The sequence below is a fragment of the Cucurbita pepo genome, chromosome 10, assembly GCF_057944985.1.
Source record: "Cucurbita pepo subsp. pepo isolate OVF chromosome 10, ASM5794498v1, whole genome shotgun sequence".
NCBI classification, from domain to species: Eukaryota; Viridiplantae; Streptophyta; class Magnoliopsida; order Cucurbitales; family Cucurbitaceae; genus Cucurbita; species Cucurbita pepo.
In genome coordinates, this window is record NC_141807.1 from 18,327,163 (window position 1) to 18,397,990 (window position 70,828).

At 37.1% G+C, this 70,828-nt stretch overlaps 6 protein-coding genes across 9 annotated transcripts; 5 read left to right on the forward strand and 1 right to left on the reverse strand.

Annotated features, from left to right (window-relative positions):
• Positions 1 to 548: 548 nt before the first annotated feature.
• Positions 549 to 5,322, forward strand: LOC111803406 (glucose-6-phosphate 1-dehydrogenase, cytoplasmic isoform). The gene is made up of 16 exons (XM_023687788.2): positions 549 to 714; positions 1,234 to 1,412; positions 1,650 to 1,735; positions 2,019 to 2,085; positions 2,177 to 2,363; positions 2,453 to 2,610; positions 2,701 to 2,769; positions 2,939 to 2,997; positions 3,333 to 3,369; positions 3,531 to 3,602; positions 3,776 to 3,923; positions 4,043 to 4,138; positions 4,323 to 4,393; positions 4,665 to 4,780; positions 4,862 to 4,907; positions 4,986 to 5,322. The coding sequence occupies exons 2-16, from the start codon at positions 1,242 to 1,244 to the stop codon at positions 5,151 to 5,153; spliced, it is 1,551 nt and encodes a 516-aa protein (XP_023543556.1). The 5' UTR covers positions 549 to 714; positions 1,234 to 1,241; the 3' UTR covers positions 5,154 to 5,322.
• A 9,867-nt stretch (positions 5,323 to 15,189) lies between these two features.
• On the forward strand, positions 15,190 to 22,733 carry LOC111803417 (uncharacterized). Of its 3 annotated transcripts, XR_015422610.1 has the most exons (3): positions 16,449 to 16,592; positions 18,421 to 19,618; positions 22,546 to 22,733. XR_015422610.1 is itself a non-coding variant. In XM_087127442.1 (2 exons), the coding sequence occupies exon 2, from the start codon at positions 18,542 to 18,544 to the stop codon at positions 19,559 to 19,561; it is 1,020 nt and encodes a 339-aa protein (XP_086983568.1). In that variant the 5' UTR covers positions 15,190 to 15,628; positions 18,421 to 18,541; the 3' UTR covers positions 19,562 to 22,537. The 3 variants fall into 3 exon arrangements, 2 of the variants coding, with proteins under 2 accessions (XP_086983568.1, XP_086983567.1); XM_087127442.1 differs by lacking the exons at positions 16,449 to 16,592; positions 22,546 to 22,733 and adding an exon at positions 15,190 to 15,628 and having other exon boundaries at positions 18,421 to 22,537; XM_087127441.1 differs by lacking the exons at positions 16,449 to 16,592; positions 22,546 to 22,733 and adding an exon at positions 16,603 to 18,323 and having other exon boundaries at positions 18,421 to 22,537.
• A 2,082-nt stretch (positions 22,734 to 24,815) lies between these two features.
• Positions 24,816 to 26,905, forward strand: LOC111803411 (protein WHAT'S THIS FACTOR 9, mitochondrial). The gene is made up of 2 exons (XM_023687794.2): positions 24,816 to 26,213; positions 26,353 to 26,905. Exon 1 carries the CDS (start codon positions 24,853 to 24,855, stop codon positions 26,125 to 26,127), a length of 1,275 nt encoding a protein of 424 aa, XP_023543562.1. The 5' UTR covers positions 24,816 to 24,852; the 3' UTR covers positions 26,128 to 26,213; positions 26,353 to 26,905.
• A 3,258-nt stretch (positions 26,906 to 30,163) lies between these two features.
• Positions 30,164 to 36,888, forward strand: LOC111803413 (lipid phosphate phosphatase delta). Of its 2 annotated transcripts, XM_023687796.2 has the most exons (8): positions 30,166 to 30,599; positions 30,676 to 30,771; positions 30,849 to 30,923; positions 31,008 to 31,138; positions 33,836 to 33,939; positions 34,022 to 34,150; positions 36,009 to 36,124; positions 36,285 to 36,888. In XM_023687796.2, exons 1-8 carry the CDS (start codon positions 30,438 to 30,440, stop codon positions 36,690 to 36,692), a joined length of 1,221 nt encoding a protein of 406 aa, XP_023543564.1. In that variant the 5' UTR covers positions 30,166 to 30,437; the 3' UTR covers positions 36,693 to 36,888. The 2 variants fall into 2 exon arrangements, with proteins under 2 accessions (XP_086983933.1, XP_023543564.1); XM_087127807.1 differs by lacking the exon at positions 30,676 to 30,771 and having other exon boundaries at positions 30,164 to 30,599.
• A 3,135-nt stretch (positions 36,889 to 40,023) lies between these two features.
• On the reverse strand, positions 40,024 to 46,654 carry LOC111803421 (serine/threonine-protein phosphatase PP2A-4 catalytic subunit). Its single transcript, XM_023687816.2, has 11 exons — positions 46,362 to 46,654; positions 45,384 to 45,440; positions 44,705 to 44,788; positions 44,033 to 44,104; positions 43,807 to 43,878; positions 43,440 to 43,480; positions 42,250 to 42,316; positions 41,072 to 41,263; positions 40,862 to 40,951; positions 40,649 to 40,756; positions 40,024 to 40,517 (listed from the first exon to the last, which is right to left on the reverse strand). The coding sequence occupies exons 1-11, from the start codon at positions 46,452 to 46,454 to the stop codon at positions 40,452 to 40,454; spliced, it is 942 nt and encodes a 313-aa protein (XP_023543584.1). The 5' UTR covers positions 46,455 to 46,654; the 3' UTR covers positions 40,024 to 40,451.
• A 16,751-nt stretch (positions 46,655 to 63,405) lies between these two features.
• LOC111803768 (uncharacterized) lies at positions 63,406 to 64,800 on the forward strand. The gene has a single exon (XM_023688306.2). The coding sequence runs from the start codon at positions 63,406 to 63,408 to the stop codon at positions 64,798 to 64,800; it is 1,395 nt and encodes a 464-aa protein (XP_023544074.2).
• The last annotated feature ends 6,028 nt before the right edge of the window (positions 64,801 to 70,828 follow it).

Below are 70,828 nucleotides of genomic sequence, written 5' to 3' on the forward strand. Positions count from 1 at the left end.
AATAGATATATTAGGTATAAAATTAGAATTTATTTTAATAGAACCCTAACATCTATTTAATTTCGAGTAATTTATGAACTTTAAATAAATAAATAAATTAGAAATGTATTAAAAATAAAATTAAAAGTTCAGGTCTGCTAATACTATCTCAATTGGTATTAGACCTCTTGGGTATCTCAATTGGTATTAGACCTCTTGGGTATCTCAATTGGTATTAGACCTTCTGAGCCGGAGGCAAAGTCATTAGAGCTTATACTCAAAATGGACAATATTATACAATTTTAAAGAATATGTTCATCCTTATACAAATTTGAAGAGTCGTGTTCTATCACTCATGAACCAACACTACTATAGACTCTTAATCATTATACCATTTTGAAGAGTCGTATTCATCAGGGAGGAACCAAGCTATCATTTATGGAGAGCAGTGTTCATGATTTTGGAGTGGATAATGTGAAATTAAGAAACAACTGAGGTGGCTAAAAAGATAATAATACCAAAATGCGGGGGTAGGTTGTTGTAAAATCAAACCCAAAATGATTATTTTCTTTCCGCGTCTAGAACGGCGGCTAGGAGTGGCTGAATGCCATTTGCCGACGACGAAAGTGTTTGGTGGGGGACACAGCGGTTTTAAATCTCCCAGAATCTCTAAAATCTCCATTCCATTCCATTCGACGCCAATTCCAAGAAAGGAGACGGACAGAAGAGCCTTAGGTTTGTGTTCTCTCTGTTTTTCTTCCGCCGTTTCTGCTGCTTTAACACCATTATCATTGATTTAGGTTTTAATTTTGTGAGGTTTGATTCTTTTTTTTGTTCAATCTTTTGAAATTGAATTTGTTCGATAATTTTGCTGAAAGAACTTGATGTTCTGATCATTACTGATTTTGTTCGATAGTTTTGCTGTTGGCTCGGTTTGATTTTCGTTCCCTCGGAGAATCAGATCCGCGAACTAGTGTGGATTCCTTATAATCTCTCTCTCTCTCTCTCTCTCTCTCTCTTTTGTTCTCTTTTGTTGACTTTAACGGAATAGTTTTACATTGATTTGTTTCTCTTTTACATTCTTTTTTTCCTCTCATATGTTCTTTCTGTTTTGGATTAAGCTGTTAGATATTGCGCTGTTGGTGAAGTAAAAGATTCCGCCAAGGCTGCCTTTAGTTGAATCTTGTAGTGAAAATTGAGTTTGTGATTATTTCATTTTTGTAACTCTGTTTCTTTGAACTATGTGTTCTGTAGCTTAAGAGATGGATTCTGGATCGTGGCACATTGAGAAAAGATCTACACTCCGAAATGACTCTTTTACAGGAGAGGAGAATGTGCAGGAAACTGGCTGTCTTTCCATCATTGTCCTTGGAGCATCTGGAGATCTTGCTAAAAAGAAGACTTTTCCAGCTCTCTTCCACCTTTTTGCCCAGGTTTATTGATTTATTTGGGATTTTCCTTTCATATTGAAGGGTAGAATTGCTTAATTTAGGTGTTTGGTTGTTTGGTTGTTCTGAAGGTTTTTGAGAGAGCATCTGGCAACCTTAATGAATTTGAGGGACATGTTTTGTTCTTAGCTACTAGATAGTCTTCTCTTTGCAATCATTTCTCTGTTGATTTATTCAATTCAACTGCTGAGTATTTTTCTTTTAATCAATGGTTACTCTTAGGGATTCCTACAATCAAATGAAGTTCACATTTTTGGTTATGCGAGGTCAAAAATTTCTGATGATGATCTAAGAAACCGCATACGTGGGTGAGATATGGAACCTTCTCTATCTTTACTCTTAATGTCGTTTTTTATTTGATTGAGTCAACTTACTGGAATCATTGATTTTTTCATGAAATCAACCGCCGTGTATTGGCTTCATAATCAATCATTTGTGCACTGGGCATCTATGTATTTTACTTCGAGTGTCATTCAGAATTCTATTTCTGCATTGATACTTCAGTGTATTATGCTCCATTGATACCTCTTATATAATCTCTGTCGACGGTTTCCATTGTTAGGGATTGCTCAATATGAATAATGATTGCAGGTATCTTGTCCAAGGAAAAACTTCTGATGCCGTGCAGTTAGAAGAAGTATCCAAGTTTCTGAAGTTGGTTAGTTTTACTCGATTTATGCATTGTTGCGTTAGTATCGTAATATACTCACTAGAATTACGCAGTTAAATAAATGCAATAAACTTTGCAGATCAAATATGTTAGTGGTGCGTATGATTCTGCGGAGGGCTTTCAGAAGTTGGATAAGGAAATCTCAGAGCATGAGGTTTCCAGAAATAGTGTGGAGGGAACATCTCGCAGGCTGTTCTATTTTGCACTTCCTCCTTCGGTATATCCGTCTGTCTGCAAGATGATCAAGCATTATTGCATGAATAAGTGTAAGCTTTAAGTGCAGATTATTTTCTTGTGGTTGGCGTTCGTTTATATCTGGATATTGATTATCAAAGGCTGTTTAATCCACATTTAGCTGATCTTGGTGGATGGACCCGGATTGTCGTGGAGAAACCTTTTGGGAAGGACTTAGCATCTGCTGAGAAGTTAAGTTCCCAGATTGGAGAATTATTTGACGAACCACAAATTTACCGTATCGATCACTATCTGGGGAAGGAATTGGTTCAAAATCTGGTAATATTGATGTAACTAAGATATTATTTGTTGTCTCTGACTTTTAAAACGACAGTCTTATGTATGTTCTTGCATGATATGAATTCTCAGTTGGTACTTCGTTTCGCAAACCGCTTTTTCTTGCCCCTTTGGAACCGTGACAACATTGATAATGTACAGGTGAGAATTCATGGTTCATTACTTTATGTGAACATCTGCAAAACTCTTGTAATAAATTCAAGGCTGTTGAAGTACAATTGATATGAAAGTTCTAGCTTGGTTGAACTTTTTAAAAGTTGTGTACTAATGCTTGTTTTTTCTTCCCCCCTTTCATTTTGTTCCCTTGTAGATCGTGTTCAGGGAGGATTTTGGTACCGAGGGGCGTGGTGGATATTTTGATGAATATGGGTATGATCTTCGACTTACTTTTGATCATATGAATATCTCTATTTTAAACTTTTATCCATTTTTTCTCGCATTGTAAAACACGTTTACAAAATTAAAAAGTAGTCCTTTAGGCTTAAAATACTTATTCTAAAGCCATTTCTAAACACACCCTCAATTCAAGATCACTTATGATTGTGTAGAAAAATCGCTTTTAAAAGTGTAGAACCAAATATTACAATGATTATATGAAAATCAATTTTAATAGATCACTATAAACGTATCATATTTGCTAAAATCACTCCCAAACATGTGCTTATTAATCTAAACAAGTCACCAACTCGAGTTCTATTTTGCAGGATTATTCGCGATATCATTCAAAATCATCTATTACAGGTGAGAAGTTGTTCTTGACTCAATATTTTTGGTTCCTAGAGAACTTCAAAGTTTTTAAATGTTCCTAATATTTGTAGGCTACAAATTTTAACTTTGACTTAACTATCTACTATTTTTGCACTTCTAAAAGTTCTTAATTTTTTTTTTGGCTGCCTTCTCAGGTTCTTTGTTTGGTTGCTATGGAAAAACCTATTTCCCTCAAACCCGAGCACATCCGAGATGAGAAAGTAAAGGTAGGAACTCAAACCGAAAGAAATCTTATTGTATATTTAACCCGCATTTATGATGTAAATAAAATATTGTAAAATGTATATGTATATTTAATTCTCAAGTTCCTCAAGAGTGCTGTTGAATTTGGGTCTCCTCTTTCTACTCTCTCATGTCGCCACGGGCTTTTTTCGGACAGGTTCTTCAGTCAGTGCTGCCAATTAAGGATGAAGAAGTAGTTCTTGGGCAATATGAAGGTTACAGGGATGATCCTACTGTTCCTGATCATTCAAACACACCAACCTTTGCTACTATGGTGTTAAGGATTCATAATGAAAGATGGGAAGGTAAGAGAATACTCTTCAAAGCTAAGTTACATAGTTTTCAGGTGGGCTTTTTTATGAATATTTAGCCTCTGGATTCTATGAATTAACTGTGTCGTTCTTTCGTATGTATTCGTTTTCAGGTGTCCCTTTTATAATGAAGGCAGGAAAAGCATTGAGCTCAAGAAAAGCGGAAATTCGAGTTCAGTTCAAGGATGTTCCTGGTGACATTTTCAGATGTAAGGCCTCCAATCTAAAGTGTCATTCGCAATCTATATCGTATCAGTTCTTCTCACTGGTATATGCGTTATTGGCTCGGTGCTTGATGTTTTGTCGCAAATGTGTAGAATTATTAAAATACATCATCGAGATCGAGCATGCTTTTGTTTAGTTGCTCGAAATTGATCAATGTTCATGATGCAGGTAAAAAACAAGGGAGGAACGAGTTTGTGATTCGCTTGCAACCTTCCGAGGCTATGTACATGAAGCTTACGGTATGAAAAAAAATTCGTATAAGCTAACGTCACACCATTAGACATTTATGTTCATAATGCTTGAAAAGAGTATCTAATAGAGATATATATTGTTTGGTGACTGATTGACACTAGTTCTATTTGTGGCTTAACTTCTGAAAATTGCCAATGTTCATGACTCCCTTTCAGAGCTCGATATCTCGACTCTCTTGATTGAAAACACTTAACGAGGCAACCCGGTTCGGTTCATGAGTTCTATTATCACTCATCTTCTTTGCTGTGGACTTTGCAGGTCAAGAAACCTGGACTGGAAATGTCAACTGTACAGAGTGAATTAGACTTGTCATATCGCCAACGTTATCAGGGCGTTACAATTCCAGAGGCATACGAGCGTCTCATCCTCGACACGTAAGACCTATCCTTTATCTTCTGTAGCATTCACGTCGTTTACATGGTAACATTCATTAACGACATTAAACACTCTCGCAGAATAAGGGGCGATCAGCAGCATTTCGTCCGTCGAGATGAGCTGAAGGTAACGTTTCAACACTAACGAATCACGAATCTTCTAATTCTTGTCAACTTCATGCTCACAAACAGTTTTCTTGTCCAGGCCGCCTGGGAGATCTTCACGCCATTGCTGCACAGAATCGACAACGGTGAGGTGAAGTCGCTTCCTTACAAACCCGGGAGCCGAGGTCCAGCCAAGGCTGACGAGCTACTGGAAAAAGCTGGTTATGTTCAAACCCATGGCTACATTTGGATCCCTCCCACCTTGTAGAAAAAGTTATTTGATTTCCATTTCCGCTGTACTTGATGTTAAAGCCTGATCTGCAGCTTTTATGAGTTTGCTACTTATCTTGGATCAAAATAAGGATTTTAGTGTGGCGTGTATAAAAGAATACTAAAGCTTTGCACCCAGAGGTAATAATCATAATTCTCTTTCCATATGCCCCTTTACTTATTATTATTACATTATGACACGTGTTAGTGTCACAATTCCACTTTGTCGGGACTCGTAACAAGTGTAATTATTTACAATTAAGAGTTTATTGGACACTTTTTATGATTCCATTATAAATGTTAGACGAACACGATTCTCTGCAATGATATGATATTGTCCACTTTGAACATAAGCTCTCATGGCTTTTGGGCTTCTTCAAAAGGCCTCATATTAATGGGGTGAGTATTTTTTTTTTTTTTTTTTTTTTTTTTTTTTTTTTTTTTTTTTTTTTTTATAAACCCATGATCATTCCCTAAATTAGCCGATGTGGAACTTTTATCATTCAACACCTCCCCTCGAACAAAGCACACCATGTTAGACGAACACGACTCTCCGCAATGATATGATATCGTCCACTTTGAGCATAAGCCCTCATGGCTTTGCTTTGAGCTTCTTTGCTATGATATTGTTCACTTTGAGCATAAGCTCTCGTGGCTTTGCTTTGAGCTTTCCCAAAAGCTCTCATGGCTTTGCTTCGAGCTTCCCAAAAAGCCTCATATCAATGGAGAGTATATTTTGATTATAAACCCTCTACTTTGTGTTGGTTTTATGTCCTAAAACTCATAGTTTGTAAACAAAGATATATTCTATTTTCAATAAAGTTATTATTGTTGTTTATTCAGAAAAAATTGTTATTGAATAAAGTGAACTTTACGATCATTAATCTAAATCCAATAAACTAAGAACACTCTGGCTATAGTATGACTACTTGAACTATATGTAGAGACATAAGAGTGGATCAAGTTCAAGTATATAGTCAAAATGATCTATAGTATAAGGATAAGGCTGAGTACCTTATTCTGGGGACACTATGGATGCGGCCCACTTTTGTATATGATATAAACAATGCGATCACTAAATTGTGCATGTGGAGACATGTGAGTGGGGGCGTCCTATGCAATGAGTATTGCATAAGATCGGACCATGAAGAAAACCACTCTCACTTTATAAAGTCGTTTACTGTTGAGACTGATTTTCTTTTCATTCGATAACCTAGGTAACTCGGTTTTAATCCTGAGCTAACCATGAACTCCTGTTTATTCGGAATTATCCTTAGATTTGCATGGGTGAGAGTGGCTCTAGTTCGCCGACTCAACAGGCCTCCCATTTCAGGGGTAAGACTGGGTGAATGGCTGGGGACGTGGGGTGCAAGACGGAATTCACTCCTACCCACTTTTAGGGATAGAAGAAAGGTAGTTCCCTTAAGCACTGACTCCAGGTCTTGAACAAGGGGCCCCACCCTCTCATTGGCCTGAGAGGGATTCGGTTTACTGGTTGGACCACAAACCAATTGTTTATTAGAGGATCAGTGAGACATAAGGAACAAGAAGTAACTTCAGGGGTAAAACGGTAAATTGACCCAGCTCTAGTTACGAACAACCTGTGAAGGATCGACTTACTAATCATGGTTATATAAGATGGACAGAAATATATCTATAGTGAGGGGAGTGCAACTACTAGGCTATAGTGGAGTGTCCTAATAGTTAACGAATGTTGGTTAACCAGGTTAATGAGTTTAATCGGTTAATCTTGAATCGTTGGAGCCCATGATCTATAGGTCCATTAGGTCCCTCTGCTAGCTCATATCGGACTAAACCATAGAACAGTGTGACAAGTGAGTTCGAAGTGTTCGAATTCAAATTAGGGAATATGCGTTACATATATACGATATATTTAACCGCAATTTTATTTTATTTACGAAATAAACGAAAAGAGAGAATCTGAGATATTTAAATAAGATTTAAATATCTTAATCAATTATGTGTCGGAATTGACTGGGATTGGCATTTGAATTAATATTAAATATTAATTAAATAGTTTAATTAATTATTTAATGTTACTTTAATTTGAAATTCATTATTCAAATTAATTGTTGAATTAAAATGACGAAAGTCAAAATGTTGACTTTCATCTAATTAAAATGAAGAAAGTCAAAATGTTGACTTTCATCTAATGGAAAAATCATGTTAGTGGAATTTTGAGGTGTCAAAATTTGGTTTAACCAAACTTGCATGTTTGCCAAATAAACCCCACAAGTTTGAGTGGAATTTTGAGTGTCAAAATTTGGTTAACTCAAACATGCATGCTTGCCACATAATCTCAAACATTTAAGTGGAATTTTAAGTGTCAAGATTTGGTGATCTCAAGTTTGCATGAACATGCAAACTTGACTCTTTAAATAGAGTGATCATGATACTTGGAAGGAATTCTTCATCTTGATGAAAAACCTCTCACAAGCACTCTCTTTCACGTATACAAAATCCCTCCCAAATTTTAGTCACTCACCGGATTCCACAATCCCGTTCTAAGGCCGGAGAATAGTGGAGAAGACACTAGTGGTGGTTCGAAATCGGTTCGTGAGGCAAAAGGAGTTTGAACTACAAAAGGTAAGTATTTAAACTCATTAAGTTTTAATACTTATGAACATGCTAGTCATTTACAATAATTGATGTTCTAAAAGTGCCTAAGATCCAAATTGCTTCCGCATGTGTTATATTAACACCATCAATTGGTATCAGAGCAAGTTTTAGGCACTTTATTTACATTAATTTGATCATGGTGGGTACCGTTTCATGCATGAAATTTGTGGTTGCTAAAGTGGATGGTTTTGGTTTTGGCATTTTTTTATGCTTCCATTTGATACAATTATTGTAATAAGCCTAAGGTGTATGGGCTTTAATAAATGAAGAAAGGTCTGTAATTTTTATAAAGTCATTAGAGTCCACTTTAGGTTGTAATTGATCGAAAATGGAAGAGATAAGCAAGCTGAACCGAAGAGGATGGAAGAGGCGGTTTGGGTGTTTTTTCTGTCGTTGGGGACCGATTGAACGTTTTTAAGGGTTGGTTGGTCCAGTTCGTGATCGTCGGGAGCGGCTCAAGTTATTTTTAGTTATTAATGTAATAATTTAGTTAATTGCTTGCTTTAAAATGCCAAAACCAACCCACTTTAGTGTGTTTAATTAATTATGCATTATGAATGTATGTTTTAATTAAATAGTAAATGTATATGCATAAAGTATGTCATATAGATTTAAAATCCCACCATAGGCTAAGCATGTTTCATGCATTCCAAGTATGTTATAAGTGTTATAATGTATAGTATGCATGTCTTAGGGTTCCATGAGTGATAGATATAAATTGTTATATTATTGCATGGAATGGATGATTATATAAATTGTTATATAAAGCATGTTATAGGTTATTTTCAACGTCATAAAATGAGGTAGACGTTACTATAATGAAGATAACAGCATGCTCACTAAGGGTTAAGAACCGAGCACGATCAATTTTAACAGTTAAAAGGGGTCGATGTCTTATAAAATTGCGGTTACGAGAAATCTCACCTGGCACGATCTTGTCTAAGGCTGAAGGTACTTAAGTTGACGGTTTACGAAACACCTACTACCTGGAGATCGGACCAGTACTTGAGCTTAGTTAGCCGAGTTTTATGAGCATGCTTAAGTGATTTAAGATTTAGAAAAATCACCTAGACTTAAGTTATATTTAATTAGCCGGAATATACTTAAGTAATGAGTATACCCAACCATATAAAATACTTAGTGGGAGGAAAATGGTGTATAAGATACATCGTTTTCTCTTCACGCTCTCTGTAAAATTCACACAGTGAGATTCATGCTCGGCCTCGTGTCGCCCTGGGAGCGTCCTCCATTCGGAAGGTATTTGCATGAGTCAATAACAAGGGGAATTGAGAAAGTATTTATAGTAAGTGGGAGAAGGAAGTCAACACGTCCTATGGTCTCCACCACTAGGTTGCACCGTGAGATTCTCATGTTCCGCCTGCATGTTGCCCTAGAGCAACTACCCATTCGGAGGGTCGTAACATGGGAGTCGGAACAACGCAAACTCCAGAAATGGATAGGATTTCTTAGGTCCATTCCCAACTTTGGCCTTTTCATTCGATAGCGTTGTTGGGGCCGATTTCTGAGGTCTGAAATTGGTGGGTCACACTTGCGAAGAATTACTAAGAGTTAGTATATTCTTGACCAAAATAGCGATAACTAAAACACTATAGGAACAAGAGTTATTCTGGGATTAGTGTTTAAGTCAAGAATGTCTTGGTTTAGTGAATGAGTGATTGACTGCCCCTCGGTAGCAGTTGCTCTAACTCACTAAAGTATCGTTGCAAATCAATAATGATTTGGGTACATTATTACATTTGCTAAAACTGATTGGATTAAACAGGATTAAGTCAAAATCACTAATAGAATTTTCTTTATATCACAGCATGACAAACTCAATAGTACAATTACTCGCTTCTGAGAAATTAAACGGCGACAACTACACAACTTGGAAATCAAACCTAAACACAATACTGGTCATTGATGATTTAAAGTTTGTTTTAACTGAGGAGTGTCCTCCAAACCCAAACTCAAATGCAAACCGAACAGCTCGGGATGCATATGACAGATGGATAAAGGCAAATGACAAAGCCCGAGTGTACATTCTAGCCAGCATATCTGATGTTTTGGCTAAGAAACACGATGTTATGGGTACTGCTAAAGAGATTATGGAATCTCTAAAAGGGATGTTTGGACAACCGTCCTTCTCCCTTAGACATGAAGCCATAAAATACATTTACAACTGCCGTATGAAAGAAGGGACCTCAGTTAGAGAACATGTCCTGGACATGATGGTCCATTTCAATGTGGCAGAAGAAAATGAAGCTGTCATTGATGAGAAGAGTCAAGTCAGTTTTATCATGATGTCTCTTCCGAAGAGCTTCTTCCAGTTCCGCACCAATGTGGTTATGAACAAAATAGAATATAACTTGACTGCTCTTCTCAATGAGCTACAGACTTATCAGTCCCTCTTAACAAACAAGGGACAAACAGGAGAAGCAAATGTTGCCATCTCCAAGAAATTACTACGAGGATCGTCCTCCAAAAATAAGTCTGGACCTTCAACTTCTAAAAGTATTTTGATGAAGAAGAAGGGAAAAGGGAAAAATAAGATTCCTACTAACCGCAAGAACAAGGTTCAAAAGGTAGATAAAGGAAAATGTTTCCATTGCAACGAAAACGGGCACTGGAAGAGAAACTGCCCAAAATACCTTGCAGAGAAGAAAGCCGAAAAGACACAACAAGGTAAATATGATTTACTCGTTGTAGAAATGTGTTTAGTAGAGTATGACAACTCAACTTGGATACTAGATTCAGGGGCGACTAATCATATTTGTTCCTTTTACCAGGAAACTAGCTCCTGGAGAATGCTTGCGGACGGCGAGATAACACTCAGGGTTGGAACAGGAGAGGTTGTCTCAGCAAGATCAGTAGGAAATTTAAAGTTGTTTTTTGGAGATAGATTCATTATATTAGATAATGTACTTTTTGTTCCTGGAATGAAAAGAAATCTAATATCCATCTCTTGTTTATTAGAACAGTTGTATAAAGTATCTTTTGAAATCAATGAAGTGTTCATTTGCAAAAGAGGTATTCATATTTGTTCTGCAAAACTAGAAAACAACTTATATATGTTAAAACCGAGCAAAACAAAAGCTATTTTAAATATTGAGATGTTTAAAACAGCTGAAACTCAAAATAAGCGACAAAAGATTTCTCCTAATACCTATCTTTGGCACTTAAGACTAGGCCACATTAATCTCAATAGGATTGAGAGATTGGTTAAAAGAGGACTTCTAAATAAGTTAGAAGACAATTCTTTACCTCCATGTGAGTCTTGTCTTGAGGGTAAAATGACTAAACGATCATTTTGCGAAAAAGGCTATAGAGCCAAAGAAACCTTAGAACTCGTGCATACAGATCTCTGTGGTCCAATGAATGTCAAAGCACGAGGAGGGTATGAATATTTCATCAGTTTTATTGATGATTATTCAAGGTATGGCTATCTTTACCTAATGCATCACAAGTCGGAAGCTCTTGAAAAATTCAGAGAGTATAAGACTGAGGTTGAGAATCTATTAGGTAAAACTATTAAAACACTTCGATCAGATCGAGGAGGAGAGTACATGGATTTAAGATTTCAGGACTATATGATAGAACATGGAATAAGGTCTCAACTCTCAGCCCCTGGTGTGCCTCAACAAAATGGTGTATCAGAAAGGAGAAATAGAACTCTATTGGACATGGTTCGGTCCATGATGAGTTTCGCTCAATTACCCGATCCGTTTTGGGGATATGCAGTGGAGACTGCCACATACATTTTGAACATGGTTCCTACTAAGAGTGTTTCAGAAACACCTTATGAGTTATGGAAAGGGCGTAAAGGTAGTTTACGTCACTTCAGAATTTGGGGATGTCCAGCACATGTGTTGTTGCAAAATCCCAAGAAATTAGAACGTCGTTCAAAATTATGTCTATTCGTAGGATACCCCAAAGAGACGAAAGGTGGTTTGTTTTATGATCCTCAAGAAAATAGAGTGTTTGTATCAACGAACGCTACATTCTTAGAGGAAGATCACGTAAGAAATCATCAACCTCGTAGCAAACTAGTATTAAGTGAGATTTCTAAAGAAGTTACTGATAAAACAACAAGAGTTGTTGATCAAGCTGGTCGTTCAACCAGAGTTGTTGATGGAGCTAACACTTCTGGTCAATCACATCCTTCTCAAAAGTTGAGAATGCCTCGACGTAGTGGGAGGGTTATAACTCAACCCGATCGTTACTTGGGTTTGATAGAAACTCAAGTCATCATACCTGATGATGGCGTTGAGGATCCATTGTCCTATAAACAGGCAATGAATGATGTTGATAGAGATCAGTGGATTAAAGCCATGAATCTTGAAATGGAGTCAATGTACTTCAATTCAGTCTGGGAACTTGTAGATCAACCAGATGGGGTAAAACCTATTGGTTGCAAATGGATCTATAAGAGAAAACGAGACCAAACCGGTAAGGTACAGACCTTTAAAGCAAGACTAGTAGCAAAGGGTTATACCCAAAGAGAGGGGGTGGACTATGAAGAAACCTTCTCACCTGTTGCTATGCTTAAATCAATTAGAATACTCTTGTCTATTGCCACATTTTATGATTATGAAATTTGGCAAATGGATGTTAAGACAGCTTTTCTAAACGGCGATCTTGAAGAGAGTATCTATATGGCTCAACCAGAGGGGTTCATTGAACAGGATCACGAGCAAAAGGTTTGCAAGCTTAAAAGATCCATTTATGGGTTGAAGCAAGCGTCTCGATCCTGGAACATAAAGTTTGATACTGCGATCAAATCTTATGGCTTTAAACAGAATGTTGACGAACCTTGTGTTTATAAAAGGATAGTCAACTCTACAGTAGCTTTCCTGGTGTTGTACGTTGACGATATCCTACTAATTGGAAATGATGTGGGAATTCTGACTGACATTAAGCATTGGCTGGCGACACAATTCCAAATGAAAGATTTGGGAGAGGCTCAGTTTGTTCTTGGAATCCAAATTGTTCGAAATCGCAAGAACAAAACACTAGCTTTGTCTCAAGCATCGTACATCGACAAAATGTTGATTCGATATAAGATGCAGGACTCCAAGAAAGGATTATTACCTTTCAGGCATGGAGTTCATTTGTCGAAGGAACAAAGTCCTAAGACACCTCAAGAAGTTGAGGATATGAAACACATTCCCTATGCATCAGCGGTCGGTAGTCTGATGTATGCTATGCTATGTACCCGACCCGACATATGCTATGCTGTGGGAATTGTCAGCAGATATCAGTCCAATCCGGGACGTACTCATTGGACTGCCGTTAAGAATATCCTCAAGTATCTTAGGAGAACGAGGGACTATATGCTAATGTACGGTGCTAAGGATCTGATCCTTACAGGGTACACTGACTCAGATTTTCAGACCGATGTAGATACAAGGAAATCGACATCAGGATCTGTCTTCACTCTGAACGGAGGAGCAGTAATATGGAGAAGCATAAAGCAAGGTTGCATTGCTGATTCCACCATGGAGGCTGAGTATGTTGCTGCTTGTGAAGCAGCGAAAGAATCTGTATGGCTTAGGAAGTTCTTAACTGATTTGGAAGTCGTTCCAAATATGCATCTTCCCGTCACTCTTTATTGTGATAACAGTGGAGCAGTTGCAAATTCAAAAGAACCAAGAAGCCATAAGCGAGGAAAACATATTGAGCGCAAATATCATCTCATAAGGGAGATTGTGCAACGAGGAGATGTGATCGTCACACAGATAGCTTCAGAACACAACATTGCTGATCCATTTACAAAGCCCCTCACGGCTAAAGTGTTTGAAGGGCACCTAGTGAGTCTAGGACTACGAGTTATGTAATCTAGGGCAAGTGGGAGAAAAGGCATGAGTATGTGATGCCCTAGTTTATTGTATTTCTCTCTACTCAACGTTATAAAACCCCACTAGAGTTTTAGTCCAAGTGGGAGTTTGTTGGGTTTTATGTCCTAAAACTCATAGTTTGTAAACAAAGATATATTCTATTTTCAATAAAGTTATTATTGTTGTTTATTCAGAAAAAATTGTTATTGAATAAAGTGAACTTTACGATCATTAATCTAAATCCAATAAACTAAGAACACTCTGGCTATAGTATGACTACTTGAACTATATGTAGAGACATAAGAGTGGATCAAGTTCAAGTATATAGTCAAAATGATCTATAGTATAAGGATAAGGCTGAGTACCTTATTCTGGGGACACTATGGATGCGGCCCACTTTTGTATATGATATAAACAATGCGATCACTAAATTGTGCATGTGGAGACATGTGAGTGGGGGCGTCCTATGCAATGAGTATTGCATAAGATCGGACCATGAAGAAAACCACTCTCACTTTATAAAGTCGTTTACTGTTGAGACTGATTTTCTTTTCATTCGATAACCTAGGTAACTCGGTTTTAATCCTGAGCTAACCATGAACTCCTGTTTATTCGGAATTATCCTTAGATTTGCATGGGTGAGAGTGGCTCTAGTTCGCCGACTCAACAGGCCTCCCATTTCAGGGGTAAGACTGGGTGAATGGCTGGGGACGTGGGGTGCAAGACGGAATTCACTCCTACCCACTTTTAGGGATAGAAGAAAGGTAGTTCCCTTAAGCACTGACTCCAGGTCTTGAACAAGGGGCCCCACCCTCTCATTGGCCTGAGAGGGATTCGGTTTACTGGTTGGACCACAAACCAATTGTTTATTAGAGGATCAGTGAGACATAAGGAACAAGAAGTAACTTCAGGGGTAAAACGGTAAATTGACCCAGCTCTAGTTACGAACAACCTGTGAAGGATCGACTTACTAATCATGGTTATATAAGATGGACAGAAATATATCTATAGTGAGGGGAGTGCAACTACTAGGCTATAGTGGAGTGTCCTAGTAGTTAACGAATGTTGGTTAACCAGGTTAATGAGTTTAATCGGTTAATCTTGAATCGTTGGAGCCCATGATCTATAGGTCCATTAGGTCCCTCTGCTAGCTCATATCGGACTAAACCATAGAACAGTGTGACAAGTGAGTTCGAAGTGTTCGAATTCAAATTAGAGAATATGCGTTACATATATACGATATATTTAACCGCAATTTTATTTTATTTACGAAATAAACGAAAAGAGAGAATCTGAGATATTTAAATAAGATTTAAATATCTTAATCAATTATGTGTCGGAATTGACTGGGATTGGCATTTGAATTAATATTAAATATTAATTAAATAGTTTAATTAATTATTTAATGTTACTTTAATTTGAAATTCATTATTCAAATTAATTGTTGAATTAAAATGAAGAAAGTCAAAATGTTGACTTTCATCTAATTAAAATGAAGAAAGTCAAAATGTTGACTTTCATCTAATTAAAATGAAGAAAGTCAAAATGTTGACTTTCATCTAATGGAAAAATCATGTTAGTGGAATTTTGAGGTGTCAAAATTTGGTTTAACCAAACTTGCATGTTTGCCAAATAAACCCCACAAGTTTGAGTGGAATTTTGAGTGTCAAAATTTGGTTAACTCAAACATGCATGCTTGCCACATAATCTCAAACATTTGAGTGGAATTTTAAGTGTCAAGATTTGGTGATCTCAAGTTTGCATGAACATGCAAACTTGACTCTTTAAATAGAGTGATCATGATACTTGGAAGGGATTCTTCATCTTGATGAAAAACCTCTCACAAGCACTCTCTTTCACGTATACAAAATCCCTCCCAAATTTTAGTCACTCACCGGATTCCACAATCCCGTTCTAAGGCCGGAGAATAGTGGAGAAGACACTAGTGGTGGTTCGAAACCGGTTCGTGAGGCAAAAGGAGTTTGAACTACAAAAGGTTAGTATTTAAACTCATTAAGTTTTAATACTTATGAACATGCTAGTCATTTACAATAATTGATGTTCTAAAAGTGCCTAAGATCCAAATTGCTTCCGCATGTGTTATATTAACACCATCACTTTGAAGGTCCCCAAAAGGCCTCATACCAATGGAGAGTGCACTTTGATTGAGAGTGTATTATTTGATTATAAATTCACGACCATTTCCTAAATTAACCGAGATACTTTTATCCAACAATAAATGGATAAAAATTAATTATGCACAATTATTATATTAATTATTTATATTAAGAGAGTTTATAAAATTTTATTAAAATAATTTATTTGAGAATAATTATTAATATCGTTCGAGCTTATTATCACGGATTGAAAATTAAATAAAATTTCAAAATACTGTACATTTATCCTTGAATTTTTCACTTTTGATTTTTTTTTCATTTGATCAGTATCAAATATGACATTTTTATTGTTGGGAGTATTTATGATTAATATAATAATCTTGATGTGATTTTTTAATTAATTTTATATTACTGTAGAAATTTATTTAAATATAATTAATAATAATATTTGAAAAAAGATAATCCTGATGTGATTTTTTAAATTAATTTTAATAGTACTTAAAAAATTAGTGGAATTTTATTTAATTATAATTAATAAATAATTAAATAATATTTGAAAATTAATGATTATAAATTAACATTGCATTTAAATCTTGAAATTTATAGACTAAATAAAAATAAATTTAAAACTCACAGTAAAAATATAATATTTTTAAATATAAAAACTAAAAATATAGTATTTTAAAATCTAATTATATTAAAAACTCAACTAAAAATGATTATTTTCTTCATAAAATGCGAATTAAATAAAACAAAGAGAAAACCCATTGCCGAACTTCTCGTGCTCCGATTCTCAGTCTCTATCTCCACCGTCTCTGCTGCTTTCTTCTCCGTCGACTCCAGGTAGCTTCATCGTCGTCTTCCTTGTCATCAGCGTATTCCTTTTTCATTTCTCTTGCTTCACTGCATTTCTTTCGCTGTCATGTTTAGAACGAAAGTTCTTTTGCCAAGAATACGAACTATTCTCATGCAGAATGCTAGGTCTTCTTCTTCAAGTTTACATTGAATCCAAGTTTCATTGTAGAATTTCCTTCCCTTTTGTAATGGAGTGACATTCGATCTTACTTCTGGGTTGGAAGAAGTGTTTGATTAGGTTGTGATCGGATAGTTGCATAATGTGATACTGTAATTTCGTGTCTGTGACGTTCAATTGGTTGGATCATCTTTTGATGTGTTATCACAGGCAGTTCCCTTCTATTTGAATTTGTTTGGATGGAGATATCTTAGTTTCATATTGCAAATATTTTCAGCCTTCAACTAATTTGGGTTATGTTGGTTCAGTTTGAATTTCTTAGGGTAAATTACTTTGGTTCTGGGCATTACTTAGAGATAATGTGAGATCTCACCTCGGTTGAGGGTAGAACGAAGCATTCTTTATAAGAGTATGAAAACCTCTCCCTAGCAGACGCGTTTTAAAAATCTTGAGGGGAAGCCTGAAAAGGAAAGTCCAAAGAGGACAATATTTGCTAGCGGTGGGCTTGGGCCGTTACAAATGGTATCAGATCCAGACACTGGGTGATGTGCTAGCGAGGAGGCTAAGCCCCAAAGGAGGTGGACACGAGGCGCTATGCCAGCAAGGATGCTGGACCCCGAAGGGAGCTGGATTATGAGATCTCACATCGATTGGGGAGGAGAACGAAACATTTTTTATAAGGATGTGGAAACCTCTCCTAGAGATTCTTAAACTCAAATATTTGTTTGATTTACCAGCTCAATCTTGTAGGCTATTAAAATGAAATACAAGAAGGATAATCACGTTCTGTAAATTTTAAACATTGAACCTGCTATTCTAATACTTATCGATGGAGAGGTTTTAAGAGTTTAATCCCTTTAATTTGTTAAACTATCTGTTGTTGGCTAATGTTAGGCAGTTGGTAAACAATTTTATTGATGATTTGAAATAGTGAAAGAGAGGCAAAGCCTCCCAAAAGTGTTGCATAAAACCTCTTCAATTGGATAAAAACAAAGTGGTCTTGTGATTCTGAGCTATGCTTGCCATTAGAACACCAATGGGGTTTATCATGAGTATTAATAGCTTTGTGGCTGGCTTCCCATCCCATAGAAAAAGCTTTACTTCTTTGGATAATGGTCACTCCAAATTACTTCATAGAGCTCTGGGGCTGTTTCGTTTAGAATTTGATCGAGGTCGTGCACCAAGGAGCTGACAGAGAACTTACCATTTGGTTCAATCTTCCAAAAACCTCTATCAGGCGATTATGGGAGATGTGCACCCCCTCCAAGCCAAGTATCGTCCCAAAAAAGGTTTTTATTTTCGTATTTATTTATTTATTTTTTGGTAAGAAACCGAGTTTTCATTAAGAAAAAGGAAAGACTAAACAAGTGCACAAACCAAAGAAACTCAAGAGATCATCCCCAATCTTGTAGCATACACGGCTATGTATCAGATTTTGGAACTTCAATGTAGCCTCCCAAGGGCCTTTGGTTGTTGTTGTGCTGTGGAGGATACCGGTTTAGTGTTCAAAAGGGAGGATCTAGATTTGGCATCAATAATCTTCCTCCAAAGGGTTTTTTGTTTGTGAAGGTATCTCCAAGGCTTGGTATAGGTAGCAAGTAGTAAGTAGTAAGCCTATCTCGTCTTATGATTAAAATTTTTCATGCCTTGTCATTCCTTGGTTGGATGTCTATTAACTTGACTTCTTGCATGATGTAGAGACTATGGCACCTACAACACGTAGCACTAGCAGAGCTAGAGGTACGAGGCTAGCAGATACTCCAACAAAGTCGGACCCTACTCATACACGTAGCACTAGTAGACGTAGAGGTACGGGCCAATGAAGACTCCAACAAAGTCTAATCCTACCCAGAATTCTGCACACAGACAGGCGCCACAATTGCCGGTGTTGGAACCAGTAGTAGCTCCACCCCCTAACATGGTAATGCTGAGCATGGAAGCCTACCGAAAATTGATTCAAGCCGCTGCGGCCAATCAAGAGGGAAGGGGAGATGATGATAGTACTAGTATGACTAGGGAGTTCAAGTATCTGAGAGACTTTGGTAAATATGACCCGCCAGTGTTCGAAGGAAAGACAATAGACCCCGTGCTTGTTGAATCTTGGGTTGAGTCTACAGAAACTATATTTGAGCACATGAATTGCCCTGAGGATCAGAAGGTAAAATGTGCCTCCTTTATGCTTAAGGGCGAGGCTCACTTCTGGTGGAAGACTGCCCAACAAACCCTGAGGAAAGAAGATGAGGATGAGGAGCCAATATGTTGGCATGAGATGAAGAGGGCGTTCATCCACAAGTACTACCCGGCGGTATATTGGTACAACAACCGGGAAGCTTTTTTGCATCTGAAACAGGGAAACATGACAGTGGAAGAGTACGAATTGGAGTTCACCAGATTGTCCAGGTTTGCCCTGGAGTATATAGACACTGAAGAAAAGAGGACATATAAGTTTATTTTGGGTCTCCGGAGTGAGATCCAAGGCAAAGTTGCGGCTATAGCGGCCACGAGTTATGCACGCGCCCTGCATGCTGCCAGTATTTTGGACTTTCATCTTCAAAAAGCGTCCAATGAGTTAGAAGACCAAGGGAGTTACCAGAACAAGAGAAAGTTTGATAAGCATTCTAACAAGTCCTCATTGCAAAGAGATAGAATTGGCACACCTCATAGGGGAAGACCCACGTGCCCCACTTGTGGTCTCAGACACTCCGGACAGTGCAGGGTTGGTACTGACGTGTGTTATCACTGTGGCAAGAGTGGCCATAGGAAGACAGATTGTCCCCACAGGAGGCAACGAGGCCTCAACGTTTGGACGGAGCAGCTAGGAAGGCTCGACACAGAGTAGAGGCATGACCAGGGCTACCACTGGCAAGAGAGTAGAAGATACTGACACTGGTGACATGTACTTTACTAATGCTTGGATATCATGCATTTGTGTTATTTGATTCTAGATTCATACACTCATTTATTTTTGCTACATTTGTAAGGCATGCACGGTTAGGACTATAGCCTTTAGGATATAGGTTATCTGTGTCTACGTTGTCAGGAGAGATATTAGTTTTAGATGAGTAAGTCCAAGCCTATAAAGTAGTGTTAGAGAGACCCTTAGATGTGTTGCTGATTGTATTAGATATACGTGATTTTGACGTGATACTAGGCGTGGATTAGGACGTGATACTATACATAGATGATCTATCATTCGGTTGAGGATCTATCCCCCAGACGACCCTCAGGAGCAAATACAACTATTATAAGTTTACTGTGATGTCATTCAGATTGACTAATGCCTCTGCAGCAGTTATGGACTTGATGAACATAGTGTTTAAATACTTCCTTGACACGTTTGTGATAGTCTTCATTGACAACATATTGATATATTCTAGAACTGATGCAGAGCATGAGACACACTTGAGAAGGGTGCTGCTGTCAGTATGCGTATCGACTCTATGCCAAATATTCAAGGTGAATTTTGGTTGCAGGAAGTGACCTTATTGAAACTTATTATGTTAGGACATGACATCTCAGTAGATTCAATCAATCAAGGTCGAGGCAATGATGAAGTGGTCCGACCCATCTTAGCTACAAAAGTGAGAAGCTTCTTGGGATTTACAGGATATTATCGAAGGTTTATCAGGACTTCTTTTTAAGATTGTTGCGCCTCATGCAATTAACAAGAAAAGGAAAGGTGTTCTCATGGAACAAGGCTTGCGAGCAAAGTTTTAGAGAACTGAAGCACCGGTTAGTGACGACACTTGTGCTCCAATGCCCAACGACTCAAGTAACTTTGTGGTTTACAATGACGCATCAGGGAAGGGGCTAGGTTGCATCCTGATGCAGAATGATTAGGTCATATCCTACGCCTTGAGATAGTTGAAGGAATATGTGCGAAATTACTCGACCCATGACTTAGAATGGATAATAATAGGGTTTTCTCTAAGCATATGGCGACATTACTTGTACGGGGAGTGGACACAGATTTTTACCAACTCCAAAAGCCTAAAATACCTATTCACACGGAAAGATCTCAATATGAGACAAAAGTGTTAGTTGGAGCTGGTAAATGATCATGACATAGAGATCTTGTATCATCCAAGCAAGATGAATGTTGTGGTAGACATCTAAAGTGGACAGGCAACCCATTCCTCTGCTTTAATTACCAGGGAGGTCGAGTTATATTGATGTAGTGGCATGGTGAGTCACAGGGAAACTCTCCTAGCTTAGAGCCCACCCCTAGTTAGCTAGGATTTACCAACAATATAAGGAAGAAAAGGATAAGGGATTTTCCATGTCATTGGACGAGTTATTGTACCTAATGTTTACATGAATAAGAGGGATATTAAGAGAGTGGCGTATGAATCCCCATATGGTAATAGGATCTAAAGGCATACTACTGGAGGCCAAGTATAAAGCTTCTATTGATCCTAGCTCGCGTTCCTAAATAGAATTTGATGCTTCTTGGATGGTTAGATTCGTCTCGAGGAGATCTTCAAAGTTGCTGAAGAGATTGGAACCAATTGAGGGTTGTGACACAATAATCAAGCGAGGAAAAAGGTAAGGATTCTTGGTTGCAGACCCTCATAGACAAAGGTAGAAGATGAGTTTTCCTTGAATTGACTCGACCGGTTTAGCTGAACCAGACCAAATCGGACCAGTTGTGGTCCAACTGAACTAGATCTCTGTTTTTATCCTGGTTTGGTCATTTTCACTCGATTTTCGCCACAGTTTTATGGTTTTGCTATTTTTCCTTAATGTAGGACCTAATTAAAGACTTTTGGAAAATTTTGAAAATTCTTGTAGACTCGAATTGAGCTCGAGAAGTCGACATTTGAATAAGTAGCAACATGGATTATTTTTCAAGTAATACCTGTATGGGTCAATTAGAACATTAGGTTACCGATGAGAAAACATGATTCAGTCCTAATTAACCAAGGTATATGATAGCTAAGCCCAATAACTTAGTAGTTTTTCGATTTAGCATAATAATATGTTTTACATTTTCACTAGTATGTTTGAGAACTCTGGTTAATCATAATGATATATTTAGGACTCCAGCATGTCTTGTATAATTGTTAATTGTTTTTTTTTTAGCATTTTGGACATTTATGTATGGTATACTCGTAGGAGCATGTTACAGGGGTTAAGACATTGGGTATGCCCCGTTAATGCTTTGGATATCCACTATGTACCTTAGAGAGTTTGGAAGGATATGTGAATGAACATGAGTTGGTGTTTTATGTCTCCTCCGTCATAAAACCTACATTTGGGCCTCACATGCATTTTCAGTTGAACAACTATTAACTAGGGACAACTAGAGAGTAACCCCTGATCTTAAACTTTCCTAGAGCGGTTAGGGTCTACTTGGTACACAGAGTTGTCACCCATAGAAGGTCCCAGGATTTGTATTGGGTATACTATTGGGGAGCACCCCGTAGACAAATATGTATGGGGTACAAACGGTCAGAGTACTTGTATCTTTATAAAGCACCACTTACCTCATGCACACGAGACTTACACTAGGGTTTGTCACAAGGCAATTTGACTCGGGTTGATGATAGACTTTAGAAAACAAAAACATAGAGCTAAGCATATCCAAAAACCCTACATTTAGGCATACACCCCTAGAATAGAAGTGTATAGAGTTTTATGTACGTGTATGAGTCTTAGGACTGATACAGACTACATACCATGACGTTGCTTTCTTATGCTAGGGTCAGTAGATGGGCACATAGCATAAGAAACCATCACAAGGATGAAGTCTAACGAGAGCTTATGAGTAGGTTGTCTACTGAGTATTTTTATACTCATTCGTGCTATTCTTTGTTTTTACAGATGGAACATAGACCACTATCGATGGGGGGAGCGTGTGGAGCCATGCAGTTGCAAGAGGGACCCATAGATTGAGTCTTTTCCTTTTATGTCGCTTTGAAACTCACATAGTTTTGTAAATGCTTTTGTAACTACTTTTGATGTTGACTCAGCTCGAATATTTTGTACTTTAAACCCATTCTATGCCAATTTTAAATGCACATTTGACTTTCTTGTATTTGCTTATCTCCATTTTACAAAATTGAAAAAGAATTACTGCCCATTTTATCCTTAAGTTCACGTTTTATCCTTAAGTTCACGTAGTAATCTATTAATTTAGCGAAAAACAGTAAATAAATCTTTATAAACTCATTACTTTTAATAAAATAAGATTAATCATTGAAATAAAATTTTAGAAAATTCATAAATTCAATTTGATTTCATATTTTTCCTATGTTTTATAATTCATAAAATGTTTATTTAAGTTTTAACGTTATAATTTGACAAATTTATGGTAAAAATTGAAGGATAAAAATGGACAAATGAATAGAACAGGGCATTGAAACCCTCGATCTGGATCGAGAGGGCGTCGGTGGTTGTACGAGCCGAGCATAGCGGTGCGATGACGGAGGCTCGATAGAGCTTCGTGGTAAAAATTAAAGGATAAAAATGGAGAAAAGAATGTTATTATTATTATTATTAATAGTAAAAATTGAAGGATAAAAATGGACAAATGAATAGAAGAGGGCGTTGAAACCCTTGATCTGGATCGAGAGGGCGTCGGTGGTTGTACGAGCCGAGCATAGCGGTGCGATGACGGAGGCTCGATAGAGCTTCGTGGTAAAAATTAAAGGATAAAAATGGAGAAAAGAATGTTATTATTATTATTATTAATAAGAGTAAAAAAGATTATTATTCTAATTTTGCTCTGCACAAAGGGCAGGAATTAGTGAGTTGAAGCCAGTTGAGGATACAGGATTTATGGAAGACGTGACCGCAGGGGAGTCGCCTCACCTCCGTTTCACCACGGAGCTCATCGCAACAAACGCTGCAATCTCCCGCCTCCTCCGCCCGAAACCCATCAAATTCCTCCCTCATCACCCTCTCCATCACCCACGCCGCCGCCGGTTCTTGTTTCCGAGGGATTTCCAGGTCCAGGTCCACCCAGATCGTCTGGACTAAATCGAGATAGACGATAATGTGGAAGTTCCGATCGTGGTCGCCGGCGGCCAATTCAAGGGCGAATGTGGCGATGTCATCGAAAATGGCGTCGGAGGTGGCGGTGGAGATGTTGAAGGTAGAGAGAAATTGAAGGAGTAAGAAGTGGGAAAGGAACGGCGGGTGTTGAAGGTCTCGGAGAAACAGAGGTAAGAGAGTATCGGAGATTGGGGTTTCGGGGGTTTGTTGGAGGAGTTGGTTGGAGGATGGAGAGACGAATTGGTTGGAATAGGCTAATCGGAGCTCGGCGTATTGCATGGGTTGGGCGTCGGTGGCTACGCCGGTGGTGTTGAGGGGGTGGGTGTGGATGCAATATTGGAGAGACAGAGTGTTGGGGTTAGACATGGCGGATGGCGGTGTGGAACAGAGGGTTCTGCTTTCGGATTCATTTTATAAGAGAAGAACATTGGTTTAGTTTTGGAAAATTTTGGGAATTGACCGTTGGGTTACCCATTTGGAAAATTTTTCCACACTTCCAAACTGCTTCCATGGCTGTGGTGTTTATGGAAAAATTTTCTATTTCCAATCCTCCTCTCTCTCCAAACTCAAGCCTCGTATACATTTTTCGTTCCCTTCCGTTCCGTTTTGTAGCTTTGTTGGACCGCTGACAACATTTACGTTCGCCTATCGAAATTGCTTGTGCGAAATCTAGGCTTGTCTGGCCATACATGTTGTTCGTGCGTGTATGTTCAATCGTCTGCGACACAACAACTTTGCATCTCATTATCATCTTAGTTCTTAATAACACGATACATGCATCGTGATGCCCTCCTCTGTCTTCACATGTAGCTTGTAGCTGGTGGGAACTAACTCATTTTAGATAATTAGTTTTTATTTTTATTTTTATTGAGTTAAATTAATAAAATATTTTAACTAAATTAAATTTTATTTATTATTAAATATATTAAAAATAATATGTCTTCAATTTTATTTTTTTAGTTTATTCAACGTAAACTAATGTTTTCTAAGTATAACCTAAAAAAATTTTAAAAAATCTTAAAAACCCATCTTTATAAATCTATGTAATAAATAAATAAATAAATAATTAATTAATTAATTAAAATGAAAGAGCTTCTCTGTCGAGCTGGAACATTGCAAATTCCGGATTCTGAAATGAAGAGCTTCTTCTTTTCCACCCTAATTCTTCCATCGCCATTCCTGAGCCCTAATCCTTTTCTGCACCTTCAATGCCGACGAATTGCGAAGGTTCGCCTCAAATGGGTCAAGAATCGGAGTCTCGATCACATCATCGACACGGAGACCGATTTGAAGGCCGCTTCCCTCCTCAAGGACGCCATTAACCGCTCTTCTACTGGCTTCATCACTGCTAAATCCATCGCCGATTGGCCAAAGCTTCTCGGCCTCACCATCCCTGTTCTTCGATTCATCCGGAGGTATCCAACTCTCTTTCACGAATTTCCTCATTCTCGTTACGCTAATTTGCCTTGCTTTCGTTTGACGGATACCGCGCTGCTTTTAGATCAGCAAGAGAGTAGTATTCACCAAATTCATGAGAGCGACACTGTCGAAAGACTTTGTAGAGTTCTTATGATGATGAAAACTAGGGCTATTCCTCTTCAGTCGTTGCGTCCTTTAGAATGGGATCTAGGTCTCCCGTGTGGTTTTGAGAGGTCATTGATTCCCAAGTATCCCGATCATTTTCGATTAGTGAAGGCCTCGAATGGGGATTGGTGTCTGCGGCTTATGGAATGGCGCGAGGAATTTGCAGTTTCAGCCTTGCAAAGGAGCAATGAGAGCTCTCAATTGGGAGATGCGTATAGGCAATTCAAAAGGGGGCGTACCACATTGGCTTTTCCCATGAGTTTTCCGAGGGGATATGGGGCACAAAAGAAGGTAAAAGCTTGGATGGAAGAGTTTCAGAAGTTACCTTACCTTTCTCCATATGAGAGTTGCAGGCAAATTGACCCCAACAGTGATCTCATGGAGAAACGAGTTGTTGGGGTTCTACATGAGCTTTTGAGCCTCACTCTTCACAAGAAAACTAAAAGAAACTATTTGAGAAGCTTGAGAGAGGAATTGAATCTTCCCCATAAGTTCACTCGAATCTTCACCCGTTATCCCGGAATCTTCTATCTGTCTTTGAAGTGTAAGACCACGACTGTTTCTCTTAGGGAAGGGTATCAGCGAGGAAAGCTAGTGAACCCACATCCCTTGACACGTTTAAGGGAAAAGTTTTATCATGTCATGAAGACTGGTCTCTTTTACCGGGGCAAAGGTGCTGCATTGATAGAAAAGGAGGGCATTCTGCTTAATAATACAGCCGAGGAGATGGTGGAGAATGGTTTGGATGTTGAATCAGATGAGACGGGTGATGATGAATGCTTAGAGGACGAGAACTCGCAGGCAGAGGAATCTGATTCAGATTAATGGAGTCTGATAAGTGGATCCTCCCTTTGCTAGTTGCCAAAAAAGAGGGACAAAAATCAAGCCTCCTATGCATATATATGCGAAATGTGAGTTTACCCTTTTCCTAGTTATTCCTTCATTAGTTTCGTTCATCACTTGTCTTGGAGGAACTTAAAGGATATTAGGGAGCAATTGATTTGATTGCAATCTAGACGGATTGAGTGATATCTTTTGTTTTGCTTGCAGTTTCATTGGCTGATAACTCCATTCGAGGGATCAACATTGTCCCATGCAAAGCAATGCTTTATAGTTTATGCGATAAAGACATAAGCTATAGAGGAAAGAAATGGTTTGTGGTGACAGAGATTTGGAAAGATGGGACTATCCGCTTTCCCGACCCAGGAAAAGAAATGCTGAAGCTTTGCCATGTAAGAAACAGCTTCGTTTTCATACTAAATGACGTTCGAACCAAAACTTGATCCAGCAACAAGTTAAAGAGGACATGGCTGGTAAAGAAATTATATATTTGCTTCTTTAGTTACATAATTTATGACCTTCCTTTGTTTCTGTTATACATGCATTGAAGGCTGAAAATAGTTGTTTGGGGACTTCTCCTCTAGAAGGTTAGACAATGAGAGTCATTTTGTTGGCGTTTCTCTGTTAGAAATCATATCTGGAATTTTATTTGTTAGGTTGTAGACTATGAACAATGTTGAGACAAGCTAAGCTATGCATGATTTTCATGGTGCTTGTGTTGTAAAGCTTATCAAGCTTACATTTATAAATTTCATTCGCCTCAGCCTTTTCGGGTTAGACCGAAGTGTGTTGTCCCTGTTGCATGCATTTAGTGATATGAACCAAGGCATTAATCATGTAAGATAAACTTCAAGGAAGATGTGAAGAAAATGTTGTTCAAATTATCACAATATGTTGCAATTCATGTCACATTAAAGAAGAATCAAACTTCATTTATTCTTAAATGTTTACAAATTTTGGTTAGAGTAATGGTGTTCCTTTATTGTATTTTAAGGTTAGTGGTTAATTATGGTCATAAAGGTTAGTGGTTAATTATGGTCATAAAGTATGAAGGTTACCACTCATGAAATGCCTCATGGAATGTCAAGAATTTTCATTTTATGGCTATATAAAGTCATGTATGTTGTGTTTGTGACGTAGACTTGGAAAATGTAGTAAAAATAGCTTTTGTGCTTTTTTCTCTGCAATTTTATATAGTTTATATTGCATATCTAGAATCATTCAAGCTTGACATGATTGATATTGCTCGTGGAGTGATTTGAATCTCAAACAAGTGTTATTGACTTGAGATATTTGATCAACAAGGTAATCCGAATTTTATTTTCCCTTGAGGTGACATCAAATTGATTTTTGGGATTTTAGCATTTGTGAACTAGGAGTTTGCATATCCAAGTTCCTACGAGGGTTTCTTATCATTTAGTGTATGAGGGTTTTTAGATTCAACTGACCTAAGGTATTCCTTATCATTTAGTGTACTCATAGATAGACCAATTCATATATTTGAACGGTAACCTTTTGTACTATAAAATAGAAGCAGAATATATATATATATATATATAAAGAAGAGGTAGGTTCGTTAGGATGCTACTCCAAATGAGAATTTATTGAGGTTATTCGTGAATAAGATAGGAGAATTTATTGAGGTTGTTCGTGGATAAGATAGGATACTAATTGTAAAACGAAGTGGTTTTTCCACTCTAGAATGGGGCATCATAGACCTATATCAAAATTTTAGAAAACGAAGGATCGAGCCGAGCATTAGGGTAAATAGGCTCGAGATTTGGATTTTTTAGAACTCAAAAAATTAGTTTATTATTATTATTATTAATCTTTGAGTCATATAATTGTTGCCATAGCAGAAGCATAAATGAAATTCATGTTTATGGGTTTGTTTGAATCATAGATATTATCTATTATGTCATGGGTATAAATTCGTATTTTAGTATAATTAATTTCTGGCGTGTCATATATATATTAAACATTATTAGTTTGTATTTGTTTTACCAAAATAAATCATAATTAAATAATTACATTTAAAATGTTAATATAATATTAATAATTGTTTAATATGTTTAATTAATTTAAATTTTGTCTTTGCCATAATAGTATATGTTTTTATAACTTTTATTGATAAAATATTAATTAATTAATTAAATGTAAGAAAATAAATTAATGTAATCATAAATTAAATTTAGTATTATTTAATCTATAGGTTAATTAATTAATCAGTTCAGATAAAAATAAGTAAATATTTTTGCATTAAATTACTAACATTGACAATAAAAAAATTTAATTCAATTATTAAAAGATAATTAAATAAGCATAAATTATATACTTTTGAAACTACCTATTGAATTATAGACAGGAATTGGACCTAAAACTAGTGTGTTTGAAATTTGAAATAAGGACTTAGTCACTATTCAAAGCGTTAAAAAGGATCTAGTAGATGGGCCGTATAATCTCGAGAGTGAGTCTTACATACCCTGAGATCGATAATGACACCTAAAAACACTAAAACTTTGTTGGGAGCAGAAAATGCACACCTTTAGAAGAATGTCGTCCATTGGTAGCAATTTAAAGGTGATATGAGCAAATAATTCGAGCCAGAAACAAGATACACGATCTAAGCTTATAAAATGAATAGATAGTTGGATTGAGAACCCGATCTAGAGTGCAAATTCTAGATACATATAATTAATTAACTACTAACTCAATAAATTAATTATTCAATCAAATTATATTTAATATTCTTTTCAGATAAATGAGATTCAGGGACGTGACTGGAAAGTTATGTTAAACTCCATGATCCAGATTTTGAACTTGTTTAAGGTTGTGTTTACTTTTGTGTTGTTTTGTTATTTTATTGTAAAATATATGAAAATTATGGTTTTTTTTTTTTTTTTTACTTTTTTTATTTAACTCATATTAAAATATAAACGTTTTCTATTAAAATTAATATGTGTCAATAATAATATTGAGTCTCGTTCTTTAATATAATATACAATATTATATATATATAATTTTATTTTATTTACATATTGTTAAATTTATATTTATATTTTTTAATCTAATTAAAAAAAAAATTATTTTACCTCAATGGAAGGGTCCAAATTAAATTCTAATTTTTGCCCTTTTTTTTCAACTTACCATTTTCTCATAATCACTTAATAACTTCTACAATTTTAACTCATCTAAATTTCTAAACGTTAACATTGTTGCTCTCTCGAATATCTCAACTTTTTAATTGTTGCTTGAAAATAGAGAATTGGGTTGTTGGATGAAAGTCACCAATCGGCTGATTTAGAGAATGATCATGGGTTTATAATCAATGAATACTATCTTCATTGGTATGAGGCCGTTTGGGCAAGCCCAAACAAAGCCATGAGAGCTTATACTCAGGACAATATCATACCATTGTGGAGAGTCGCGTTCATTTAACATAGTATCAGAGCCATGCCCTAAACTTAGTCATGTCAATAGAATCCTCAAATGTCGAACAAAGAACTCCAAAAGAAAAAAGAGTCGAGTCTCGGGCTTCTCGAAGGCGTGGTAAAAAATGACTAAGACTCCAAAAGAAAAGGAGTCGAGCCTCGATTAAGGGGAGACATACTTTGTTCGAGGGGAGATGTTAGATGAAGTCCCACATCGGCTAATTTAGGGAATGAATGGGTTTATAATCAAGTCATGTTCGTTTAACAGGGTTGAAGGAATACTATCTTCATTAGCATAAGGCCTCTTGGGGAAGCTCAAAGCAAAACCACGAGAGCTGTGAGAGTCCGGTTCGTTTAACAGGGTTGAATTATAAACTTTGTTCAGGTTGGTCGAGTCTCAATCCAATCAACTCAAAATTTAGTGTTTGTCCAAATTATTTTCTCCGCCCAACCCAATTCAACTCCGTTCCTAATTTAAATAAATTAACATTTAAGAGTTAAAGTGATTAAATTACTTAAGCGGCAACAAAAATCTCCTTGACTCAAAATTTTTGTTAATCATTGATGAACTATCAATGACGTTCTCAAATTTGTTCCATTCTTCAAATCTTTCCCTTTCATGGAACGATGCTCTCCGCGTGCTGGCACCAAAAGCTACCAGTCAAAATCCCAACGAAGCCTAACCGAAACCCACACCCCACAGCCCTGAAAGATGAGCTGAATGTCTCATTCGTTTCTTCCCCTTTTCGAATTCAGGCGGATTAATCAATTTTACACCAATCCAACCCTACATTCTGTTTCGGCCTTTGATTTCTCTTCGATCCCTCTCGTTTTGGAGGGAGGAAGAAGATCAAAGAAGGAGAAATGGAAAGCGTAGCCGTCTGGCAAACGGTGGGTTTATGTGGGTTACTATCGTGGATTGGTTTAGCTTCCTACATTAACCTAACTCACAAGCTTCGATCCTTGCTGCAACCTTGGGTGGCTCGACATGTTGTTGCAGGCGCTCCTCTTGTTCTTCGAATTCAGGTTTGCGATTTGTTGAAACTGATTATGCTTGTGGTTCATGTTTGGATTCGTTGTTTAAGGGTTTGTGGGTTTGCAGAGATATCAGAATTCGTTCTTCGATGCCCTGTTTTCTGGGTTGTCTTGCATTGTTTCTGTGTCGTTCTACACTGCTTTTCTTCCGCTGTTGTTCTGGGTATGCTTTGAATCTCTCGCTAATCGTTTATCCTTCACTTTGTTGTTCATTGGCTTACTTTTTGGGTGAAATTGTAGAGTGGGCATGGGAAATTGGCTCGGCAAATGACTCTTTTGATGGCGTTTTGTGATTACTTGGGGAATTCCATCAAGGTTACTAGCCTTGTTCTTTTTGGTTTTTCATAACTTTAAGGTTCTTATCCTCTTTTGTCCTTTTTTTTTTTGTGTACTTTGTAGGATGTGGTATCAGCTCCTAGACCCAGTTGCCCACCTGTTAGGAGAATTACTGCCACCAAAGGTGAGGAAGAAAACGCCATGGAATATGGATTGCCTTCTTCTCACACGCTAAATACAGTTTGTTTATCTGGGTATGTGGTTCCTTTCCCTTCATGGTTCATATGCTTGCTATTTCCTTTTTGGTATCATATTGTTGTGTGAGATCCCACATCGGTTGGGGAGGAGAACGAAACGTTCTTTATAAGGGTGTGGAAACCTCTTCCTAGCTGATGCGTTTTAAAACCTTGAAGGGAAGCCTAGAAGGGAAAGCCCAAAGAGGACAATATTTACTAGCGGTGGACTTGGGCTGTTACAAATGGTATCAGAGCTAGACACTGGGCGATGTGGCAGCGAGGAGGCTGAGCCCCGAAGGGGGGGTGGACACGAGACGGTGTGCTAGCAAGGACGTTGGGTCTCGAAGGGTGGATTGGGGGGTCTCACATCGATTGGAGAAGGGAATGAGGGTCAGCGAGGATGTGGGCCCCGAAGGAGGGTGGATTGTGAGATCCCACATCGGTTGGGGAGGAGAACAAAACATTCTTTATAAGGGTGTGGAAACCTCTCCCTAGCAGAAGCGTTTTAAAACCTTGAGGGAAAGTCCAAAGAGGACAATATCTGGTAGTGGTGGACTTGGGCTGTTACAAATGGTACCAAAGCCAGACACCAGGCGATGTGACAACGAGGAGGCTAAGCCTTGAAGAGGGATGGCCACGAGATGGTATGTTAGCAAGGACGCTAGACTCCAAAGGGGGGTGGATTGTGAGATCCCATATGGGTTGGGGAGGAGAGCAAAACATTCTTTATAAGGGTGTGGAAACCTCTCCCTAACAGACGTGTTTTAAAACCTTGAGGGAAAGCCCAAAGGGGACCAAAGAGGACAATATCTGCTAGCGGTGGACTTGGGGGTATTTTTTTTTTTCTCCTCTCAGGGTGCAGTTGCGGTTCATTCTAGGATGTGATGAATCTTTGTTTATAACGGGTTACGAGACTCGAGCCTCGACTTAGATTTTCACGTGGGTGATGCTGATGTTTATAGTGACTTAGTTGCCTTTTCAGCTTTTGTTGAATTTGTGTTCTGTGCTTGTAAATTTGATTGATCTAACTGATGTATATATAATCTTCATTGAGAGTACCAAGTGGATCAGCAACTATAGGTTTGGCTGGGAGACATGGGAAAGATGATTAGCAGAATTATGCCTTCCCTTTCATAGTGTGGATGATTTGGATGGAAGGGGTCTCTTTCTCTTCAATTGAACACAGTTTGGTTAGCTAGGATGCTCCCAAACGTGCTTTAAATGTGAGAATAGTGATATGCATAATTGCAAGCATTGAGAAGTATCGGGACACGAGAAAAAGACAGATAAAACAAAAGGTGCTCGAGCTCCATTGAATCCATTTTCTGAAGGACACACTTCAAGGTTGGAGTGTGAGATCCCACATCGGTTGGAGAGGAGAACAAAACATTCTTTATAAGGGAATGGAAACCTCTCCCTAGCAGACACGTTTTAAAACCTTGACGGGAAGCCTGAAAGGAAAAGTCCAAAGAGGACAATATCTACTAGCGGTGGGCTTGGGCTGTTACAAATGGTATCAGAGGCAGACACTGGACGGTGTGCCAGCGAGGACGCTGAGCCCCAAAGGGGGGTGGACACCGGGTGGTGTGTGAACACTAGGCAGTGTGCCAGTGTGGACGTTGAGCCCCGAAGGGGAGGGGACTGTAAGATCCCACATCAATTGGAGAGGGGAACGAGTGCCAGCGAGGATGTTAAGCCATGAAAGGGGTGGATTGTGAGATCTCACATCGGTTGGAGAGGAGAATAAAACATTATTTATAAGGGTGTGGAAACCTCTCCCTAGCAGACGTGTTTTAAAACCTTGACAGGAAGCTCGAAAAAAAAGCCTAAAAAGGACAATATTTGCTAGCGGTAGGCTTGGACCGTTACATGGGGACTTTTTTGAAGGAGTTCTCATCTCAACCTTATCTCTAGAATCAACAAGTAAAAGACTAACCTTCTTATGAACTTCAACTTTGCAAGTATTCTCAAATGTTGGAGCAAGTAATGGATGTCAAGTGACTCGAGTTCCAAAAAAAAGCTTGAAAGTTATCTCAAATGAACGGGAAATGATCTCAGATACTAGACCCTTCTTAACACAAAAGTTTGAACGGGTTGAAAACAGATCAATATTGTGACACCCCAAGCGCACCACTAGCAAATATTGACCACTGGCAAATATTGTCTGCTTTGGTTCGTTACTATCGCTGACAGCCTCACGGTTTTAAAACGCGTCTACTAGGGAGAGGTTTCCATACCCTTATATGTTTCGTTCCCCTCTCCAACCGATATGGGATCTCACAATCCACCCCCCTTGAGGGTCCAGCGTCCTCATTGGCACACCACCCGGTGTCTAGCTCTAATACCATTTGGAATAGCCTAAGCTCATTGCTAGCAAATATTGTCCGCTTTGGCCCATTACGTATCACCGTCAAACTCACGGTTTTAAAACGCATCTATTAGGGAGAGGTTTCCACACCCTTATAAGAAATGTTTCCTTCTCTTCTCCAACCGATGTATGATCTCACAAACATAGTTTATGAGAGGTTACGTTGGACCGAAAAGTTCCAGCAGCTCATTTTTCTTTGATGCATTTGATCTCATTTTTAATTTTCTTCGTTGTTTTGGACTCTATCCAGTTTAGGATTGCCATAAAATTTCATTCTACAATGTATTGCCTCTTTTCAGCCTATATTATTGTCTTGACAGCTATTCTCCATGAATATAATCGTGCAGATACCTCTTGTATTATATCCTATCTTATACTGAAGATATACATGCCTCCTACCAGTTCGCAGGATTTGCCCTTGTCTGTCTGCTTGTAGGCCTCATTGGCTTGGGTAAGCCTTTGAGTAAAAACTTATGAATTTTATACCTTTCTTGGTCTACTTTTCTGATATGAAAGTTTTCATTCTATGGCAGGGAGAATATACCTGGGCATGCATAGCCCAATTGATGTCATTTTTGGTCTTGTTTTCGGCCTGATGATTCTCTTCTTTTGGTTGAATGTTCATGAATACGTCGACACCTTCATTACCTCGGGCCAAAACGGTATCGTCACTTTTTCACACTTTTGTCGCTATCTTTTCTCGAGTTAAGTTTAGGTTATGTGCAGTATTTTTGGGAGATTGTTCTTCTTCTGAGAAGTAGTATTTGTTATTTTCAATGAATAAGATGCATATTCAATGAGAAAAAGGAATTCAAAACAACAAATTCGCACGAATTAGATAAGGGTTTCCACAATATTTGTCACAAACAATCCGTCACATCACACTTGGGCTGTAATAGCTCAAGCTCACCGCTAACAGATATTGTCCTATTTGAAGCTTCCCTTTCGAAATTCCTCTTAGGGTTTTGAAAACGTGTCTGCTTGGGAGAGGTTTCCACACCCTTATAAGGAATGTTTCACTCCCCCTCTCTAGTAGATGCGTTTTAAAACATTGAGGGGAAGCCCAAAAGGAAAAGCCCAGAGAGGACAATATTTGTTAACGGTGGGGTTAGGCTATGATAAATGGTATCAGAGTCAGTCACCAGGCGGTGTGCCAGTGAGGACACGGGCTTCCAAAGGGATTGGTTGTGAGATTCCATTTCAGTTGAAGAGCGGAACAAAGTATTCCTGGTAAGGGTGTGAAAACCTCTCCATATAGCGGTGAGCTTGAGCGGTTACAATTAATCAACGATGTTGAGTTTATATCAGATTCGAAATTAGACACTGCTGTAGAAGCTTATAATATGTCCTGGTAATATGTCCTCAAGTGACTATGAACCAATAGTTATTGTTAGGAATCATGAATCTCCACAATGGTATAATATTGTCCACTTTGAGCATAAGCTCTCATTGATTTGCTTTTGGTTTCCCCAAAAGGCCTCATACCAAAGGAGATAGTGTTTCTTACTTATAAACCCATGATCTTCCTCTTAATTAGCGAATGTGGGATTACTCCTTTCAATAATCCCCAACGATCCTCCCTTCGAACAAAGTACACCATAGAGCCTCTCCTGAAGCCTATATAGCCTTCGAACAACCTCCTCTTATTCGAGGCTCGACTCCTTTCTCTGGAGCCCTCGCACATAATACACCATTTGTTCGACACTTAAGTCACTTTTGACTACACCTTCGAGCCTCACAACTTCTTTGTTCGATATTTGAGGATTCTATAGACATGGCTAAGTTAAGGGTACGACTCTAATACCATGTTAGGAATCACGAGCCTCCACAATGGTATGATATTATCTACTTTGAGCATAACCTCTCATGGCTTTGCGTTTTCCCAAAAGGTCTCGTACTAATGGAGATAGTGTTTCTTAGTTATAAACCCATGATCTTCCTCTTAATTAGCTAACGTGGGATTACTCCTTTCAATAATCCTCAACAATCCTCCCTTCGAACAAAGTACACCATAGAGCCTCTCCTGAAGCCTATATAGCCCTTGAACAACCTCCTCTTAATCGAGGCTCGACTCCTTTCTCTAGAGCCCTCAAACATAGTACACCATTTGTTCGACACTTAAGTCACTTTTGACTACACCTTCGAGCCTCACAACTTCTTTATTCGATATTCGAGGATTCTATAGACATAGCTTAGTTAAGGGTATGGCTCTAATACCATGTTAGGAATCACGAACATCCACAATGGTATGATATTGTCTACTTTGAGCATAACCTCTCATGGTTTTGCGTTTTCCCAAAAAGTCTCGTACCAATGGAGATAGTGTTTCTTACTTATAAACTCATGATCTTCCTCTTAATTAACCAACGTGGGATTACTCCTTTCAATATTCCTCAACAGTTATTAGGTGTAATCCACCATCCCTGTTCGGGGACGTTAAAATATTACTAATGGATCATGTTCTGCTGTTTTTTTTTTTTTGTTGCTAATCTGTTTGTTGAATGCAATATCTGGGTGCAGTTACATATTTCTGGGGTGCCTTAAGCATTCTATTGCTCTTTGCTTATCCTACTCCTGAGTTCCCTACTCCAAGCTATGAATTCCACACGGCTTTTGATGGCGTTGCGTTTGGAATTGTAAGCAACATTTCTTTCAAAGTGCAGTAATTATAATATAATTGATGAATGTTCTGTGTTTTATTGGTATCGTTTTGAAGGATTATACTGTCAAAAGCTCCCTGTTCTTTAGATGTTTGGTTAAATCCTTCAAATATATAAGAGAAATTCTGTTCTACAGATATCAGGGGTACAGCAAACATACCATCAGTTTCACCATGAAGCCGTTGCGCGTATCTTTACTCCGCAACTCCCATTTGCGACGTTTGTTGGTCGGATGCTTGTCGGTTTACCGACCATATTAACGGTGAAGTTTTGTAGCAAAGCTTTGGCTAAATGGATCCTTCCCATTGTTTCAAACACCTTGGGTATGCCCATAACATCAACCAGCTATATCCCAATGCTAAAATCATCCTCAATTGGTAAGGTGGATGGGAGCAAACAACGTGGTCCTCTGCATAAGCTGTTCTTCTTCTCGAGCCAGGACTCGTTTGACGTCGACACGGGTATTAGGTTCGTTCAATATGCTGGCCTTGCTTGGTCTGTTGTTGATCTTGTTCCTTCTCTTTTCTCTTATCTGAACTTGTGATTTGTTAGCTACAATCAGTTCATCACGTTTAACCCAATTGAATCCTGAGTTCTCTGTAGATCAGATGTCCTTGTGTTGTGGGCATTATTTTGTAAATGAGGGCATTTTTATGGCCTTAATTGGCGACTATTATATGAGAAACTAACTCCGGAAATGGGTTGTATACTGAGAAATTGAGGAAAAGATAATTCCTTTACGAGCATTAGTAGTTAATCAGATCTCATATCGATTGTAGAGGGGAATGAAACATTTCTTATAAGGGTGTGGAAACCTCTCCCCAGTAGATACATTTTAAAATCGTGAGACTGACGGCGATACGTAACCGAGCCGAAGCGGACAAAATCTCTTATGGTGAGGTTGGATTATTACAAATGGGATCAGAGTTAGGTACTGGGCGGTGTGTCAACGAGGACGCTGGGTTTCTAAGGGGTGAATTGTGAGATCTCATATCGATTGGCAACGAGGACGTTGAGTTTCTAAGGGGTGAATTGTGAGATCTCATATCGATTGGAGAGAGGTACGTAACATTTTTTATAAGGGTGTGGAAACTTCTTCCTGATATGCGCATTTTAAAATTGTGAGACTGACGATGGTATGTAACAGACTAAAACGGACCATATTTGCTAGCGGTAAGGTTGGGTTGTTACATTAACGTTTTCAAATTGCAATTACGCATGAACCAACTAATAATTAACGATCACAAAGTGACTGATTTCATGAGTTCAAAAACAAAAAGTAGTAAGAGGTGGATAAGTAATTTTCCTATTGTTTGCTCGTGATGACGTTCCTGTTCCAATGTCTGTTGGTCATCGTTTTCGGCATCTCCTTTTCCATCATGTCCCACGTTATTGGTCAAGTTATCCCTCCATTGGTTCTGTTCGTTGGAAGTTTTGATGAAGTGAGTATTATCTCCACCTATGACACTCAGAAGTTTTGATGAAGCAAAATGACACACAAGTTGGAGAAGATGACCATATAGTTAATGTTTAGTTTCTTGGCCATTCATTTTTTAACGAATTTGAAGCTTCTTAGAGTCTGTTCTACGAGCCATTTTCACTAGTTTTATTCTTTTGATTTAATGTAGGACATATCGAGGAATTTTAGAGAATTTGAAATTCTTGAAGACCCGAAACAAGCTCGAAAAGTCGACAAATAAGTAATTACATAGAGCAAGTGTTAAGAAATACTTTAGGAGTTGATTAAGACTATGGGCAAATGATTAGAAATCATGTTTAGAAGCCTAGTTAAGCTAATTTATGGTAGCTAAGTCTAGAAAACTTGATAGTTTACGATTTAGCACAGTACTTAGTTTTACAATTTTCGTCGTGTATAATTGTGAAATCTGATAGAGTTAATATGCTTATAAGTTTTCTAGCATGTCTTAGTTGATGTATACAAGCATGTCGTATGTTTATATATGTTGATAAATGTATGATTTAGGGTTTGGGAACCCATTTATGCCAGGTTATGCTCTTGAACAATACTATGTGCTCTAGAATATATTTCATGAATATATTAAACAAGGTACCTGTTCTACGTTATTATGGTCCTTAAATCTAGTTTTGGATTCCACGAAACATTGAGTTGAACGGTATCTTGTAGGGACTATTAGGGCGCAACCCTATTCGTAAACTAGCTAAGAGGGGATTAGAGTCTACTTGATACAGAGATTTCAGCTATCACTCATAAATAATCCCAAGAGTTATAGAAAGTATACTACTGAGGTAGCTACCGTTGTACTTGGTGGGAAATTGTAACCTTTTATAGTTCTAACTTGAGAGGGTATTCAAACAGGTAGTTTATTGTTTCTACTTGAAAAGGTCATGCAACAAGCATTTCACTGTTTATGACAGAAAAGGTGATGCAACAATTTATTGTCTTATCTTGAAAAGGCAATATGATAGGTAGTTTACTACTCCTGAGGCAGGTAGTTTACTGTTCTGACTTGAGGAGGGTGTACAAACAAATTGTTTATTGTTTTCGTTGAAAAAGGCGATGCAACAATTAGTTTACTGATCTTAGGAACAGGTAGTTGGTGCCCGACATCGCTACGGTGAATCTTCTGGTTAAAGCTCAACAGGCAGTCATGTGTGCAGTACCGTTACTACTTTAAGAGCGGAGGGCTTCTCCATACTGGTAAGATTTAACCTAGGCCCTTTCCATGGGCCATAATGACTTGCAGCACAATTAGCATGAGGTTGATGATGGACCTAAGAAAATGTAAAGTATAGAGCCTGTCTATCTCAGAGCTCTTCATAAGGGTCACGAATTTCATAGCCCATCGTAAGGGTCATGTATCTTAGAGCCCTTCACAAGAGCAACGAATCTCAGAGCCCACCGTGAGGGTTATGTATCTTAGAGTCCTTCATAAGGGCCATGTATTTCAAAGCCTATCAAAAGGGCCATGTATCTTAGAGCCCGACACAAGAGTCGTACTTCAGAGCTCGTTACAAGAGCTAGGTAAAATAGAGCTTACCATAGAACCTTATAAGTATACACTCCTAGAGTAGAAGTGTATAGAGTTGTATGCATAAGCCTTATAGGGCAAGAATAGACTAGAGAAAACTTAATGGTTAACGATTATAGTTGAGTGTATGTGACGACTTGTGATTCGAGGTATCAAAAATCAGGTAGTTACATTGAGTCCACTTCCTCCCTTCCGTCCAAGGTTGTGTTTGGATCCATTTTTCTAGTGATAAGGTTGTGAATGAGGCAACATGTTATTGTTTCTCTAGTCTGGAACTAATTAGAGGGGCATTTTTCGAACAATGATCCACCTCCCTTTTAGTATTAACAATTGTTAAATATTTTATACCCTTAAGAACCTTGCCAAATGTTCGGAAGTTCCGCTATTCAATCCTTTTCCTTCTTCTTGTTGTATATCTCGTTCATACACATCTTCCTTTTGTTTCTCGAACCTATAGTGAGTTACAGACAGAGTTCGAAAAGGTCAAATCTTAGATGATTCCATCATACATGATTGAGTTGCGAAAACTTCTAGATAAGTATCCCACACCTGAACTGAATTCTTTCTGATTAAAGTTCTACTTTTGGTGAACACATTAGGTCGTGATATGGAATCTATACTACATCAAGGACAAAGTTGAAAGCCTAGAAACCGTCTCATCAACCTTGAAATTTATCTATAAACTACTTGATTCTTAACATCATGAGTTGCTACTGCATAACAACCCCTTCAATGTCAATACATTGGGTTAATATTAAACGTCTATTGTCCCAAGCATACTACACAATATTGTAAAACATCTTCCATCCATTCTCGGACTAACAACAAGAGTCATCATTGTGAATCAGACAAAAGAAACTCATCTGCGTAAAAATACGATTCATACTGAAACTTCTTGAAACAAAAAGTAAGAATTCCAATAACTTCAATAGTTTTTTTTTTTTCCAAACACAACAGGAACTAGTATACGAACTAACTTACACCTAGCAGATGAAAAAACACCAGCACTATAATTTACCACAACAGATGTAACAAAATTAAACTACCTTGAAATATTATGGAGCAAGTGGTGGCCGCAAATGGCCGAAGGGGCGAAAGAAAGTTGAATAACTTTGTATCTCGAGGATGTCTTGATCTTCAAATACAAATCAGAAGGTTTTCTATATAAAAAAGTTTTAGTTCGCAGGCAAAACCACCAATGCATGGCAGCATAAGTCACAGGATCTCTCTGACTACAACGATGCACAAACCATTATGGTATACAGGGGAAGGATTCAACTTAGCTGGCTGCTTCATAAGAAGTAGTCTGGTGTTCTACGCGTGACGTCGGGTTCTCCTCTTCTGGGTGCTGGCTCAAACTGATAGAGAAAAACCATGCAGAGAATAGAGCTAATCAATCAGCTATGGATACTTATACTATTGCAGGAAATAAAGCAAAGATGAGTATTGTTTGTGAATTCTCATGGTTGTGCAAGTTTGAGAAAGAGACCTGGATAAATGTATGACTCCTGCAGTCATCAACTTCTAAAATTGAAGCCATGTTCCCACAACGATAACAATAGTTAGGCGCACTGAAAATAGTAACCACCTTTTGTTCCTGTTCAAACAAAAGAGAGTCATCATACCAGAAACTTTTAAATCCATAAAACAAGATTAGAATAAGAGATTTATAGGTTGAGAAAATATTAAACAAACATATTACATGAGCCCAGTTAAACCCATCCATGACCAGTTGATGAGCTCTAGCTATCAACTTTAAATTATTCATGTGATTGAATTGTTCAGATATGTCCTGCAAAGTAGGATATGAAACGTCAGATTGAAAACCCCTTAATTTTTCATTCTATATCAGCATAAGAATCAAAGGGCAAGTGTGAAATAACAAAAACCTCGATGCACGGTTCGAAATTACCTGGCCAAATGTATACCCAGCACCCCGAGGTGAAATGCCCCAGCCACATCGGTCATCTGGATCAGACCATAATAAGTCACACATTGGACCTTCATGTGGAACCTCTTGAACACGGTCAAAGTTTCGAATGTTATCAAGGGTTTCAATGGATGGGGACAGCCCACCATGTAGGCAAAATATTTCGGACTCAACCTGAAAGGAAAAACAAAAGCCAATAAATAAAACAATTGCATCAATATAATTTTTTTTTTAGGAGAAAAGGTTATGTTAAGAGGTTGCTTGATAATAATCAATAAGAGGCTGCTTGATAATAATCAATAAGAGGAGGCTGCTTGATAATAATCAATAAGAGGAGGCTGCTTGATAACAATCAATAAGAGGCTTCCAGATAATAGTTTTGCCAGTTTTCTGCTATTACAAGATTGTTATGAAGTTGCTTGATAATAATCAATAAGAGGTTGCCTGATAATAATTTTTTTTAGGATAAAAAGTAATGTTAAGAGGCTGCTTGATAATAATTTTGTCAGTTTTCTGCTATTAAAAGTTATGTTAGATTACTAATAATTTGTTTGTTTTATGATCCAATTACTAAAGTGCTTGTAATATTGTAACCAAAATTTTAAAACTAAATGGCTATAGCAATAGTATTTTTCAAAAGGAAACATAACATAGCAATTTATTTTAAAAAAAATGGATGACACGGTCATTCCAAAACGAATCAACCCACCAAAAATAAACCATAATAAAGGAAAAAAATAAATATAAAAAGAGTTCCAGACGTTGAGGATGAGAAACAGACACCAAAAAGGAGGTTAAGCCTAACCGCAGTCTACACCTCCCCAAAGATTCTCCTAATTCCTTCAAAGCCAAGTGTTCCACAAAAAGGCAAGGAAACACCACCTCCACTAATATCAAGCGCAACATTTATACCAGCCAAAGCACATGGAAGGTCACCCAAAAAGAAATCCTAAATCAAAGACGCAAAATTCTCCATAGCATATGATCTATCAGGCTCACTGTAAACTAAATTTATTTCATACTATGTCCTTCAATCACATAAAATATACAATGTATGAAAGGCACCCAAAAAAACAAGGCATGATATGTTGGTTCAAGGAGGTAAATTGTTTAATAAAAGCAATCATTAACAATGATGCTGAAAAAAAAAGATCACTAACCAAGGCAGTCAAAGGAAAATAATCAAAAAGATCTGTAAATGTCTTCCATACATTAGCATTGCCATACCTACAAGTACAAAGAAAAAGACATCATGCCAAACATAATCTCAAATCACATAATGGAATTAAACTTTACCAACAAACTGTGACAAAGTAAAGATTTTACCATAGATAGATAACAAAATGAAGTAATATAATCATTTACCAAAGAAAAAACATATAACCATGAATCTTTTCATCATTTGCAAAGAAAGCTTTTATGCAGTGAATTGCCATATGATGCCCCATCAAAGACGCTTCCTAAAATTTTCCATCTTTTTGGAGTTAGTCACTCATCAGATTACCACAAATAACTTGGTGCATTTGGTTTGTGATCTGAAATCATAAATTTCAAAACCAGAGATTTAATGAAAACAGAGTTGTATGTGAGGAGGTGCTCCTAAGTTCACCTTTCTGGGAGAACAAACTTTCGTGCCATGCTATTCATTAGATTCTTGATTGGGTTGGAGAGGTAGTCTGACAAGGTCCCAGAGGTGGTGAGATTTATTGTCTCCTTGTGGGCATCAGGTAACTATGTCTTTTTGTAATTATGATTTTAGTTTGATGTTGGATTGGAGTCTCTTATTGTAGGCTGCATTTTGGGACTCCCTTATGTTAAACTTATTTTTGTATGCCCCTGTATACTCTTTCAATATTTCAATGAAAGTTTGGTTTCTTACCAAGAAAAAAAAATGAGCATTGTAGCAGATTTTGAAACTTGATCTTAATTTAAAAAATTGTTCAAATATGTTTAAACCATAAATGGTTCTAGTTACCAAGTAAACATTAGGTTAAATCTCAATTGTTACCAACTACTTAATGAACATGTAAAAAACACTTCCAAATGGTCATATAATTTGTAAATATTATATTATACATATTTTAATTAAACAAAATCCAAATTGCATACCAAACCAAGTCCATTATTTCAACCTAGTTATTGTACAAGGTTACCAGATTCATCGATCTAAGACATTGTTAGTTTCTTACATTGCACCCAGTGTTTTGTCATTGATTTCTTTTATCCAACGCTAATAAATTTCAGCACAAGAATTAAACATCAGTGGATATACTAACCCTACAGTCACATATTGATCATACAGATTATCCCCCAAAATTTAAGACAGAGAAAGAGAGACAGAAAAACTCACTTCCTTAAACATTCGTCATAAAAGCCATAAACCTGAGTGATCTGAGAACCAAAAAGGAGAGAAGATGAAATTAAATGAAACAATTCCCCAAAACAAGACACGATGGAGTGCAAAAAGAAATACAATTACGCACAGCCATTATTCATTCTAGAATGAACTCATGAAGTAGTCAAATGGAAGAAAACTTCAAAGCAGAAAGCAGCTAGATTATTTTTGCTCTACCTCGCTCCACTCCCAATCCCAACTTTCTGGATCAAGCATCAATTTAAAATTACAGTATTGGCACTTGGGAAAAAAAAGAAGGAAACTGTGTGCATCGTTTGTTCAAACATGCATCCTGAACCCAAATATAGTGTAAAAATCATACCTGACGACTCTCATGATTCCCTCGTAGAATGGTAATTCGGTGAGGATAACGAACCTTCAGAGCCACTAATAACTGGAGTATGGTAGACAACCATAAATATTAGCTCAAATATATCATCCAGCCAAAATCTACAAGTCTTACATTATGCATGATTGGTATGGAGTATATGGATGCCTTGACAGAATGATGAATAGGAAAATCAAATAAATTGGTATCATGCACTTACCGTGACAGTTTCAACAGAATAATATCCCCGGTCCACATAATCTCCCATAAACAGATAATTGGTGTCCGGACACTGTCACAATATTACGTAAGTATAGATTCAAACCTGATGCAGAGGACGCTCAAAAGAAATCAACTCACAAAACATCATCCATAAGTAGAAAAGTAACAATAATTTTGAAGGGCAATCTATTTCCCTTTCTAATTATGAAAGGCAATCTATTTCCCTTTTTACCCTTATTTTCACCAAAAAAAGAACACATTATTAATTCGACGTTTAAATTAGTTCCTAAACTTCAATTATAGTTCCTAAATAATCAAATGTTCTATTTTAGTCCCTCAATTTTCAAATGCTTTGGTTTAGCCCAGGCCCAGGTAACCATTTGAAGTTAAACCCATGGAAGAAAGAAGTATCCTTCTGCCAGAGTAGGTCAAAACACTCCTTTGGAACTCTAAATTTATTAGAAATGTGTAACCTTTTCAATCAAGTGGATGAAATTCTTAGGTTTTTGTTCAAGTAAGCTACTTTTCACAATGTTTTCTTTTTGAAGCTTCCCTTGTCTCTCAGGACAGTGACATATATATTATCTTCACTCCTTTTTTCAGCAGGGCAAAAAAAAAAAGTTCTTTCTTGAAATAAAATTAATGAATATTCATATAGCATAACTTGTACCTTCCCTCCAATTTGGAAAAGTTCTGCAAGGTCATGAAATTGCCCGTGAATATCTCCGCATATTGTTACTGGACTCTTCACAGGCTGAGTGAGGACAAAAAGAAAAAAAGAAAAGAATTCCATGTAACATGTACAAAGAAGCACAAGAAGTCTGATATAGCAATCATGAAAAATAAATAATTATGTGCTACTCCTGCAATTTAAAATTGAAAGGAAATTTGAAATGCTAGTTTTTTACTATAAGCTCAACTCCAATTCATTTATTTTCAGATTAAAAAGAGTTGTATTAATAATAAGCATAATAAAAGGGAGGGGGGACTGCCTGTCCTCCCTGACCAAATGGTCACAATATTTTGAACCAAACGAAGTTTGGTTCTCAAAGACAAAAAGTAATAAAATGAAGAATAGATAGCACAATATCTTGCTCCACATGAATCGGTTATGAATTTACATTCTAACATCTTAAAACTGAAACGATAAGAAAGAATGACGATGATCAATCACAAGCATGCACGATATAATTGTAATAAACAATAGAGACAGAACTTGTTAACATGAAGAACCTCTAATCTCAAGATGTATATCTTCCACTAGTAAAAGAACCCAAAATCAAGAGATATTCCCAAAATAAAAACTTAGATGGGTCAAATAAAAAGGTCTGAAGGCACAAATATAATACCTGTACATTGCTCTCTTCCATTAGAACCTCTTTGGCTTTGTCACACAATGCCCTAACCTATATAAACAAAGGAATCATGTTACTTTTACTTCAAAATGTGTCATAGAGTCAAACTCACCCAACTTAGGCCTAGCAGAAGGTACAAAACTATGTAAAAGTCAGTCAAAGCTCATAGGTCGAACAAAAGGATCGCAACATCCTGTGGACCTATACTATGGCATCCCTATGGAACTCCCTTCATCATCAATTTTGTAATTACACCGTGCAATTATTCTCGCCTAGGGGAGCGACTTTTTATAATCTTCTACGATTTGTGAAGGATTTCATATCCTCCTATATAATGTACTATCTAGAGAGTAACAAATGGAATTTGCATTCCAAGAATAAGAAGGAAATCATGAAATAAAGGCAATACAGATATCAGGATTCATTAAGGGCTCATAAACACAGCAGAAACTCATTTCTAAATGAAATTGAAAGATACAAGAGTAAGAAAATAATGCTGTTCGTTGCCCTTCCAGATCCCCATGTTGAAAGTGGCATAATACCGATATGAAAAAAGTGCTGCTTCAAGGTTCAAACACAGCGAAATCAACAACTCCATTTTTCATTTCAACAACATAAACCAGCAATTTACGGTAACAAGATCCACTCACACCATTCTACCTAAATCATTGCTGAGAATCCAAAAAACAGTAAACAAAAAAATTCCCATCCAATCAAATAGCCGTCTCCCAGTTTTCCATTTTCCATCCACAAGATTCAATCACCATCTTCTACTAAAGGCACCCAATCAAATAGGCAAGATAAGATCGCCCGCCCAATAAATTACAATCAGAAAAAATGGGAGAGATAGAACCATAGATTCAACATTCAAAGGCTCCCATCTTCCACAATTTCTTTTAGGTCAAGAAACAAGAATCACCCAAATCGGAGCCACACGGAAACTAGAACAAAACGATCAATCGAAAAACGAACCTGTTGCTCGGAGAGCGGCTTGCACTGCATGAGCTGCGAGATCTGCTCGTCGAGGCTGCTGTTGGCCTCGGACAACATCGAATCCGTGCCCATACCTGCACCCGATTGAGGCGGCCAAGGTCTGAAGGTTCAGAGAGAAGGCCCGGGCGGAGCGTGAGACTCCACTGCGGCGGCGGGCAGTGGGCAGAGAGAGGAGGAGAGGATTGAAGAGAGAGAGAGGGAGAGATGGGGATGCGCGTGAAAGAGAGAGCGAGTGTGGAATTGAGATTGAATTATAGAAACCAGCAAATGCCGATGTGTGAGTGAATGGCGATGGATTATTGGATTGAGTGGAGGGAATTAAATTATTAAAAAAAAAAAAAGAAAAATTATTAAAATTAAAACTAAATCTAAAGGTAATTGATTTTATTCCGCTGTGGGAGCCTCCATGGGAGCTCAGATGTTGATGACCAACAAGGACACGCCACGTCATTACTCTTGATCACACACCTAAGTCTCGGTTAAGAACGATGATGATCTATGTTTCACACCACACATGATTCCATGGATAGTTTTATTTGTGATCGAGAGTGTGATACATTAGAAAGTGTGAGATCCCATGTCGATTGGAGAGAAGAACGTTGCATTTTTTATAAGGATGTGGAAACCTCCCCCAGCAGACGTGTTTTAAAACTGTGAGGCTGACGATGATATGTAATGGGTGGATAATACCTACTAACGGTGGGTTTGGACTGTTACAAATGGTATCAGAGTCAGATACTGAGCGGTTTGCTGGTGAGGACGTTGGGCCCCTAAGGGTTGATTGTGAGATTCTATTGGAGAGGGGAACAAAACATTTCTTCTAAGGGTGTGCAAACCTCTTCTTAAAATACGCGTTTTAAAATAGTGATGCTGACCACGATATGTAACGAGTCAAAATGGTCAATATCTGTTAGCAGTAAAAAAAAAAAAAAAAAAAAAAATCTTCAACCTTCCTACTTTGGACCTAAATGGATGTATAGGTGGTCGAGAATTATTTATCTTTTTACATATATAAAAAATAAAGTAATAAATTAAATTAAGACTCAAATTAGTAAAAAATAAAGTAATAAATTAAATTAAGATTCAAATTAGCGCATTTAATCACTGTCATAAAAATAAAGGACAGAGACTAAATTGTTACTATATCAACGTTTAGAAGTCAAAATTGACTTTTAACCAAAGAAAAAAAAATATTGGGTTAAATTGTAAATTTTGTAAATTTAATCTCTATCGTTTTTAAAATGTTCTTATTATGAATTATTTATGAGCGTTTTATCAAACATATAAATAAACTAACTTTTAAACCATAAAAACTAAATCCTATATTTCTGTTTCAAAAAAAATATATATATATGAATGACTCCCTATTAACTCATTTTCTGGGCCATAATCATCTTGTAGGAGAGATGACCAGAAGCAGGAACCATGATTCTCTGACGTTTACAACCTTGGCTGAATAGAGGAACTTTCAACCTCGACGACGTCTCCTCCTTCTCCTGCATCTTACGTTTCTTCGAAATCATCTTCCAATCGGAGTTGCCGACGAGTGCCTGAGAAAAGAGAGATTGCAGTCAATATTTGAGAGAAAAGGATGAGGGGTAGGTCAAGAAGGTAGAGGGGGTTACCTGAAGATGGCTCTCGGGAAAGGGCAGAACGAATGGGTTCGAGGAAGCGGCAACTCGAGAAGAACTGCTTGCAGGCGGGCGGGCCAAGAGGAGCAATTCCGCTCAGATAGTCATCCATGGATCAAACTTTCTCAAACCTCCACCAAGACCTAAAGGCAGGAGTGGAAGAAGGAAGGGGCGGTATGAAGTCTGATGTTAGTCCGTAAGAAGACCAATGCTAGACAGAACAGAAAAAGAAGTATGGCGGAGGTAAGCCTTGAGCGGTCAGACCAATTAGGATTGATTCGCTAAACATTTGATGATTCGAGATGAGCTGCTAAAAAAAAGGAGGGCGATAGAGAGAGGTAAAAGAAAGACAGCCTCTCATGCATTACCAAAAGGAGCTGGTGCGGAGAGCACTTAACATAATTTTGAGCAGAAAAAACATGTTGAATTAATTACATTGCTTCGAAACATTGTGCTGTCTAACTTGCGTAGAAAGTAGACTGCATGGTACCGATAACAAAGCAGAAATGAAGGTCACAACGCTAACAGTTCGAGCATCCGATCGCTTACCTGCGGGTATCGACCATGTAAGATCTATCTGATGGTGTTACTATAACACATGCGGAAGCAATTTGGATCTTAGGCACTTTTAGAACATCAATTATTGTAAATGACTAGCATGTTCATAAGTATTAAAACTTAATGAGTTTAAATACTAACCTTTTGTAGTTCAAACTCCTTTTGCCTCACGAACCGGTTTCGAACCACCACTAGTGTCTTCTCCACTATTCTCCGGCCTTAGAACGGGATTGTGGAATCCGGTGAGTGACTAGACTTGGGAGGGATTTTGTAAAGATGGAAGAGAGTGTTTTTGAGAGGTTTTTCATCAAGATGAAGAATCCCTTTTGCAAGTATCATTATCACTCTATTTAAAGAGTCAAGTTTGCATGTTCATGCAAACTTGAGATCACCAAATTTTGACACTTAAAATTCCACTCAAACTTGTGGGGTTTGTTTGGCAAACATGCAAACCAAATTTTGACACCTCAAAATTCCACTCTCATGGATTTTTCCATCAGATGAAAGTCAACATTTTGACTTTCTTCATTTTAATTCAACAATTAATTTGAATAATGAATTTCAAATTAAAATAACATTAAATGATTAATTAAACTATTTAATTAATATTTAATATTAATTCAAATGCCAATCCCAATCAATTCCGACACATAATTGATTAAGATGTTTAAATCTTATTTAAATATCTCAGATTCTCTCTTTTCGTTTAATTCGTAAATAAAACAAAATTGCGGTTAAATATATCGTATATATGTAACGCATATTCCCTAATTTGAATTCGAACACTTCGAACTCACTCGTCACACTGTTCTATGGTTTAGTCCGATATGAGCTAGCAGAGGGACCTAATGAACCTATAGATCATGGGCTCCAACGATTCAAGATTAACCGGTTAAACTCATTAACCTGGTTAACCAACATTCGTTAACTACTAGGACACTCCACTATAGCCTAGTAGTTGCACTCCCCTCACTATAGATATATTTCTGTCCATCTGATATAACCATGATTAGTAAGTCGATCCTTCACAGGTTGTTCGTAAATAGATCATGGGCTCCAACGATTCAAGATTAACCGGTTAAACTCATTAACCTGGTTAACCAACATTCGTTAACTACTAGGACACTCCACTATAGCCTAGTAGTTGCACTCCCCTCACTATAGATATATTTCTGTCCATCTGATATAACCATGATTAGTAAGTCGATCCTTCACAGGTTGTTCGTAACTAGAGTTGGGTCAATTTACCGTTTTACCCCTGAAGTTACTTCTTGTTCCTTATGTCTCACTGATCCTCTAATAAACAATTGGTTTGTGGTCCAACCAGTAAACCGAATCCCTCTCAGGCCAATGAGAGAGTGGGGCCCCTTGTTCAAGACCTGGAGTCAGTGCTTAAGGGAACTACCTTTCTTCTATCCCTAAAAGTGGGTAGGAGTGAATTCCGTCTTGCACCCCACGTCCCCAGCCATTCACCCAGTCTTACCCCTGAAATGGGAGGCCTGTTGAGTCGGCGAACTAGAGCCACTCTCACCCATGCAAATCTAAGGATAATTCCGAATAAACAGGAGTTCATGGTTAGCTCAGGATTAAAACCGAGTTACCTAGGTTATCGAATGAAAAGAAAATCAGTCTCAACAGTAAACGACTTTATAAAGTGAGAGTGGTTTTCTTCATGGTCCGATCTTATGCAATATTCATTGCATAGGACGCCCCCACTCACATGTCTCCACCTGCACAATTTAGTGATCACATTGTTTATATCATATACAAAAGTGGGTCGCATCCATAGTGTCCCCAGAATAAGGTACTCAGCCTTATCCTTATACTATAGATCATTTTGACTATATACTTGAACTTGATCCACTCTTATGTCTCTACATATAGTTCAAGTAATCATACTATAGCCAGAGTGTTCTTAGTTTATTGGATTTAGATTAACGATCGTAAAGTTCACTTTATTCAATAACAATTTTTTACTGAATAAACATCAATAATAACTTTATTGAAAATAGAATATATCTTTGTTTACACACTATGAGTTTTAGGACATAAAACCCAACACTATCTCAGAATCATCAGGTTCTAGCTTAAATATGCAGCTCCTATTGTGCGGATTTTCCTGTATGCTACACTGCAAAAGCAAGTCAGGAGACAAACATCTAGGACATTAATATGACAAGAATACATAACCATATAGCTGTTTAAAATGTATATTATTTTCTACTATATCCTAGTAGATTGTAACGTATCATGCCCACCGCTAGCAGATATTGTCATTTTTCGGCTTTTCCTTTCGAGTTTTCCCTTAAGATTTTTAAAACCCGTCTGCTAGGGAGAGGTTTTCACACCCTTGTAAACAATGTCTCGTTCTCCTCCCCAACCGATGTGGGATCTCACAATGCACCTCTCCTTTAGGGCCCAGCGTCCTCGCTGACACTCGTTCCCTTCTCCAATCGACGTGGGACTCCCAATCAACCCCCTTTGGAGCCCACCATCCTTGCTGGCACACCGCCTCGTGTCCACCCCCTTCGGGGCTTACCTCCTCTCTTAGCAGATATTGTTTTCTTTGGGATTCCCTTTCGGGCTTCTCCTCAAGGTTTTTAAAATGCGTCAGTGGGTCAGCGAAAACGCCTGATGATAGTCGTTTAATGATAATAAACTTAGAGTGGTGCGGGGGAACCTGAGACGTGAATTTTTCAATGTCAAACTTGATGGTCGATGAAAGTTGACGGTGAGAACCTTCACTCTTTAGCTTCAATAGAATTGAGGGGCTTGGCAGTATAGTATTTAGATCATATGGTAGAACTTAAGTTGTAACGGTCCAAGAGGTGAACTTCGCATGTTTACAAAGTTGCAACGGTCCAAGCCCACCAGATATTGTTTTATTTGGGATTTCCCTTTTGAGCTTTCCCTCAAGGTTTTTAAAACACGTTTGCTAGGGAGAGGTTTCCACACCCTTATAAAGGGTATTTTGTCTCCTCCCCAACCGATGTGGGATCTTACAATCCACCCCCCTTTGGGGTCCAGCGTCCTCGCTGGCACTTGTTCTCTTCTTCAATCGATGTGGGACTCCCCAATCTACTCCCCTTCGGGGCCCAACGTCCTTATTGGCACACCGCCTTGTGTCCACCCCCTTCTGGGTTCAGCCTCCTCGCTGGCACATCGTCCGGTGTTTGGCTCTGATACCATTTGTAACGGCCCAAGCCCACCACTAGCAGATTTTGTCCTCTTTGGGCTTTCTTTTCGGGCTTCCTCTCAAGGTTTTTAAAACGCGTCTACTAGGGAGCAGTTTCCACACCCTTATAAAAGGTGTTTTGTTCTCCTCCCCAACCGATGTGAGATCTTACATCCCTCATCGAATGTTTAGATCCTTCAAGATAATTTTTATAAAGAGTATTTCACAAATGTCCAAGGGCATTGCTCTAAATTCTGCTTCTAAACTCGATCTTGCGACCCCCAAGAAACGAGATATGGCTATCAAAGATGAACTTCCACATTGCTTCTTTTTTAATAATAAGAAACAAAGACCTATTCAAGGATAAAAAGTCGAACCTGTTAAGAATCACGACTCTTCATAATGGTACGATATTGTCCACTTTGAGCATAAGCTCTTGTGCCTTTGCTTTGAGCTTCCCAAAAAGCCTCATAACAATGGAGATGTATTCCTTTACTTATAAACCATGATCATTCTCTAAATTAGTCAACGTGGGACTCACTCCCAACAATCCTCAACAGAACCGGAAGAAAAAATTGAAGGCTTCGGTGTGGGGCATGATGGTGTTTCTGTTAGTCATCTCCAATTGGCGGATAGCATCATTCTCTTCTCCACATACAACAACGAATATGTAAAGAATCTTCTTTTATAAACTAAATCATACATATATCCCTTTAGGGAGAGCTTTGAAAATGTTGTTAGACGAACACGACTCTCCACAATGGTATGATATTGTCCACTTTCAGCATAAGCTCTCATGGCTTTGCTTCGGGCTTCCCCAAAAGGCCTCATACCAATGGAGTTAGTATTCCTCACTTATAAACCCATGATCATTCCCTAAATTAGCCGATGTGGGACTTCCATCATCCAACAAATGTATTTACCGTAGAGATACCTGAAGTCATCCATACAAAAGAACCTTTAGCCAATATTCTCCTTGCATTTTTCCTATCCTATTTTTTTGTGTTCATCTAGATCGAGTGTGTGCATTGTTGTGCGATTCTAACAACGCGGTCTGGGATCACAAAATTAAATGGGAGGAACGAATCTCTCCTTGCTAAATGGATATGGAGGTTTCCGATCAAAAAGCCTGCTTTGTGGAGAAGACTGATTGTTGCTAAGTATGGATCCTCCTTTCATGACTCAAAAGATGGGAACCTTCGCTGTCTGCAGCAAAAGGCCATTGGAAGGCTATTTCATTCTCGCAAAGTATGGTGGATGAGCATAGTACTGTGAATTTGGAAAATGGGAAATATGTTGCTTTTTGGCAGGACTCTGGGTTGCATTTACTATAACAAACCAAGCCCACCGCTAGCAGATATTGTCTGCTTTGGCCCGTTATGTATTGTCGTCTTGCTTTTTGGCAGACTCTTGATTGCATTTACTATAACAGACCAAGCCTACCGCTAGCAGATATTGTCTGCTTTGGCCTGTTATGTATTGTCGTCAGCCTCACGGTTTTAAAACGCGTTTGTTAGGGAGAGGTTTCCACACCCTTATAAAGAATGTTTCTTTCCCCTCTCCAACCAACGTGGGATCTCACAATCCACCCTCTTTGGGGACCCAGCATTCTCGCTGGCACACCGCCCGGTATCTGGCTCTGATACTATTTGCAATAGCCCAAGCCCACGGCTAACAAATATTGTCCGCTTTGGCCCGTTATGCATTGTATTTAGCCTCACGGTTTTAAAACGCGTCTGTTAGGGAGAGGTTTCCACACCCTTATAAAGAATGCTTCGTTCCCCTCTCCCACCAACGTGGGATCTCACAATAAAATAAAAAAATTAAGGTAGAAAAGAGGGGATCAAAACATTCCTTATAAGGGTGTGGAAAACCTATCCGTAGTAGACACGTTTTAAAACCTTGAGGGGAAGCCCGAAAGGGAAAGCTCAAAGAGGACAATATCTGCCAACGGTGGGCTTGGGCTATTATATTTACCCTCCTTACAAAATTCCTTACCAAATTTATTTGATATTTCCCTCTCAAAGGAGGTCTCGGTCTCTGAATTATGGAAGGAGGAGGTACGTTGGGATATATATATATATATATGTCTCACGGTAGCCAGATCCAGTTCCCTTACGAAACTTTCGTTATTGGGTTAGCCATACACTTCACATGTTTCTAGCGATTCACATGACATCATCAAATGATAGTCTTGGATAAGAATCTACAACGCACTAGAACGCCCTTGTAGACGATCCTTTACTCCAACAGTATCTAAGGTTCCTCGAATAATGTGATATCTCACACCGGGTAAATCCTTAACCCTTCCCCCTCTTACTAAGACTACAAAATGTTCTTGTAAATTATGGCCAAAACGTTAGAAGCCCTTAATTAAAGAGGCCTTTAGTCAATCTGGAGTGATCCCTAGCTTGATTCTTTCTTTGCTTCCGTCGCTCGGTGCATCCCCGCCCCTGACAAACTTTCTGTCTAACTGTCGAGATCTCTTACTCGGTGCAGGTATATAAGCAATGATTTCAAATCTCGAGGTTAAGCATACTTTGGCAACTTTACGTAAGGCAGCGTTTGGTTTTTTGGGGGTGATAGTGGAAAAGTGACAATTTCACTGATGTTTGAAATTTACAAAAGGGATGTAATATCTATAGGAAGTAAAAATATTAGACAGCTTACACCAAGATATAGCTTGGTAAACAACATTGTCGAAGAGCTTTGTATGTATAAGTTCATGGTGAAGTTTTTTCATAATAGGGCTTTTGCATTCTTGAATGAGTGGTACGTTAAGGCTATGTCCAACAGATCTTTTATCTCCCTAAGAAATGTGAGATGCCCTATGAAATCCCGATGTAGGGATACTAATCTCCGTAGGAATCTCATCGAGGTAGAGATTCTTGAATGGGTTGCTCTTTCTCATTTGTTGTCTAATAATCAACAACAGTCGGATGATATATCCACCAAATCTCTGCTTGAAACCATAAATAGAGTATGCACCCAATCTCTCATGGGCCCTTTCAAAACCATATGATCTGACCTTCTTCCTAAAACGATTTTCTTTACTTGGGAGTTTTCAAACGAGGCTGTTCTTACACACAAAAAAAACTCCAACGATGTCCTCCAGTTATAGATGGTGCACCCTTTGCAAGATGGACAACTAAGACCCAAAGTCACCTTTTCATCCTTCGAACAGATTTTGGAACCACATCATCTCTACTTTCAAGTGTTTTGTGTTCTACCTCTACGGAAACAATTTAGTCTTTTCCATATGGAACCGACACAGGTGGGTAGGTAGAGAATACCTAGGGGCATGAGACAACTCTCTCTAAAGAACTCGACAAAATAGCCCCGTAACTTGGGGAGAAGGAGTCCGGTTCATGATTTTCCTACCCCCATAGGGAAAAGTGCTTCCCTTTTTGGCCTCCCTTGCCTTTTATCTCTTACACTCGAGGGCCGTCCTTCCAAAGGAAGGAAGAGACTCTTATGGTTGCACGTTGTCAGAGCTATCTTATGGTCCGTTGAGTCATATCTTCAATTTAAAAAACACAACATTTTCTTGTGTAAATTGTCTAAGTACATCTCTTCCTAAAAAGGATGGACTAGAAAAAACGTGACCCTAAATTTTCTACTTAATCTAAAGTCACTGGTATTCATATCATGAACATGAATGCGGAAATACTTCATTTAAACTTTCATAAAACACAACCTTCATCTTAAAACACAACCATGGACACTATTCTAGCCGAAGTCTAAGAACGATAAATGCGACTACCTCATACATATGTCATGGTCTAAGTTGCGATGTCGTTGTCATCCGTACAGGGACGCCTTGCCTTTACCTGAAATAAAAGTAGCACATGATTCGAGTATTTAAAGATTTTTTTCGAACACGTAAGCCCATGATTGCGTTTTACGATTGAATGTTATGTTTTATAAAACTAATGAAGTTCACTCAGATTTTCTCCTCTACCTAAATCTGTTCATCACATTTTCAACCGAAGGTAGCAGCACTTCTATGATTACTACCTAATGGGAGACAAATATTTGAGATGCCATTCACCCAATTTCAAATTGAACATTAAAACTTGAAGAATCTTACCGATCCAAGGAGGAGAAAGCAAAAGAAGCCAGCAAGCTGCAATACCCCAAATCCTCACAGAGCAGAAACCCTCGCATCACCACCGCACCAAGCACGCACAAGCATTTCATTCGAACAGCTATTCAGAGATCAGGCGTGGCGATTCAGCTTCCGATTGATTCCGATGGATTGATTCAGGGGAGAGTTCAATCAGGTTCACGAGTTTACCTTGTTTACAGTTCGGAGTGGGTCCCTCCATAGCATTAGGGACCTCGAAAGCTCGATGCAAATAAACGAATTTTTGCATCTTTATAATTTAGACATAGATTAATTTTATATTTTATTTACTATAGTAAATTAAATGATTTTATGAACAAATAATGATTTATAATAAGGTGATTCAACTCCCGTTTCGTTTCGAATAATATAAGTGAATCAACACTATTATTTCAAAGTGGTTTGACAAAAGTTGTTTGGATCAATGATTTGAAGTTGTTTGGAACATATCATGTTCTTGAACTTGTGTCAAGGAAATTTGGGCTGCATTCATTGTTTGTTTTGTGGAGTCGATTCGTTCAATAAGCTCCATAAACAAAGTCATGAGGTCACGAAGATAAGTGGATCCCTCGATCAATCAAGAGAGGTCCAATCGTTCTTAATCATTCATCATTCCATTTGTTGCATTCGTGAGTTGAGTTAGGTCGGGTTGGGTTGAGACATTTTTTAGACTTGTAACAAGTGGGACAATATGGTGACTTCTAGCATGCTCATTAAACTTTGAGTTTTTAATCCTGCCGTCTGATCTTTCATTTGAAAGAGCAACTTATATCGTTAATCTTGAAAAATAGCTTTCAAACTTTACATGTCATCAATTATCATAAGGCTTATTACAAAGTTTCATAGCATTTGGAGGTCATTTAGATCGAGAATCGAAGGTAAGTTACCTTAGGGGCATTCTGGTCATTTTACACTATTACTCGGTTTAGCTACCTAACCTTATCTCATGACAACCAAATTTCATAAATAATCTTAACATGACATAATATCTCAAAATTAAAATTTCATAGGTAACGAAACTCATTTAGTTGGTCATTTTAACGTTACTTAAATTTTGAGAAATTTGATCGGTTTAAGGCCTTAACTCACGGTGCTTGATTTTTTGTTTCATGTTTCCTTAATTCATACTTAGTTTAAGATATTCATAGAAATCCAAGCGATTCCTACGTGTATTTCTTAACAAAAGTCCAAGATAGCTACAAGTATAGCATTCTAAGAAACCAACTCCACAATATTTTTAGTTTAAAATTTTTTTTGGAAAAAAAAAATAATAAAGAAATATCATTGAACTAGAAGGTGGCTGATCTTTACTGTCATTTTGCTTTAGGTTCGATTGGACCTAAACAGATTGAAACTGGTACCAAGAATAATTAGTAATTTCGGCCTAGATCAACTAAGTAAATGTCTCCAATATCGGCTTGGTTAGAAGAATTAATTTATGTATGATGACACGTGCCTCGTGTCCCTTGCACGTGTCATATCGGTTCATATACTACTAGACATTCTGCCAACTACATAGTCAATGAATATTTACCAAACGAAGTGTCCATGACATATGGGACAAAATTTGTTGACAATCACTTGTCTATGGACCCGAATTTTTAAAAGAGTGGTTATGTATGAATGGAAATTTAAATAGACACTATTCCTCCCCGACACCATTTTCATACCAATGACTTGTTCTCGTGTGAAAGGTATATGCATTCTTATTTCTATTTTCGATAATAAATTCTTAAGATAAAAGTTTGAAACATTAATAAATATTTTGGTAAAAGTAGTTATGCATTTAGTGACATTAAAACACCATAGCCTACAAAGTCTTAATTCGACTAATTAAAAGAAAAGATGAAATACCCGAACTATATTTTTAATTGAGCTTTTTCTATAATATAGCTTTCTCTCGTGAGATTACATCCCTAATGAAGCGGAGGTAAAAAAGAACTTCGGCTAGCTTTCTCGAAATTTTTTTTTTTTTTAGTTTACGGTATGAAACAACATGTAAGAATTTTGTATTTCTGTCTGTTCGTGGAATTTCAATATGAATGTTATTATCCTAGCTTTAGTCCCATAGTCATCACCGAGACGTTGTCATCCATGCAGAGGGGTCTCGCCCTTACCTAAAAAGTAAGAGTAACACGTAACTTGAGTACTTGAAGAAATACTCATTAAGTGACCTCATACTTTCATAAAATATCACGTTATCAATGACATATCTCATAGTAACAATGCATCATAATATAATAAACAAACATATCAAAAACAAGATACGACACATGTAAGGGCTATAGGACACACGTCGTTCATACTTTAAACAAGTCATCTAACCGACCCATTAGTGAAGCCACTTATTTGGGTAGCCTACGTTTAATCTTGAAGCTAGTCCAAACTCATCCCTTGAAATTCAAGTTAACTTATACACGTTTGCATCACAGTAGAACTCATTAACCGATCATATCCACCAGTGATGTTTTCTTACCCGATCATGATAGAAAGCTTCAAAATAATTGTGTTGATAATAACTACATTTGGACGGCTAGAAACCAAGTCACGACCCAATTTTTTTGACTCAAGTCGCAAGTAAAACATACTCGAAAATATGAAAGACTAATTAAAAGGATGGTAAAAGATTTCGAATTTAAAACAGAACATAAATATAGTTTATTTACAAAATTAAAGAGACATATATTTGTTTCCATCTTTGATCAGATCCTTCTTGTCACTCGAAAAACATGAGGAAACTTGAATGAATACAAAGAATCAGTAAGTAGTCTGCTATAGACCCGTAATCGTGTCCGTAAGGTATGCTAGGGTAACACACTCTTTATGGTAATGTTTTTGTTCTTTACCTTAGAACTTAGGCCCACAGGCTATGTTCTTGAGTTCTAAGTTCATGTCATGATCTAGTTTAAGGATCTTGGTCCTCGGTTTCGAATTCTTAACCTTAGTTCTATATAAAGACCTTAGTTCTAAGTTTCTTGGTTGTTCGTTGACCTTAATTCTAAGATGGTATTGCAAGGAAGGAGTATGAACTGGTTTCAGATATAAGTCCTGTAACTCGAGAACAACCCAAACTTTTGTTATTGGTTCGCATGATCCAGACCTTATCTCGCCTCGATTCCATCATGAAATCTCTTTACTTTCTTCCAGTCAAGCTAAATAATCTATTTTGATAGGACAAATATGTTTGGATACTCCCAATTTTGAGTTTACAACTCTTGGTTCTTTACCCATTCTCTATCTGATTATAGCTTCTAATTTCTTCCGAAAAGTTTTCCCTCATTGCCAAAGTAGGGGCAAAGAATTTGGTGTTTTTCCAAAATTCATCCATTTTAAACTCGGTTCTTGAAGTCCTTCGATTACACTCAATCCTTAATTCTTTTGTCTTTGTGGTCATCATAGAAATTCATTTTTAGCGTCCGAAAAAGTGAATGAATCTGCTTTAGCCTCCAATTAGAATTTTGAAAATTCCTCCCTTCTTCAACAATGGAACTTAAATCGGGGAAACATGTTTATGCTACTATCACCTCTCGAATCATGCACGGAACTTGTAAAGGAGCTTATTTAGAAGTTGTAGGAATTGATTTGAGGCTAATTGATGTACTCTAACTTCTTGATTATTGAAAACTTTAGGGTTCCATATCCATAATATAAAAGCTAGATTCGCATGATTCAACCAATTTCGAGCTTCTATTCTTGCCCTAAATGATCCTTCCCACTTCTTTGTTTGTAGCTCAAGCATTGTTTGATTAGAATATCTAAAATTGAGTTGATTTTGAATTTAAGTGTCGAGACAATTCGTCGAAAGAATCCTCTCCTTTAACCGCTTGCCAACTTTACCATTGAATTCTGACCATTGGATCTATAGCTCGTCATATCTAATGGTTGTGATCAAATTTTAGGTGATGCCGACAGTTGAATTTCCTAAACTATGAATTTTATCTGATTGGTCTATTCTTAAAATTTTCGGATAAAATACTTTAAAATTATAAAAATGACTTTTTTCCTTTTAACCTTAAAAATCTTGCTAAGAAATTGAAATCGCTCACCTAACTCGGGTTTGGAATTTTCCTAAACAAATGATTCACCTAACTCGAGTTTGGATTTTTCTATAAAAAAAAGATACTCAAAAGTGTGAACCCACTTCAATTTAGTTTGAATTTTAAAAGGAGACAATGATGAATATGTATCTAAATTTGAATTAATGTGAATGCATTAGCAACCCTCAAAATTAATAATGTCTTATTTATTTCTATATTTAATTATTAAGGTAAAATTTAATAAATTCTTAGGGTGAAAGGTACAAGTATTCGAGTTTTTTTCGATAATAAATATTTTGGTGAAAGTAGTTATGCATTTAGTGACATTAAAACACCCTAATAACTATGATAGCATATAACATTGGTAGACAGAATTGACAACAAGTCACATCTACTGATTGTACATTTTGGGAAATTTTAGCCCTAGCGGGTGTAGACGTGATTTTGGTGACTTGTCTTACACCCCCATAGGACACAAAAAGAATAGTAAAGGCCAATCGAACAAACAAGTAAAAGGGGTTGGAACCATCATGCGACCATGAATAACATGTCTTGGACAAGCATAATTGGAACATCCGACATGCAGCTACAGGCAACTTGTCTTGGACAAGCATGACTATGACACCCTACACCATGTCTCATGAGTAGGATGCCATAATGGGCCTCATGTTTCTCTCTTCTAGATGTGATCCTTGCGTCATGTATTACTAGAAAGATGTCATGATCAAGTTTACACGAACCATGAGACCATGTCGGTCTTACATGGGGAGTAATCTAAAAGCCACTTTAGGGAATGTTTTTAACAAATTGACCATTTGATGTGAGCTAAGTTAAGTTTGTGTACTACGTCCCTGGACACTCAAGAACTTATAGTACTCTAGCGTAAGGATACGATTAAGAGCCTAGAAGTAGGCTACTTACTAAGTCTTTGTACTCACTTTATGTTTTTCAGGAGTTGGTCGCGACTGGGGGTGGACTTTGGAACGAGAGTCATAAATCAGCTGCGCCTCCTCAAACTTTATTCTATTTTGAATATTCTTGAGCATGTTTCTTATTTTGTGATTAAAACTAGGTATGAAATTATGTTTTAAATACCTTATTTTTGATTCGTGGTAAATTTTACGGTGTTTTCACATTGCAAGCAGCCAATTCAATGAGTTTTTACTTATTATGACTGGAACAACAAGAATACGAGTTGGTCATAATAAGTTGTACTTTCTTAGAGAATCTTTGCTCTAATACAACCATGTCACGACCCAATTTTATGACTCGAGCATAACTAAGTAAAACATACTAAAAAATATAAAAAGACTAAATAAAAGGATGGAAAAAATTTTCTCGTTTAAAACGAACATAAATACAATTTATTTACAAATAAAAAATGAAAGTTTGAATACATTTGGCCTAGTAAATAATACAACTTAAAACATTCAAATAGCTAAAGCACGGAGTGGCACTATATGACACCGGCTCTAGATCTGGTTCCATCCTCGATCCGCTTCTTTCTGTCACTAGTAAACTTGAATGAGTACAAAGACTCAGTAAGTAGCCTATTTGTAGGCTTTTAATCGTGTCGGTAAGGTATGTTAGGATACCGCACTCTTTTCTGTGCATGTTCTTGTCCTTGACCTGAGAACTTAGGCTCTTAGGTTATGTTCTTGTGTTCTGAATTCATATCATAATCTGTGTTCTGGATTTCAAAATTCTTAACCTTGGTTCTATTCTAAGGACCTTTAGCTTATAAGATTCTTGGTTTTGAGTTGACTTTAGTTTTAAGATTGTGTTTCAAGGTAGGAGTAATGACTGATTTTAGGCCTTTTCGTAGTTTGCAGCTCAAGAAATAAGTCTTGAAAATTGGTTGGAAAACGTAACTCTCACTAGAAAATAACTCAAATTTTTCTTATTGGTTCACGTGATCCAGACCTTATCTCACCTTAATTTCATTATGAAATCTCTTTATTTTATACCTCTCAAGCCAAAGAATCTTTTTTGAACGACAATTTTGTGTTTGAAGCTCTCGGTTCTTTACCCATTTTCGATCCGATTATAAAGTTTATAAGGCAGAACGATACATGCCTCTCTAGCTTCTAATTTCTTCACGAAAGCTTTTCTTCTTATTGCCACGAAACTGTTGGTATCTATAAATACGTGTTTAATGGACCGTGGGCAAAGAATTTGCAGTTTTTCCATAATTCATCCATTTTAAACTCATTTTTGATGTCTCGATCCTGACTTCTTTTGTCTTTGTGGTCATCATGAAATTCATTCTTGACGTCCTAGAAAGTGAATGAAACTTCTTTGGAGGGATGAACTTGCTTGTAGCTTCTAATTAGAATTTAAAAAATTAGTTACTCCCTTTTCTTGAACATCTTTATATTCCTTTTCCATATTGAGTTAAAATTCCAAAAATGACTTTTTTCCTTCGATCACTCACCTAACTCGAGTTCGGAATTTTCCTAAAAAAAAATGACTCAACTAACTCGAGTTTGGATTTTTCTAAAAGAAAAAACATAAAATAACTCAAAAGTGTGAACCATGTCAATTTAGTTTGAATTTAAAAAGGAGACAATGATGAAGATGTGTTTAGTAGAAGTTTCAAATCTGAGAGGATAATCTAAATTTGATGATGTCTTATTTAGAAAGCTATATTTAATTATTAACGTAAACGTTAATAAATTCCGTACACATACCTGTCCCAATTTTTATTTTCGATAATAAATTCTTAAGGTAAAAGCTTGAAATATTAATAAATATTTTGGTGAAAGTAGTTATGCATTTAATGACATTAAACCGGGTGTAGAAAGCCTTAATTAAGTGAGGGACGAATTAAAAGGAAAGATGAAATACACCAACTATACTTTTAATTGTACTTTTCTCGTAATATAGCTTTCTTTCCCCGGATTACAGATCTAATGGAGCGGAAAATGTGGGAGGGAGTAGAGAAAAAAATCCGTATGAACCTTTAAACTATATGTATCGACCATTTCAAGAACATTTTCTAACGGTTGGAATGATATCCACTAGACCATGCTTCGATTATCTTAGTTTGCCTCATTTTACTAAAGTTAATCTCTGGATATGTATTAGTTACGTTTTATCTTCTTTTTTTCGTTTATGTATCCGTTCTTGTTAATTCTACACAATTACTTTTCCTCGTACCTTTTGAGACGAAAAGATAAAACATTATTCTATGTTTAAAAGACATAAAATGAGGTATTGCTTTGTTTAGTGTCTTCCGATGACATACTGAATACACTATTGATTTGATAGTTTTTATCTCAAAGTCTAATTCTAGCCGACAGGTCTAGGTATTAATTTTATCTTCCCAACTACCTCATTTAATGTCGGCTTTCAATCATATTATTATATAGTTTTTCATTTTGATTTATTGATCTAAGTTCTCAAATTTATCTATAAATAGCCCTTCTCGTTTTAATTTTAAAGCACAACCACCGAGAGTGAAAACTTGCTAATAAAAATCAAGAAAAAGGAGAAAATGGTGCTCCCGAGGTACGTGGCTTTCAAATCCAAGGCAGATGACTTGTATTTGAAGTACGTAAAAGAAGATGTTCAAATTCATGGATACATCAAGTACGATGCACATAATGTGGTGACCCCTCACACAAAGTATGAAGTGGAGCCTGCTAAAGTTGGCAAAGGCTACGTGAATATCAGGTGTTGTTACAACAACAAATATTGGGTTTGTCCTTCAATCAACACTCGATATGTGGTTGCAGTAGCTGATGAACCAAATGAGGATCAATCCAACTGGGCGTGTACGTTGTTTGAACCCATCTTTGATCCAGATCATCAAGCCTATAGAATTAAGCATGTCTACCTTGGCTACAATACATGTAGTTGGAGGGATGGCTTAACTCGGGACAAGTGCTTATATATGGGGTATTCAACTCCAGACGCCAACCTCTGCGATCTTCATGTTGCTATTGATTGGGAATCATTTTATGTTTTACCCAAATATGTTGCATTTAAAGGTGACAATGGAAGTTACCTTCAGGCATGCTGGTTTCAAGGCCTTCCATATCTACAATTTTCTGCTGATGATATTGGGGATCCAAAAGTGGGAAACGAAGTTTCAACAACAAATGATGGAAATGTTCGTATTAAGTCAAACCACTTTGGAAAACTATGGAGACGGAGTCCAAATTGGATTTGGGCAGATTCAAATGACACCACTGGAAATAACAAAGATACATTATTTTGGCCTGTAAAAGTTGATAACAAGTTTGTGGCGCTTCGTAATTTGGGTAACAATTATTTTTGCAAGAGGCTCACAACGGAGGGTAAGACAGATTGTCTTAATGCTGGTGTCCCCACCATCACTAAGGAAGCACGCTTGGAGATACAAGAGTTGGTTCTTTCGAGAAGCATCTATAATGTCATATTTCATCTTTTGGATGCACGAATTTATGGACAACATGTCATCACCATGGCCAACGGAGATGCTAGCAATAATTCCAGTAAAGAAAACACTATAGATATGAAGCTCCGTTACGAGATTTCTGAGAGTAATACATGGTCTTCCACTGTTTCTGCTAAACTCGGTGTACAGACAACAATTCAAACGGGTATTCCACTGATTGCAGAGGGAAAAATTGAAATGTCTGCGGAGTTTTCTGGTGAATATACATGGGGTAAAACGAAATCAAAATCATCTGAGATAGAGACCGTTTACACTGTAACTGTGCCACCCATGTCTAGGGTGAGAGTGAGTCTACTCGCAACAAAAGGTCAATGCGATGTCCCATATTCGTATACTCAACGTGACACTCTTATGAATGGGGACCAAGTGACTAATTATTACGATGATGGAATTTATACGGCCGTCAATTGCTACAACTTCAAATATGAGACTAAGCAAGAGCCGCTGTAAGGTGTTTGCTTTGCACTGGTATGTATAAGTATTTGGGTTGACACCAATCATTCTCTCTTAGTTATAATCTAGGAGGTTGGCTTTAAATAAGGTTAACAACCATCATAAATAAGATCGGTGGATCCCCAAATATGATCTTTTATCGTTTATATGTTCTCTATTGTCACAATAGTGACAAAAAATTACCGTCTTTTTTTCATTGCAATATATGTATCGTGTAAGAAATTTCCTCGGAACCTTTCATCTTAAGGCTAAATACTTAAAATTTTAAATATTTCATAAATAATTTGTTAAAAATCAAACGTTTCAAATGCAATAAATTCGAACATATAAAAATAGTCCCATAAGAATTTTTATAAAATAAAATCAAATTTCAAACTTTAGACAGAACTACAAAAATAATAAAAATTTTCATAACATATTGGGATCAAATTGGTTGACACCTAATTTTAAAAAGAGTGGTTATGCATTAATGAACTCTCCAATCTTTACTAGATTTACAATTTTTATCACATTTTTATTGGACTAATTTTAGAATTTTTTTTTTTTATATTTAATTATAATTTCTTAGCGTGCAAAGTAAACGTGCCCAAATTTTATTTCTCACAATGAATTCATGGGTACAAGTTCGAAACAATAATAAATTTTTTGGTGAAAGTAGATATGCATTTATTGACGTTAAAGCACCTTATTGTAAAAATTCTTAATTACACGTAAATATGAGTTTACCACGTGCAAGGACCACTCACCTTAGGCAAGAGAGTCGCGCTAGCTGTGTGACACATGGCACACGCTAGTTGGATGGTTCGAATCCTATGACGTGCGTTTAATTCTTGGAAGCGTAAGAACTTTATGATTATTCTCATAACGACGTGTAGCGCATTCTCATTGGCATGCTTGATCAACATGCGTGTCGTCGTTAGTGCTGTTGGATCAACATGCGCGTTCTCAGACTAGTAGTGGGATGTATTCTAGCCGTTGGTTCTGCAGGAGGTGGTGCAACTTGGAGCGGTCCAGCTTGAGGAGGTGCAGTTGTTTCTGTCCTAGTTACTGAACCTTCTTGAGGTGGGCTCTCTTTGGCCTCTCCTCTTCCCCTACCTCTAATAGGGGGTCGTCCCCTTTCTCGTCTTCCTCTTCCACGTCGTCGGGGCGAATGGTTCTAGAAACTAAGATAATTCTATTTAAGTCTATCGCGTACTAACATAACCATATCATATTACGCACTATCAAAATCATACAACATAGCAAACCTATAATAGCGGAACTAAATCATGATGCAATAAGTTATATAATTATCATGACATTAATACTTAAAAGTTGACCACAATAAATATCATTAAAATATTTCTCTTTTCTTATCTTAGGTAAGACATACTTGACGTCGATGACGGGTATCGACGATTGGACCATGGAACATGTCAAGTGTCATGGTCATGCTTTTCCAAGATGTGTTGTCCATGGCCGCATGCCCGTTGCGTGCTGAAACCCTTACCTCGTATCACCTTATATCTTTCCTTTACTGATTTCATGTTGTATAATTTCCTTCTTGTTTCTTCTAAGAGTATGACATCTCGGCAAAATCATGTTTACACCTGTTTGACATGGAATGTCTTAGAATGTACTACAGGGAGATGTGACTAGTTGTCAAATTCTCCCTATCCGAAAAACTATATGTAAGTTAAGTCGTTGTTGTCTTTTTCTTGTATGCCATATAACATCGTTTTAAATCTCTCTCAACGTTTCTTTCAAACTCTCTTTCAAATTCTCTTTGCCCCGCTTTTTAAAACTTTCTTCTCAAATTAGGGCCAGAGGTTTGAGCATAAGTTGCGGAGCGGACCACCTTAGTTTATAAATATTTTAAACTCACGAGTATTTTGGTAATTCTCCATTTTTAGAATATTTTATTATTATTTTTTGTGAAAAGATTCAAAAATTTTAAAATATCGTTTAATTTTTTTTTTAGGTCATTTTTTCCTTGTTTAAAAACCTAATTGTTTATAAATTTAGAAAAATTATCTTTTTGCCCTTTATGCATAAAAACTTTTTCAAAGGTCTTGAATTCTTACTTAGGCCCTTGCCGTAGCTTGAGTCTTTTAATTCTTTTTCCTCTATAATTTAAACGTCTCATGGGCATCTTAAACGAACTTGAGTTGCCTAAATTTACTTGGGATCTTACATTATCTTTAATACAACTAAATATAACTATAATCTTACATTATCTTTTTAGTCTGGGCATGAGTTGGATGTGTAGTTCTTTCCCACACACGACCCATGCATGTGCATATGGACCCACCAGACGGACTCGTATACGTACCTTTGATCCTGACTTGTTAGGTTAAAAGCGCTGACGCGTTGCTAGACACCACGAACGGAAAGACCCATATGATATCATGATGGACATAAATATCGAATGTATGTGTATTTACTAATATAGCATAACGAGGAAGTATCACGATGCAAGTGACATACATAAATGCATGAGACTTCTCTAGCTTAAAATTATAGCCTACAATAAGAATCATTTCCTTCTTCCTTTCATTCATATCATAGTACACATTTTAAAAATGACTTTTTTCCTTCTAACCTTAAAAATATTGCTAAGAAATTAAAATTGTACACCTAACTCGAGTTTGGATTTTTCTATTAAAAAAAAAAAAACACTCAAAAGTGTGAGCCCACGTCAATTGAGTTTGAATTTTAAAAAGAGACAAGGATGAATATGTATATGGTTGATGTTTTAAATGGGAAAGGAAAATCTAAATTTGAATTCATGTGAATGCATTACAACTCTCAAAATTAAAAATGTCTTATTTATTTTTATATTTAATTATTAAGGTAAAAGTTAATAAATTTTTAGTGTGAAAGGTAGGCGTATCTTAGTTTTCTTCCATAATAAATATTTTGGTGAAAGTAGTTATGCATTTAGTGACATTAAAACACCACAATGACTATGATAGCATATAACATTGGTAGAAAGAATTGACAAGTCACATCCACCAATAGTACCTTTTGGAGAATTTTAGCCCTAGCGTGTGTAGACATGATTTTGACGACTTGTCTTACACCCCCATAACGACACAAAAAGAATAGTAAAGGTCAATCGAACAAACAAGTAAAAGGGATTGGAACCAGCATGCGGCCATAGATAACACGTCTTGGATAAGCATAATTGGAACATCCGATATGCAGCCACAGGTAACTTGCCTTGGACAAGCATGACTGTGACACCCTACACCATGTCTCATGAGTAAAATGCCATAATGGGCCTCATGTTTCCCTCTTCTAGATGAGATCCCTCGGTCATGTATTACTAGAAAGATGTCATGATCAAGTTTACACGAACCATGAGACCATGCGGTCTTACATGGGGAGTAATCTAAAAGCCACTTTAGGGAATGTTTTTAACAAATTGACCATGTGATATGAGCAAAGTTAAGTTTGTGTACTACGTATCTAGACACTCAAGAATTTATAGTACCCTAGCTTAAGGATACGATTCAGAGGCTAAAAGTAGGCTACTTACTAAGTCTTTGTACTCACTCTATGTTTTTCAGGAGCTGGTCGTGGATGGAGGCAGATTTTGGAGCGAGAGTCATAAATCAGCTACGCCTCCTCAAACTTTATTCTATTTTGAAATATTCTTGAGCATGTTTCTTATTTATTTATTTATTTTTTTTTTTACTAAAACTATGTTTTGTATGCACACTCCTTAGTGTAAATATGGTATGAAATTATGTTTTAAATACCTTATTTTTATTTCGTGGTAAATTTTACGTTTTCACAAGTCACGAATGGTGCTCTAGAGGCCTACAAAATCGAAAAAGTGTTGTAAAGTTCGTTAATTAAAGATTTTTATTACAACAAATTTTTTATTTTTTTTTTGTCGAGAATAATACATTGCAAGCTGGGAATCCAATGAGTTTTTACTCATTATGAATGGAACAAAAAGATTACGAGTTACCAAATGTAATGCACCATATTTTCTCCTCTTTGAATTAGTCGTAATAAGTTGTACTTTCTTAGAGAATCTTTGCTCTAATACAACCATGTCACGACCCAATTTTTTAACTCGAGCTTAACTAAGTAAAACGTAATAAAAAATATAAAAGACTAAATGAAAGGATGATACAATTTTTCGCATTTAACACGAAACATAAATACAATTTATTTACGAATAAAAAATGAAAGTTGGAATACATTTGGCCTATTAAATAATGCAACTTAAAATATTCAAATAGTTAAAACACGGAGTGGCATTCTATGACACCGGCTCTAGATTTGCTTCCATCTTCGATCTGCTCCTTTCCGTCACTTAAAAAACCTGTGGAAACTTGAATGAGTACAAAGACTCACTAAGTAGCCTATTTGTAGGCTTTTAATCGTTTCGGTAAGGTATGTTAGGATACCACACTCTTTTCTAGTCATGTTCTTGTTCTTCACCTGAGAACTTAGACCCTTAGGTTATGTTCTTGTGTTCTGAGTTCATGTCATAATCTAGGATAAGGACCATAGTCCTGGACTCAAAAATCTTAACCTTGGTTCTATTCTAAGACCTTAACTCTAAGATTTTTGGTTCTTAATTGACTTTCCTTTTAAAATTGTGTTTTAAGGTAGGAGTAATGACTGATTTCGGGCATTTTTTTGTAGATTGTAACTTAAGAAATAAGTCCTGAAATTCGTTGGAAAACATAACTCTCAAGAGAATAACCCAAACTTTCCTTATTGGTTCACGTGATCCAGACCTTATCTCGCCTAAAATTCGTCACGAAATCTATTCATTTTATCCTCTCAAGCCAAAAAAATCTTTTTTGAACGACAACTTTGTGTAGATGCTCCAAATTTTGTGTTTGAAGCTCTTGGTTCTTTTTTACCAATTTACTATTTGATTATGAAGTTTATAGAACAGAACGATACATGCCTCTCTAGCTTCTAATTTCTTTACGAAAGCTTTTCTTCTTATTGCTACTAAACTGTTGGTATCTATAAATATGTGTTTAATGGACAGTGGGTAAAGAATTTGGAGTTTTTCTATAATTCATCCATTTTAAACTCATTTTAGATGTCCTTTAATTACCCTCGATCCTAACTTCTTTTGTCTTTGTGGTGATCATGGAATTCATTCTTGGCGTCCTGTGAATGAATTTTCTTTGGAGGGATGAACTTTCTTGTAACTTCTAATTAGAATTTCAAAAATTCCTTCCTTCTTCAACCATGAAACTTAAATTGGAGAAACATGTTTATGATACTTTTCGCTCTTAAATCGTGCATGAAACTTGTAAAGGAACTTATTTAGAAGTGGTAGGAGTTGACTTGAGGCTAATTCGTGGAGACGAACTTCTTAGTACAGAAGCTAGATTGACTTGATTCAACTCATCTCGAACTTCTATTCGTGTCCTAAATGATCTTCCACACTTTTTTGTTTATAGCTCAAGCATTGTTTGAATAGAAATATCTAAAATCGAGCTAATTTTGAGTTTAAGTATTTGAAACATTCGACGGAAAAATCTTCTCCATTAGCCATTTGCTGATTTTATCTTTAAATTCTTATAATTGAATCTATAGCCCCTCGTATATAATGGTTGTGATTAAAAAATTTTGTGACGTAGATAGTTAAATTTCCCTAAACTTTGAATTTTATCTCATTGGTCCATTCTTGAAATTTCAAGATAAAATACTTGAACTCTAGGTATTCCTTTTCCATATGGAGTTAAAATTCCGAGAAGTTTCCTTAAAATTCCAAAAATGACTTTTTTTCCAAACCTTTTTGAAAGGTCTTCTAATCTTCAAAATCGCTCACCTATCTCGAGTTTGGATTTTTCCTAAAAAAAACTAACTCGAGTTTGGATTTTTCCTCAAAAAAACTAACTCGAGTTTGGATTTTTTTGCAAAAAAAAAAAAAAAAAAAAAAAAAAAAAAGACTCAAAAGTGTGAACCACATCACTTTACTTTAAATTTATAAAAGATATGTAAATCGTAGAAGTTTCAAATGTGAAAGGATAATCCACGTGAATCAATGTGAATGCATTAG

What these genes read in the sequence shown, in the direction of transcription:
- LOC111803417 (XM_087127442.1), top strand. Translation starts at nt 18,542, where the DNA reads ATGAAGACTCCAACAAAGTCTAATCCTACCCAGAATTCTGCACACAGA.
- LOC111803421 (XM_023687816.2), bottom strand. Translation starts at nt 46,454, where the DNA reads ATGGGCACGGATTCGATGTTGTCCGAGGCCAACAGCAGCCTCGACGAG. An exon ending in TGGAAGAGAGCAATGTACAG is followed by an intron (nt 44,789 to 45,383) that starts GTATTATATTTG and finishes GTCCTCACTCAG; the next exon opens with CCTGTGAAGAGTCCAGTAAC. An exon ending in GGAATCATGAGAGTCGTCAG is followed by an intron (nt 43,481 to 43,806) that starts GTATGATTTTTA and finishes TTTGGTTCTCAG; the next exon opens with ATCACTCAGGTTTATGGCTT.
- LOC111803406 (XM_023687788.2), top strand. Translation starts at nt 1,242, where the DNA reads ATGGATTCTGGATCGTGGCACATTGAGAAAAGATCTACACTCCGAAAT. An exon ending in TATCCAAGTTTCTGAAGTTG is followed by an intron (nt 2,086 to 2,176) that starts GTTAGTTTTACT and finishes TAAACTTTGCAG; the next exon opens with ATCAAATATGTTAGTGGTGC. An exon ending in ACAACATTGATAATGTACAG is followed by an intron (nt 2,770 to 2,938) that starts GTGAGAATTCAT and finishes GTTCCCTTGTAG; the next exon opens with ATCGTGTTCAGGGAGGATTT.
- LOC111803413 (XM_023687796.2), top strand. Translation starts at nt 30,438, where the DNA reads ATGGAAAGCGTAGCCGTCTGGCAAACGGTGGGTTTATGTGGGTTACTA. An exon ending in TTCTTCCGCTGTTGTTCTGG is followed by an intron (nt 30,772 to 30,848) that starts GTATGCTTTGAA and finishes GTGAAATTGTAG; the next exon opens with AGTGGGCATGGGAAATTGGC. An exon ending in TGTAGGCCTCATTGGCTTGG is followed by an intron (nt 33,940 to 34,021) that starts GTAAGCCTTTGA and finishes ATTCTATGGCAG; the next exon opens with GGAGAATATACCTGGGCATG.
- LOC111803411 (XM_023687794.2), top strand. Translation starts at nt 24,853, where the DNA reads ATGAAGAGCTTCTTCTTTTCCACCCTAATTCTTCCATCGCCATTCCTG.
- LOC111803768 (XM_023688306.2), top strand. Translation starts at nt 63,406, where the DNA reads ATGGTGCTCCCGAGGTACGTGGCTTTCAAATCCAAGGCAGATGACTTG.